Source organism: Chrysemys picta, chromosome 2 (genome assembly GCF_011386835.1).
Source record: "Chrysemys picta bellii isolate R12L10 chromosome 2, ASM1138683v2, whole genome shotgun sequence".
Classification (NCBI taxonomy): Eukaryota; Metazoa; Chordata; order Testudines; family Emydidae; genus Chrysemys; species Chrysemys picta.
In genome coordinates, this window is record NC_088792.1 from 28,485,191 (window position 1) to 28,557,279 (window position 72,089).

Below are 72,089 nucleotides of genomic sequence, written 5' to 3' on the forward strand. Positions count from 1 at the left end.
ATCTCTAACACCAGGCTGTGCATATCTGAGCACATGCTAGGCCTCAGTTTTAATGCCTTCCTTACTCCAGCCAACTCCCACTGACTACAGTGTGTGTGACAGGTACAGTACTTAGCACCTCTCAGGATTTTGCCCAATGTTTTCCACCCTCTCTGTGCTTAAATCAGGAATTTACACACTCTGCAAAAGCCAGCTTAAAGACGTTTTAATAATGTTTAAACTTCATTAGTCAAATATAAACAAAAATTTCCTTTCAGAAATATCATTCTCCTTTCCTGACCACTACTCCTAATCCAACTAAATTGATTTTCCAATCTTTGTTTCTAATCCACTTTGGAATCTCAAAATTAATGTTCTCATTAACAAACTTCAAACTCTCTCTCTGTTACTCCCCTCCCAACCAATGAGAAAGCAAAGCCAGATACAACAATTTCTTGTACAGACTGTGCTATTATTTGTTTTGAGGCAGCCCACACAGGTCCCAATTCCCCAGTGTGCAAGGTAGTGTAAAAAAATATACAAGACATAGTCCATGCTGCAAAGAGATCACAATCTAAAAAGACAAAACAGAAGAAGGGTGAGAAAAAAGAATGCAACAGGCCAGCAAAGTGACCAGGATGAAGATGGGTACATAGCTGGTTAGTTCCATCTGAGTAACGTGGCCTTTATTTTTAAATATGGGTTGAGGTAGAATGGCATAAAGGAGTGAATAAATAGGAGTGAAAATGGAATGAATGAGGTGTGAAAATGGAAAGAAGAGGAAGAGGGAAACTGTTGATGAGAAGAAGTGGAAGGATGGAACATGGAGGGCAGGGAGAGTGAAGCTGGAGGGAAATGTGAGGGAGGAGTCTGGAACAAACTACCAACAAACAAACAGTGAAATAACATCCAGCGCTCTAATCCTATAAAGTAAGTCTGCTGATGTAACCCACACACCTCCTGGGTGTGGTACTCTGTCCCATCTAGTGGCACCAAGATCACTTAGAGAGAGATTAATGAGTCTGCTCTACAGCCTTAGCTAAGGACCACATGGCTTTTAGCTCATGCAGTAGAGGCTCATGCATTTAGCTCCAGAGATCCCAAGTTCTATCCCACCCACCAACAACCGGGGTCTGTCAGTGTTACACTGACATCAGTGGGGACCAGGGGCTGTGAAGTGATGGGCTGAGTAGGAGGTTCTGGCTGTGCCTTTTCCTGCTCCTCTCCTCTTCAATGTTTCTGATGAAGTCCTGGCTGCCTTTGGGACTGGACTTTCATGTGGGAGGAGGAACTGCAGGGAAAATACCATGTCCTGCTGTTACCCCCTCCTGGTGAGTGCTGAGAAAGTCCCAGCTATTCCTGGAGAGGGCAAGGGAAGCAGGAAGAAGATATGGGTAGGGCTTAGCTCCACTATAACAGAAAGTGAATGCAAGTTTTTCATCAAAACTCCAGGACTCTAGAAAGAACTGGCAACCATGGGAATGGACTGTAGGGGTTTGAGATAGAAATGAAGGTTCTTAATTAGATATACTACAATATTGGGAGGATTAAATATAAAATTAATTATTATTAATTATTATTTTGGTAACACATAGGAGCCAGAGTCACAAACCAAGACCCCCATTGAGCCCCAGTGCAAACACAGAAGGAAATTAGAGTATAAATATAAGATAATGGATAGATGGATGGAGGAGTGCAAAGAAACAAACAATGAGACAATATTGGTCAATAAAAATACATTATTATTTAATATTTATATTACAGTAGCACCTAATGGCCAGAACCAGGTTGGGCTCCTTTGTGTTACATGCTATATGAACATACAATAAATGAAAGTCTCTGGCCCCATTCAGATGTTCCCTGTCTGAGATTGTGAGTCGTGCAGGGAAACTGTTTTAGTGGATAGCACTGACCTCACTGTGGAGTCTACCAGTATACAAATAATCAGCAATAATTCATTAGTGTTTTAGGTACCTTACCAGCTGCTGCTATTGCTGTTAATGTTTTTGGCTGGCTGGAGAGACACTTGTGCCAAGAACTACTGTATTGTGATGACAGGAAGAACTGCAAAATATTTTAACCTCTCAAGTTCCTACTCCAGTTTCTCTCAAAAGAGCAGACAGAAGAAGAATCCACAGATCCTCCAGCTCCTTTGATTTAGTCTGAGGTAGCCACATCACTAATGGATTAAATGACAAAAGGAATTAAGACATTGAATGGTGGAAGTAAATCAGATGTCCAACACTGACATTAAATGAATGTATCATTTGCAGAAATGGCAACTGGATTTGATTCTTCACATTTTCTGTGCGTGACCCTGAGGTTAATAGATAGATAAATACACTGTGACAGCTAGCCACAGCTCTGAGTAGTGAGAGCCAATATGAAGCTTCTCTAGACCAAGGGGGAATGGGAAAGTTTGTGAATCAGGGAGGCACATAGCCCTCCTCAACCTTCCAGGTGTGACAGGGAAATACAGAGGCTGCATATGGGACACATGTACACATAGGATCACTTCTGAACCCATCTACTGTAAATGTCTGTGTCTCTTGTGCAGGAGACACAACAGAGGTGGCTCCATGCATTTTACACACTCATTTAGGGGGCATGGGACTTTCTGTCCCACACCTCTGCATAAGGCATTTTCAAAGGAATCTCTAAGGAAATATAAGTATCTGCTTATTTGACAATGTCTGGCTTCAGATCCTCATGTCTGGGTTACATAGTATAAGATATTTCATGAATTGATTGGCAATGCCAAGTCACATTGACAATTTAGAAAGACTTGCAACTGAAATATCTGTAATAACTTCAGGCCCACCAAAACCTCCATAAAAAGAGGGGAGAGATAAATCTAAAATGCAGCACTATCGAGCAAGTATTGCCTATTGGCAATTTCTTCTTATTTGTCATCTTATATCACCCTATGATGCCAATAGTAAAAACAGCGATATTTGAATAAAGCACTATACAACCTTTTGCAACACTCGGAAGGTAAGATTTATTCTCACAATTAACATGCTTCCCCTCCTACCCTCTTCTCCTAAACCACCATAACCCCACTAAATTAATTTTCCATTCCAGCATTCTTCATTACTTTCTAATCTTCTTTGGCATCTCAAGTCTGGTTTCTTATCAGCAAAACTAACTTCTCTTTCTCCCTCTAGTGCTCTGAAAGCATATTATAAGAATACCAATCTACATAACCTAGTGTCTGAAGTATGCTGGACAAAGTTTAATAAATTACAGGGGGAAGGGGATAGATTTAAAATACTCTAATGAAGTGGTAGAATTCAGTATGATCACTTCAAAGTGTTGCCCAGCAACTTGTTTGTGTTCAACATGTGGAATCCAGCACTATCCAGTGACAGCTTTGGATTTACATTGTTACTGGACACCGTCCATTCTTTGCTAGGCAAGAGAAATATAATAAATAATTATTATTACTATTGTGGATGTCTGAAATATTATGTATTGGAAAGAACCAAAAAAAACCCCATTGTGCTAAATTGTTCCTTTTCCAGTGTTGGTATAATAAAAACATTTGAACAAATAATTTTGTTCATTATTTGCCCGATTCCAGTTTCTGCTCATCTTCAGGACCCTGGCTTGTCAGTGCAAATTTTGGACATCTATCATTTCTTCCCTTCTTCAACCTGTCTCCGGTGTGGAATGTAGATACAACTGTTTTTTGACAGCATGTAGTAACTGTACACAATAGCTTAAATGTGGAATTGAAAAAAGTATACTAAAACCAATTGAAACCGTAGGGTGGATTTATTTATACGTTGTGTGACAGACCCAGACCTGTGGGGTACAGGAGTCTGGTAGAGCTCAAATATACTGGTCACTGGATGAGTAGTTTTCTGTTCCCTGAGTGACCAGAGCAGGGGCTGCACTAGAGTAATCAGGAACCTGCTAGAACCAATTAAGACAGGCAGGATAATTAGGACACCTGGAGCCAATTAAGAAACTGCTAGAATCAATTAGGACAGGCTAGCTAATCAGGGCACCAGAGTTTAAAAAGGACCTCACTTCAGTTTGTGGTGTGCATGTGAGGAGCTGGGAGCAAGAGGCACTAGGAGCTGAGAGTGAGAAGACATATTGCTGTAAGACTGAGGAGTACAAGCATTATCAAACACCAGGAGAAAAGTCCTATGGTGAGGATAAAGAAGGTGTTGGGAGGAGGCCATGGGGAAGTAGCCCAGGGAGTTGTAGCTGTCACGTAGCTGTACCAGGAGACACTCTAGACTGCAGTCCACAGGGCCCTGGGCTGGAACCCAGAGTAGAGGGTGGGCCCGGGTTCCCCTCAAACCTCCCAACTCCTGATCAGACACAGGAGGACTTGACCTGAACTGTGGCTTCTAGCAGAGGGGAAGGTCTCTGGGCAGTTTCCCAACCCACATGGTGAATCTGTGAGGTGAGCAAATCCGCCAATAAGCGCAGGACCCACCAAGGTAGAGAAGGAACTTTGTCACAGTTGGTAAACAATGTTCAGTAGCTACCAAAAGTGAAAAATGCCCATGACAATGGAGTTGGCACAATGACAGCAGGAGCAAGGAGAAAAATGGGAGTGGTACATCTATATGTTGGGACTCTGAAACACATTTAAATCAGCTGTTTCCCATCTCTATGTCCTCTGAATAGGCCTTCTTGTCCCAGCCCTACCTCAACCTATTTTTTGCAAAAAATAACTTTCTGAATCAATAGTGATCACACAGCCATTTGACTAGCTTTCAGAAAAATCTCCCTAATAACTTCCAATTAGCTTTTCTGCACAACTCAATCTCCTTACTAATTATTAAAACAGGTGCAGGTTACAATATTACTTGCAACAATATAGCAACTTTCCTGTTCTGAGGCAGAAATTAATGTGGATGTCATTTTAATTTGTAAGTTAAGAATTTATTACTAGATTAAAATGAAACACTGCAACACCTAGATGCTGCTGCATTTTAGATAATTAATAACAAACATTGTGCTAATAGCTTTTTATTAGGTTCTTTAATCTTAAAAGTTAAACTTTTTATCTTTTGAATTATTTGTACTGATTAGATGGTAAACCTATAGCTAGTTATGTCATTTTTGTTTGAACTAACCCAACACGTTGATGTAGAACAATATCAATAGATTACTGTGGTGGTAATAAAAGAACTGTAGATTACCAGTCATTGTAAAATGGTGTGTGTGCATATATATATTAAATGGAAACATCAGGAAAGAGAAGGTGTTAAAATTAATATTAGGAAACTAGACTGAATTAATGCCTGGTGTGCCCTGGTATGGTAAGTATGTAGTATATATGACAGTACAGAGTGACTTAGTTGGTACGAAGTAGTAGTTTAAATGCTGCCAAATACTGAACAATTAAATGAATAGATCAGGCTTAGGTGATTAACCTTCCTTCTCTATTCATTTCCCACATAGTGACTATTCTTTTTTTCACCAACTAGTTGGATCTTTTAATGTACTTTCCCATCACTTATCGCGTGTAGATCAATTACACAGTCCATTTCAACATTCCAAAACTATATAATCACTATAGTGTCTGAGTATGTATCATAGGACCTCAAAAACTCAGACGTGTGTAATATTTTCTGCAGCTAGCAAAAGTCAAATAATCTTCCAGATTTTGGTTTTAAGTATCAAAAAATTAATAAAATATTAATTCAGCTTCAATTTTCAATGCATATTGAAATGCTGCCAATAATTACATTGCTTTGGGAGAGTTCTCAGAACGGAAATTGCTATTGCAGATTTGTTTGAAAAATAAACCCTGAGCCAAAAGCTGCAAACTTCATTATACCAGAATATGAAAATCTTTTTTTCCTCCCTACTCTCCAAGGAGCTCCCATAATGGAGCATTTTGGGACAATATTATTTTATTTATTGATAATCACTTTTTCTATTTTGTTCCATTCCTTATTGATGAAAGGGGTAAGCACGTCACATGGGATCTACAAAATTCCACCATGTGCGAAGCAAAAGTTAAACCACCCACTCACCCATCAGTAGCTCTGTGTTTTACTTGCTAACTCATGTTGCAGGATGAATGGATACTTAATCACATACTGCCTCTATCCTTTCTTACACATCTCCTTCATGTGGTCATTGTCCTAAATTTGTTGAAATTAGATGTATGTCTTAGTTTCAGAGGTAATGAGGAATGAAAACTTTTGATTTCGATGGGAGTAGAACTGGCCAGAACATTTTTTACTTAAATGAAATTTTGGCCAATGTGCTGATTTATCGCAACCAGAATGTTTCATGGAGATGTTTCAGTTTTAACATAGACGTTGTCAAAAAGGGGTTTTGGTTCCAATCTCTGAACACAACACTGTCTTGCTATGTGGCCTGCGTTGTGCAGGAGGTCGGACTAGATGATCATAATGGTCCCTTCTGACCTTAAAGTCTATGATTCTAAGTCTATGATTCTATTATATGACTTGGTGCTTAGGATTCTGGATTGGTATGTGTGAGATTAGCATTCCAGGTTTAGACCCGGGTCTTCCACATCCCTAACTGCCAGGCTCTAAAACACACATACATTTTTAGTTTGAATTGGAATGAAACCAAATGTAGACATCTCAAAAGGTACTCAAAAGTATTGTCATCCTCTAGTCAGCTTTAGTTATGAGTGCTCAACACCCTTGAAAATCAGGCCACTAGTTTAATCTTGATAAGGAAAATTATGACAATACCAGTATCACAGTTCATGGCAGCTGCACCTGTGTTTCCTCTAAATGGTCCAGCAAAGGCATCCACTCTTGCTTCCAGCTCCCCAGCCATTAAATAAATAAATGGAGATAGGATATCTCCTAGAACTGGAAGGGACCTTGAAATGTCATCGAGTCCAGCCCCCTGCCTTCACTAGCAGGACCAAGTACTGATTTTGCCCCAGATCCCTAAGTGGCCCCCTCAAGGATTAAACTCACAACCCTGGGTTTAGCAGGCCAATGAGCTATCCCTCCCTGCCTTCCTGGAGAGAGACCCACACCTCTCTCCCTTCTGATTGGGGTATTTCCAGGCTGCACAGTTCCCTGCTTTCACTGTGCTACTCCCAGCACAGCCAGGTTGCCCAAGGACATATGCTTGCTTTCTCTTCGGGAATGGTTAACAGATGCCATTGCTACAGTTAAAGTACCACACAGCACGTCCTATGCAAGCCTACTTTATTCCTAAGGTAAAAATCATAACAGAGAAAAACCTATTAAAAACAATAAAAGTACTTACACACATGCTGAAAAGCTTACCAGAGTTCATCCTAACATGGATTCTGGCAGGAGCAGTCCTTCAACCCTTCACCCAAGGGATTCCTTGTGGTTACAAGTTCCTCACTGCTTCAGTTCAGAACAAGCACCCAGTTTTATGGGACCTCAATAGGCCCAGTCCTTCCAACTCCACCCTAAGGATAGGGGTCCTGTCTATTTTGTGGATCAGGAAAAAGGCACTGAGGCAGGTTAAAACTAGGCTATTTATCCGACAACCCTTTCTTTGTCTCTTGGTCCCTGGAGAATACTATTTTAACTAATGTATGTGCATCTCTCTGGGGTGGCTTCCCAGAGAAGCTACATACAATGCCACAATAATGCATATACAGTTGCATTTTTACTACAATGTACCCCAAAGGTATTAATCCTAATTTAAGAAGGTTTAACTTAATCCCATGGGGTTTGTTCAGGGTATTACAGGATCTTGTCAGTCTGTCACAAACAGGATGAAGAGAAGTATTAGAAATCTATTGAAGGTAACAAAACCTTAGTACTATCGATCTTGAACAATAACAATTCACAATAATTCAACAATAAAGTAAATCTCAGGGCTGTTAAGTGCCAAGTTAATTATCTGAAAATGACACTGGTTTGAGTATTTGCAAATCAGCATTCAGAGCCACTGTTACAGTTTAAATTGGATAAAACCTCTACAAACTAGAGAAGCAGTAATAAAAGGAGTGCAGTAAAAGGGAAAAACACATTTTATTTTGTTTGTTTTTTAAAATGAAATGTGCAGTAGACTCTTGTGTTAGCAAATTCTGGTGCTGTTGAAGTCAGTGGCATTTTTGTCATTGAGTACAGTGGAACTCAGCTTTGGTCTTATTCGACTAGCCTTTCCGGAAACAGTGGGTTGCATAAATAGGAAGCTTAGTTTTGATAGAAATCACCCAGAGTTGTTCAAAACAGAGGTGCCAACTTTCTAATTTCCCCAGGGGTGCTTACCCCCCCTCCACCCCAAGCCCCGCCCCCACTCCACCCCTTCCCCCAAGGCCCCATCCTGCCTCTTCCCGCCCCTGCTCCACCCCCACCCTACCTCTTCCTGCCCTGTTCTGCCCCCTCCCCCCAAGCGCGCCCTGTCCTTGCTCTGCCCCCTCTCCGAGAGCGCCTCCTGCATGCTGCTGAACAGCTGATCCATGATGGGTGGGAGCGCCTGGAGGCATGGGAGGGAGGGGGAGGAGATGATTGGCGGGACTCTCAGGGAGGTGGGAAGCTCAGCCGCTTATGGATGCTGAGCCCACACTATTTTTTTCCTATAGATGCTCCAGCCCTGGAACACCCACCGAATCAGAACGTATGGTCCAAAATAAAGAGAGAAAGTAAAGTTCTTTAGCAATAAGTATCCTGCAATGAACCAGCATCTGGGTTTGAGCCATTGCCTCTCCATTTACAGCTGAACTGTGTCCTCAAAAGTAACTCTTTATCTCTTATATAGTGCAGTGGGAGCTCCTAACCCCTCAGATTTTCACTTCTAGGGTAGAATTTTCCTATTATTCCCCTCTCTTTCCTGGCTCAGAGTCATTGATGGACTCCATAACCTGCTCCATTGAGAAGTGTTGAGGAGGAAACAGCTTAGATTTTAATTTGACTGTCCCTTGGTTTCTGTCTCTTACCAGTTCATTAGGTGGAAGAAGATAAGAGAGAGACTGCCATTTTTCTTGTCACAACTCGCTGGTAATTGGTAACTGCAATGTACTCTGATGTTCTAGTCCTGATTCTGACAGAGTTTTGGGTAAGTAATGTTGTCCCTCTATGCTGTATCTCCATCTGTAAAATGTAGATAGTAGTTCCTGGGTTAATAATGTCTGCCTGACAGAGATTAGTTAAAGTCTTTACCATGCTTTGAATATGGGAAATGATATATACTTGCCAACTATTCATCTCATCCGTTTTTATCCTTTGTGATGCAGTCATTGGTGTGGCAGTGGACTACAGCTGATTGGGAAACTCTTTTTTTCCTTCAGATGATTTTGATGGAAATGAAAACAATTTCATTTGTCATAATTTTTCTACCAAATCTGTGTGTGTTTTTGATAAACTGAAAACAAAACCTGCTTGCAACAGAAAGTTACTTTAAAAAAAAAGTGTCTTTCAGTTTCAAAAACTTTTTAAAAAATAGTTTCTAGTGAAAAGCTGAAAAATGAACTTTTCCCAGGGAAATTCTTTCAATGAAGTAACCATTTTTCTCTTAAAGAAAAAAAAATATGGAAACATTTTACCACATCTGCCCTGGGCTAATTGGAAAACTATCTTTAAAGAAGGTATTAAAGATCATTCTGGAAATGGCAGACTAGAAAATTTTACTTCACTAGCAGAAAAATTATTTGAAAGACTAATGAAACATACCGTTTTAAAACACCCAGTTGGACATGATACAGTAGAAGCAAACAAGCATGGAGCCTATAAAATTACATATCTCTCTAATCTAAAAAACCCTGTTTAAACATGTCAACAAATCAGTATTAAAAAAAAAGAAAAATGCTAAGATATAATTCATTTGGACTTTCAAACTGCTTTTGTCAAAGTTCATCAGTTAAGGAAATTAAATGGTAAAGAGGACAGACATAAAGTACTGTCATGTATCAGAAACTGGCTGAGACAGAAAACAAAGAGTAGAACTACATGGTCAATATTCAACAGTACAAAAGGTTACCAAAGGGTGTCCCAATGATCCAGATAAGAACTGGCATTGTTTAACATTAAGGCGAGTAGAATTTTTTCTGTCAAAACTGTTTTTCTACAAAATTGCATTTTCAATTAAAAACTTTAAGGCAAAACCCTGAAATATTTAAATTCTCATATGTCACTATGGTGCCTCACAGGAGTGGCAGTTGAGTTGTCATATGTTCCCAGGCTTCTTTTTAGGGTGGGCTCCTGATCTGGACTACCTCTCCCATGATGCTCTACTTCCCCTCACCAAGAGGACAGATTGCAATGCATCATGGAGATGAAATCCAACCAGGGAGCTTATTCTGCAGAGGAGAATGGGAGCATGAGGCACCTGAATGACAACTCCCATGAGGCACTGTGGTGGCCCTTCCAAATTGAAATTGGTCAGATTTGAATTTTTGTTGAAAAGTCTAAATATTCCTCACAAAAAACTTTATTTAATATATTTATTAATTATTAGCAAACAGGGCAAACTGCCAGAATGTAAAATTTGGATTTGGATACAAATTTGTTAGTCAAAACTGAGTTACTAACTCTACTACCAAAGAATACTAACACACTAGATGAACAGGCTACATGATGGCAGACGCAGTTTAATATGCCATTACAAGGTATGGCACATTGGGAAGTGTAATCAGAAATACACCTTCAGATTTTTGTGTTCTAAATTGTAAACACTCAGGAAAAATACCTGGGCATTATTGTAGACAGTGTAAGGAAATAATCTGTTCAGTATATAGTGAAAGTCAGAAAAGCAAACAACATGTTAGGCTCTTTAAATAACAAGATGGGAAATATAACTAATACTATTGGTGTTATACAAGTCAATGGTATTGCTTCCCCACAAACATGGGTTCCAGTGAATGGGAGCTCTGTCATTAACTTTAATGGGGCCAGGATTTCACCCATGTTCAGTTATGGTAACCCTAATGTCCTTTATCAATGTTTCTATCTATATCTCTATAATAGAAATAGGTAAGTTGTTAGGCATGAAAAGACTTCTCTTCAAAGAAAAGATTGAAAAGATTGGTACTGTTTAGTTTAGCAAGAGTAGACATGATAGAGGTATAGGGCCTGATCCAAAACCCATTGAAGTCAATGGATGCCCATTGACTTCAGTGGACTTTGGATCAGGTCCATACAGAATAATGCAGTGTTTCCCAAAGTTTTGAAAGCTGAATACCCCTTCAGAAAAATGAAGCCAATCATGCCCACATAGTTGACTCCTGTCATGTCATATTTAAGCTTATATAGCTTCTTCACCATCGCCCTCCCCAGCTAGTCCTTTACCTTTCCCTCCCATTTGGGAAATAATGCTATAGATTTTCATAATATGATACTTCTTTCTTACATGCTTTGAGAAATTAAATCATTATGCTGACTTTTAAGGGATCATAATTCACATCTGATTTAGCACCAATTGAAATGAAAGGGGACGTTCACGCCTCAGTTGTTTCAGGCTCTCTGTAAACTCAATCAGATGTCTCTGCATTGGTTACTCTGACTTCAGGTTTTGAAGATTTTCTTCACATCCATAGCAGCTAGTCTTATTCTTTTTGAGTTTAAAACCTAAGACTCTGGAGAACAAATCAAACATTTGTCCATCCCCTCCAGATAACTCTCCACGCTTCAGGTGGGTGTGCCCCATATTTTGAGAAACACTGGAGTAGTTTCAATGGCATATCAAAGGTAGATCGGGTATCCTTACTTACTTTTTCTCATGATTCAAGAACAAGGGAATGTTCAATGAAATTGAAAGGCCATACATGTAAAACTGATCAAAAATAAATTATCTTTACATAATTAACCTATAGAACTGAAAATATCATTGAAGCCAGCCCTCCCACCCCCCGCCTAAAGACCATGCATTCATTTGGATAATGAGAACATTCAATCACAGTTATATTAGCTAGGATGCAAACTATGTATAAGGAATATATGCTCTTATGTGACATAATGCAACCGCTAACTAAATCAAAGGGATAGGAAGAAATTTCCAGTCCAGGCAGATTATTCCTAGTCCAGGGTTTCTTGTGTCTTCTCTGTAGCTTTGTGTAGGACTAGATAGACCATGTGTCTGATCTTATATTCCAGTCTCTGTTTTCCCGTATGTCCCAAGTATATACATACTGGGATGGGATGGAATAGGATCATGAAATAGTGATCTTGTTTCTTTACTTCAATACTTTCCTCCACTTGGTAGCTCAATTATCAGCATTTCCATTCCTGGCTCTCCCATGAACACGTTCAGGCTAGATTGAAAGTGGAGTCTTCAGCCAAACTGCAATACATTTGAAAGCTTTGAGAGGGTTGTTCATGAGAGTTCACTGGAGGTACAAGTAATTTGCTGCAGTTTGATTAAAATTAAGTGGAGGCACAAGCACTTTAACAATGGCTTCAGAAAAATAAACAGAAATGGAGAGGAGTATTATTCTACGGAGTTAGAGGACCTCTACTTTTTTATTATACCTATGCCCTAGAGCAGTGATACTCAGACCTCAGTGGTTCAGGAGCCAAATTAGTGATCAACATTACCCAAAAGAGCCACAGTCGTGTGAATTCATTGTTTCATTTACTACAATACTATATATTTCATATATAGATATATTAGTCTCACAGCAAGTAAGTTAATCACTTAGTGCAAGTTGATAACTTAATTGTTAATCACATAGTAAAATCATCCTGATTGGTTAATAATTAAATCACACCATTTTTTAATATCATGTGCTGCAAAGAGACACATTAAAGAGCCCCTTGAGGCTCACAAGCCTCAGTCTGCTTGTGAGGGACTATTCTCAGGAAAAGAAAAATAAAGTCTGGCCAACAGAGCAGTATTACTTCAAAAGGCTGGTGGTATTCTTAAGCAATTTTTCAAATATAGGGAATAATGGGAATAGTTTAAAGGGCTTTAAAAGTACTTAAAGCTCTGCTTTGCTGTGACCAGGGAAGCTAGAGTTATGTTAGAATTGGAAAACCTAAAACTCAAGCTTGGTTTTAGTTATTGTTATTCATATTTTAGTAGCCTCCATAGGTCCTTACCCAGATTAGGCCGCCATTGTATGAGGAACCTGTAAAGCTACATCTGGAGATATGATCCTTGTCCCAAAGTTTGTAATTCAACTTCACACTTTGTTGAATGAGCACTTTTCACATTAAGTTCTGCCATCCAGGTGACCTGTAAAGGAAAAAAAATAGTTATATTTTTTAATGATTTAGAAAGAAGGCCTGAAAAGGTTGTGTGGGGTATTTTTGTTTGTTTGTTTTTGATTTGGGTTATTTTGGAATGGTGGTGGAGGGGTGGTTGTTTGATATTTCTTCAGTGTTTTTCCTGCTTGGTTTTAGATCAGGAATTCATTTGTGATTTGCCTTCCTTTTCTTCAAAGATTCTACCTCGCAGATTCTGAAGGACTGAGACCTAGTTAGTTGAGGGGGGAGTGCTTCAGATAGGTTGGTAAAGATTCTGCACCTCTTTCTTCAATTACAGAGAGAGAATTCCTGACATACATTAGGGCTCCATGGGAGACCTCCACTAAAACAGGGAATACAAGACATAACACTCCTGATTTTTCTAAGGTAAAAAAATCTTGCATGTCTTTTTTGTATATCACTTATGGTGTTAAAATCTAATGGCTCATTTGTAATCCAGGCTATGGATTCATGCAAGGGAGCTAGGGGAGTAACAAATACACACCTTCATATAGCCAGTCACAGCACAGGAGAGACAGAAATATCCATTGGGCTGCTACTTCCTCTCCCACCCGTGTGGGTGGGCAGGGTTGCAGAGTGAGTAGATCTTTGATGCTCCCTTCCCCCAAATGATATGCTAGCCAGGGCAGCTGACCTAGCCTATCAGGGGAAATAATCTGCAGCAGAGATAGGACTGGCACATATCACATCCCCCCTACATGTCTATTCCTGAGACAGCAGGACAATCTTCGCCTTTAAAAGGGGGCAGTGGGGAGCTATTTTCCTCCTCAGGTCACCTATAAAGTAAACCTATTTCCAGAAGGAGGAGAAGGATGGTTTTGTTCTAAGGAAGGGTTCACAATTTGATATCCCCGTGGTTCAAAAATCTAGCTTGTCCGTCACTTCTAACTAAAGGTTTCTTGTGCTATTTTCAGTATACTTTGTCTCAAGCTATTTCATAATGCTGTCATTAGTATCAACATTCATACAACATTAAGGTCTGCCTCTAGAATAGTTGACCATTACACATACTTGAGTAGGGAAATACTTGTCATTTGCGACTTTCACTTTTTGTGGACTTTTTCACATCACGGTAAGTTTTTTGGAACTTGTGGTGCACTCAAGTTACTTTACCTGCTTCCAGGACAACACCAAAGACCGCTCAAAGTGTTGCATTTTGCTTAGTAGCTGACAGTCAACTGTGATCCTTATAGTTCCTGTTTTTCCCCCGGTGTATAAAACATTGGTCCGTGGAAGTACTGAAGGATTTCCAGTTATTATCTAACTATCCCATATCCACTGTATAATTTATATGGATCATTTAGAATTTTTCTCTTAGCTCACAAAGATGCTGCATTCATCCCACCCTTGTATGCTATTAGTTGCCTCTTACAGGAATAGAATGCATGATATAGGCTTTTGGGAGCATCTCATGCACACACTGTACAGCTGAAAAGGGTCGCAAGACCACATACTGCCTTTTTGATTCTTTGAAAAAGAATGGGACGTCTTGCAGTAATTCCAAATACCAAGTTTCTGTTGAATTACTGTAAATAAAACTATTTAACTAGATATAACTGAAAAACTGTAATGTCACTTTTACAATATTCTTGATTTCAGGAATGTACACTCAATGTGCAGGTTTTTTCCTTGGTTTTCAGCTTTAAACTATGCATGTATAATACCAGGAGGCTTTTACTGTGCTTTATACACATATTGTTGGTGCTTAACAATGCACAATGATGATAATATCATTTAGATTGATGACAACAATATCAAATGTTGTGTTTAGGCTGTCCCATGCAGACTACTGAAAATATCCTTCCCAATATGCATGAAACTAAGTATCAATATTTGCCTCTGGAAAAAAACTCATCAGTTTATAGATGAACAGCTTTTCTGCTTGTGGTTTAACTAGCTGCAGCCACTGAACTGCTGTAAGGCACCTTGGGGTGTGGTGAGTATGACAGGCAGTGCATAAAATATGTTGTTCTCTCTAGTTATAAACCTATATACGTACAGTGCACCTATCATAGGGTTTTAATTCCACTTTTCCTGTCCCATTATTTTGTCTCTACTGTACAGAACAAATTTTACCTGGGCTGAGTCCCTTGGGTTTATAATAAAAATACTAACAGGCTTTTTACACTTATGGCCACTAGATAAATATAACTGACCAGACAGTGACACCTTTATTCCTCTCTCTTTTGAGATTCTGATGACACATTCTAGATTAGGGTGACCAGACAGCAAGTGTGAAAAATCGGGACAGGGAGTGGGGGGTAATAGGAACCTATATGTGAAAAATCGGGACAGGGAGTGGGGGGTAATAGGAACCTATATAAGAAAAAGACCCAAAAATCGGGACTGTCCCTATAAAATCGGGACATCTGGTCACCCTATTCTAGATAAGCGGATAAAATTCTGCAGGCTCACAAGTTAAGTAGCTCTTTAGTCACTTCTGGAAGTGTGAGACAAAGAGCTTAGCTTGGAGACTGTGTAAGTAAATACCTCTAGGACACTAACACAGGGTCAATACTTTCACACACACAATGATTCCACAGAGTGTTTTATTCTGTTTCTTAATGCCTGAAGCCTCTTTGTATTTCTGTTTACTTCAATTATATGTATGCTTGAGCTCCATCAGAGGCTTTCACCTTCTCACCAGATTTTTTTAAAGATTTTTTCCAACTTTGAATTCAGTCAAAAGAAAGAAAACAAAAAGCACAGTACAACATTTAGAGAATTGTATCTCATATTTAATCATTTAGGCACAGACTAAGGTAAGAACTGGGCTATCTGACAAACATCATTTTGGCCTAATCTTGCTGGCCTAGACAAGAGTCTGCTTTAGTCCACATGTTTGAACTTGTGTTACTGTAATTCCTACAGTAGCTGCCATACAGTTTGTTTCACTACCAGGGAGCAAGTTTGTGGTGACATAGTTAGAAATGACAGATATCTATAGGTAGTTCAAAGTATCCTCATTAGTCCATGCGAATTGACCTTGCTAAAATCAGGGCTACAATGTGTCCAGAGTGAAAAAGTTTTGTAATAAAACACTACTACTTTGCACTTATATAGCTCCTTTTATCTGAAGCTCCCCAATTATTTTACAGACATTAATGTCTAACATCACTCCTGTTGCGATATATTCTGTATTCTCTTTTTAACTGATTTATCAGTTTAACAAGATGAAATGCAAAATAGTCTACAAATGATATGCTATGAAATATACAGAACTCCCAGGGGGTGAGGAATTCTTGAATGCAATAATGAGTCTTCTGACCAGACCTGCATCACAAAACCTGGAGGCCCTGAGTCAGTTCATCTTATCCTCCAAGACACTTCATACACCACTGATCCAGATCCAGATCCTAAAAGGATAGGTTTGGATTTGGAGTAGCCATTTTCATTCCTTTCTGGGCTCCTATGACAGAGGGCTGGGAACCAGTATCTGAGCCAGCACTCTGGTCACTTAAACACCAATTAATTCCCCCCATGGTGGACCTGATGGAGTCTAATTAATGGATTAGAATGGGCTGGGGGAGGACTAAAGAGCAAATTGGCCCATTAACACAGGAGGTACAAGAAGACACAGGAAGGAAGTGCAGTGGAGAGAGAGAGAGAGTCTAGCAGAGCCAGAACCAGGAAGGATCTCCATGTAGAGAGATCTCTTCCCTTCCATCTCCTCTCCTGGACAGAGAACTAAGGAGAAAGAAACTGTAAATAATTATGATGTATGGATCAGAGAGGTCATTGAAAAGGACATTGTAAATAAACCTCATGAGGTAATATACCAGAAGAAGTTCTCTGAGGCATTTATGGGGCTAGAAAGTCCATCCTGTCACAGCTCCAATGGACTAAAACCTCCCTTGAATCTCATTGTTTGAGTGTATCCCCTTAATTTGTGACACCAGAGACAAGATTAGCTTCCACTTCCTGTCGAAACTATAAACACAAAGAAGCTGGTTGAGACCTCATCTAATATGATGATGATGAAGTTCACAGGACATAACTTCTTTGGAGACTTAAACATCTATGTTGATAATGCCTCTGTTATGACAGCCTAACCAAATCCTCCAAACAATATTCAGACCCCAGAGGGGATGTAAACATAAGAAATACAAGACCAACCCTATTTTGGTCAGACCTCATCCACCTCCACACAGAAATAAAAACTGTCTGATACAAGTAAGGAAGAAATCAGCGACCTGGTCTGTCCCACAATACTCTTGGCCCCTGCCATGTTTCAAGATGTGCTTGTAGAAAACTGTACCCAACTAAGGTATGAAAAAGGAGAGGAGTTAATGTAGATGTTACAGCCCCTCCCGGACTAGCACCAAAGTGCCCTCTTCCACTCTATGGCACATGCAGATGTCCTCTGTGCCATGCTTCTCAGATGATCTGCCACAGAAAAAGTGAGAAGGAAGAAATTTTGAGTGCTAGAAAACACTGGAAAATATTCTGATACAGTCAGACTTGGGCACAAAGAATCTCTCTCAGGTTATGCCACTGTTGTGAAGGAGCCAAAGAACCTACTTCTTGTCTACTATTGAAACTACAGGAATGATCAGAAATGCCCTATAATGGTTTATGTCCTTCCTTTCATACCAAACTAATGGTATATTATGGCCAACTGTTGTTCCACCACCAAATCCCTCCCTTGCAGAGTCCCACAGGATCAATCCTTTCCCCAATATTATTCAACATCTAAGTGAACTGTTAGGAGAGCAGTTGACTCAAAGTGGATTGAAGTGTCAGCAGTACGCAGATGATACCCCACTTCCAGCTCCTTTACATTAAATACAAATAGGACCAGCTCCCAGCTTTCTCAATGTTCAGCCAAAGTCAGTGCCTGGAAGAAGAGCAGCTGGCTACAGCCATATACATATGAGACAGAGGTAATATGGTAGGAAAACAGAAGCACTTTGAAGAACTTTCTTTTCTGTACCATCCCCCACTACTGAAAGCATTTGCCAGCAGATTGGTAAATTGGTCATAGCCTGGGTCTTCTGGGCTCCTCAGGGCTATTGTATTCCTTAATTGCCAAGAAAACAGAAGTCCTAATCACATTTATTTATATTATATTTAGAGATGTGAAGGAACTAAGTTTTTTGTTTGGAGGTTTGTTTTGTGACTTTGAAATATATTTCATTATAGAACAGAAATAAATGAAAAAAATGGAAGTTTCCGGAAAGCTGAATTTCCAAAGGAAAAAATATTGTATTTAAGGTCAATTGAAATGCATTTAAGGTTAATTGCAACATTTTTTTATGAAATTGAAATGTTGCGGTTTGCTTCGACCTTGCTGATTTTATATTATAATATGAAAATTAAAAATTGAAACAAAGTAAGTTTAAAAAAAACAAAAACAAAAACTTTATGTTCTAAAAGGTTGAAATGAAAGGTTCTCCCTCCCCCCTCCAATTTTTGTTTAGAAATGAATTATGAAAAACAGCATGTTTATTGAGTAACATTTCACTTTCAATGAATCAGCATTTTCAGACCAAAAAAAAACATTCTGGCAGAATATTCCTGACCAGCTCTCTTTCTATTATTATAATGATTGTCATATTTATTGTTAATATTTATTGCCTTCATACTTTAACACACAGTTTGAGTGAGAAGAGGTTTGAGCGATGTGTTTTCAGCAAATTCCAGTAGGTGGAGCTAGAGAGCAACAACAAATATCAAGTACTCTCAAATAAAGTAGCCTGGTTTTCATCATCTCAGAGTTTGTGTGGTAAGAGACACCAGTCGATAGAGAAGGCTGACTGATTCACTGCTACAACCACTGCCACCCTTAGTCTGCAATACTAGTAGACTCCCTGGTGCCTGGGTCCTGATGGTTCCATTGGCTAATCACACAATGGCAGCTGGCCTACGGGATGTTCCAGGACTGAGTGAGCTATTCTGATTCACTGGTTTGAGCTGAAGTGTTTAAAATCAGTAGCAGTGCTGAAATAACAAGTGAGACACAGCAGTAAAGAAGCTTTCTGAACACTCCTAACCTCACGGGAGTATATTTAGCATTTTGTTTGTTTTTGCCAGCAGACTGACAAACCAGTCAGGGTCACTTAGTTCATACTGCTTTCCTGGAGGCCGCAACGCTGTGAAATGTTGGTCCCTCGCAGGGAGATCTTATCTGGGAATAGTTCTCTGAGAAAATGTATGACTTTGTTATTGTTTTATACAGTAAAAGAGGAAGATGAATCTGTGATGGCTGTCACCTTAGTGCTCTCAGTTATTTACGGTGGATGGATACAGCAGGAATAATTATCTCATTTCCTCAGAGCCAATGAGTAGTGACAAGCTATATATTGTGTAATGACAGACATGTTGGCAGTAGTGACGATCTATGTACTGCGTAAAAACACCAGTGTTGACTGAATGTAAGGAAATCAGCAAAAAAATAATGCCCCGTAGGAAAAAAACAATAAAGGGAAAGAGATGCAGATCAGGATAAGTAAAGAACTTGTCAGAGATCTTCTGACCAATTCAAATGATTTCAGATCATCAGCGCCTGATGCTATTCACCTGAGGTTAATAAAGGAATTAGCTAAAGAAATCTCGAAGCCACTGACGATAATATTTACAAGCTCATGGATAACAGGAGAGGTCAGAAGACTGGGGAAGGGCTAAAGTAGTGCCCAAAAGGGCAAAAAGGAGGAACCAGGGAATTATAGACCGGTGAGCCTGACTTCGATACCTGGGAAGCTACTAGAGAAATGTATAAAATGTTCAATTACCTGTGAATACTCGGAGGATTCAGGGGCAATCACTAGCAGCCAGCATGGATTTATCAAAAACAAATTGTGCCAAACCAGCTTGATTTCCTTCCTTGACAGGGTAACTGGTTTGGTGGATAGGGGGAATGCAGTGGACATAATATACCTGGACTTTAGCAAGGCTTTTGACACATCACATTCTGATAAATAAGCTGGAGAAATGCGGGCTTGGCAGAACTACTATTAAGTGGATACATAACTGGTTGAACAACCACAGACAAACAGTAACTATTAATGGAATGGTGTCAGATTGGAAGGAGGTCTCAAGTGGAGTTACACAGGGATCTATTCTGGGTTCAGTGTTGTTTTACATCTTTATTAATGATCTGGATGTAGGAATAAAGAGCATAACTGATCAAATTCTCAGATGACACAAAGCTAGGGAGTTGCCAACACTTTGGAGGATAGAGCTAAGATTCAGAGAGATCTAGATAAATGGTAGAACTGGGCTACAGACAACTAAATGAAATTCAACAAAAATAAATGTAAGGTGCTACACTTAGGGAATTAAAACCAAATGCAAAAATACAGAATGGGAGGTAGCTGGCTTGGCTGCAACACTGCTGAGAAGAATCTGGGAGTCATGGTGGATCGCAACCTCAGCATGAGTCAGCAATGTGGGGGGGAAAAAAGCAAATTCAATTTTAGGTTGCATTAACAGAGGCATAGCATGCAAGTCATGGGAGGTGATAGTACCACTCTACTCAGCACTGGTTAGGCCTCAGCTGGAATACTGTGTTCCATTTTGGTCACCAATGTATAGACAGGATGTAGAGAAACTGGAAGGGATCCAGAGGCAAGCGACAAAGATGATCAAAGGGATGGAATGCAAGGCACATGAGCAAACTGGGTATGTTTAGTTTGGAAAAGGGGAAATTAAGAGGGGACATAATAGCGGTCTTTGAATACTTGAAAGGCTGCCATAAAAAAGATGAAGACAAGTTGTTCTCTCCTGCCACAAAGGGCAGGACAAGAGGCAATTGGTTCAAATTACAGCAGAGCAGATTTAGATTAAATCTCAGGAAAAGCTTCCTAATTGCAAGAACAGTAGGACAATGGCGCAGACTGCCGAGGAGGTTATGAAATCTCCTTCACTGGAGGTTTCAAAAGGAACCATCTATCTTGGATGGTTTAGACACAACAAATCCTGCATCTTAGCAGGGGGTTAGACTAGATGACCCTTACAGTCACTTCTAACCCTATAATTCCATGATTCTATAGGATTACCAGGAGTGACCGCACATATCAGCAAATAGCAAAGAAGCTGGCAGCATTGAAAATTTACTGGACCACTGACTGGTACAGGGAGTGGATTACGTGCCTCAAGAGTGAGTACCAGAAAACCAAGGACCAGAACCACAACATGTTGACAACCTGCCAGCTTTATAAGGAGTTTGACCACAGGTTGGGATGGTGCCCTGCTGGCCCCAGAATCCAGTATGGGGACTGATGGGAGCCAGCAGCAGTACATTCTAGGTCCATATTCGAGGAGCTGGTTGATACCCCCTGAGGAATGTCCCACTGCGGCGCCTGCAGCAGACACAGAAGGGATGGTAACCATCCCAGAGAGTGATAAGTTTCTGGCTCCATTCTAATGTTTATTAATATAGTAACGGGAAGGATTTCCACTCTATGAACCAATGCAAGAGTCATGAGATTCCCCGACTAGCAACATTTTTACTAGACAGGGACAGATTTTAGCCAGGGCCATTGCCGTTTCTTAAAAAATAATAACCTTACATTGCCATAACTGTAAGTATGCTGCTCTGTAATCACTTGGCAGTCTGTCGAGCCATCTGGAAACAGTGACCTGTGTGGGAGTGGGGGAATGGAAATGCGTTCCATTTACAAATCGAATCCATTTCAGTTAGAGGTGGTCCATGCAGTCCAGAGGTGACAAAATCATTTTCACAAGGACAACAGGGGGTTGAAATATTGTCCAGAAATGTGCTGTGAGGGGGGAAAGGATGGCTGTGGAGTTCTGAGTGTCTGCATGCAGCCATAGAAAGGTAAGCCATGTTGAAACTAACGCAGCATTCTGTTGATTCCTTCGTGGCCTAAATGAGACAATAATCCTCTGTGTCTTGTTGTTCCAAGACCCTCGACATCTACTGGTTGTAGTACCTCCATAGGTCAGCCACACTGCAGCAGAAGCCTGGGCCAACGTACCTTCACGGATCGTTCCAAGAGGAAGCATTTCCATGATGAAGTTATGATTGAAGTGCTGGAGTGGGCCAACCAGTAGGTCCACTACCAAAGACAGAGGGACTTGCGGGTAGAGGAAAGGCATGCCGAGAGAAAAGGCTCAGGCTGGCTGCACAGCTTGAAGACGGGGTTTCAGGAACGATAGCTAAGATAGAAGGACAGAGCTCAGCAAAAAGAACTATTTGAGTGGCTCATCTCCCTAATGACTGCAAGAAGTGGCTCCTGCTGCATAACCCACAGCACAGCTTGAGTCCCCTGCATGTTACCCTGTGCTGAAGTACAGAAGCAGTTTGGAAGACTCTGGCTGGGTAGCACATGCGATGAGCTTCCATGAGCAGCTGGGCAGGACAACCTTGCCCCATGCAGCCCTCCACATTCACCCCCTCCACTGTGGGTGCCTCTACCCCTCCTCCCACAGGACCAAGTGAGCGGCAAGGGGTGGGGGGAGAAGGGAAAGGAGAGCAGGTGACCAGTACATGGTTTCTGTCTTGTACATAGTTTCATGCACTTTGTTTTTATTATTTTTTCTGTAATGTTCTGTTGTTACTGGTGTTTTGGTATGGTAATGCAGCAGGCCTGCCTAGCAATGGTGAATGTTGTACTTTTCTAAGACATGTTTATCAATAAAGCTTTTTATTTCATCAATAAAGTTTATTGTTATCACTGCTTCACATCATGCAATGTGTATTCAAAATAACAAAGGCAAATACATGATCAGGGACAATTAGGAATCCGTATGCAAAGACTATCCCTCAATACAGTTTTCTATAGCAATTAATACTTCAATCAATTCCTTACAATCCATACTGTGAATAACCCACCCCTAATTTCATCAGTGCTCATGTCATTCATAAGTACGCTGCCTGGCACAAAACTCCCCATCCTTCCCCAAGCACTGACTCCCCGCCCCCCGCCCATCACTGAGCTCTCCTCACTCCCACACATTCATAATGGTACTTATAGCAGGAGCAGAGAGAATTCTCTTGTGCCTCCTCCGCTGCAATAGCTTGAGTGTAGCCAACCTTGCTGTTTTCAGAGCTGAGTGTGAACTCTTTGAGTGCAGGTGAGTTGCTCTGCCACCCTGACTGGTGACTTGAGTATTGAGCATTTGGTGTTTACCTGCCCTGCCTCACTGATTGCAGGACTGAGAGTTCACTGCGTGCTTTGACTGTAAAACTGAATAGTCTTAATTAGGTTTTCTTTCTTTGCTTTCTCTCTCTCAGTGGTCAGGTAAGGGTTAACAAATGTTTTAGCTGTTGCTCTAGCTGATTGTTGCTAGTTTGAATGTATCATTAAAGCTGGCAGGAAGTCTCTCACTGCATTGGAAAGCTATAAACAGTGAAGGGGGAGCTGAGTGCGGCCGAGGGAAGAAGGATCCGCCTGAGGAAGGTAGATTCAGATGGTGAATCCATCTCAGTCCATTGAGCTCCCCAGTCACTGTAGGGTCAGATTTGCTTTGGCTGTTATAGATAGCTAGCTTATAGTCAGGGAAATGACTGTATGATTGCCATTTGCTGTTAAATAAAGGTTTGAAAGAAGACCTAGACTCTGTGTAGTCAGCTCACACCACCACCAAAGGGTAAGTCCCTGGGAGAATCCTGGATGAGTTGGTAACAGCACTATTCCCCCTTTTCTATTGGGCCACGCAAGTCCATAATGTGGGAGCACAAAGCATCCCTGACTTCTGTTGCCTGGGTGCATCCAGCTCCAGCTGTGGTAGGGGCCCTTTTTGGCTGAGTGTAACAGTTCAGCAGCTCCTCGCTGTCTAGGTCCAGTCAGGGGGAAATGGCTCACCTTTGTTGTGAAGAGCACCACCACAGTAATGTATTGATGACACTGGAATCCAAACTGTTTTGTAGGCAGGGCCAGCTCTAGGCACCAGCGAAGAAAGCAGGTGCTTGGGGTGGCCAATGGGAAGGGGTGGCACGTCCGGGTCTTCGGCAGCAATTCAGCGGCGGGTCCCTCAGTCCCTCTCTTCCTTTTTGAGCTGCCGCCGAAGTGGAAGAGAGGGAGGGAAGGACCCGCCACGGAATTGCTGCTGAAGAATGGAGCGGCGCGATTGAGCTGCTGCCGAAGTGCCGCCAATCGGCTTTATCTTTTTTTTTTTCTGCTTCACCGCTTGGGGCGACAAAAAAGCTGGAGCTGGCCCTGTGTGTAGACATCTGCAACAGGCTTTCAATCTGCCAAATGCACATTCAATAACTATTCTGCACCTGCTCAGAGTGTAATTAAACCACCTTTTGCCAGGGCTTCTTAAATTAGGGTGAAGTTTCATAAGCCAAGGGTAAAAAGGAGTACGTTGGTTTCCCCAGAATAACAGTGGGAACAGTAACTCCATTTATGACAATGTCATTTGGTGGGAATAGTGTCCCATCCTGTCCATGAATGTAGACTCCTGATCAGCAAAAAAACCTGTCATCATAAACTTTCCCAGTACACTCCTTGAGAAGGGCAAACTATGGACATATGAGTCCCATCAATGGCCCCAGCACAGTTTGGAAACCCCATTCTCTCAAAGTCAGCAATTACTACTGGAGTATTTTTTATTGACTGGGGTATGGAACAGCTTCTATATGAGGTGAGATTAATAAGACTGGGACTTTTCAACTTGGAAAAGAGACAACTGGGGGAGATATGAGAGAGGTCTATAAAATCATGACTGATTTGGAGAAAGTAAATAAGGAAGTGTTATATACTCCTTCTCATAACACAAGAACTAGGGGGTCACCAAATGAAAGTAATAGGCAGCAGGTTTAAAACAAACACAAGGAAGCATTTCTTCACACAACACACAGTCAATTTGTGGAACTCTTTGCCAGAGAATGTCATGAAGGCCAAAACTACAACAGGGTTCAAAAAAGAGCTACATAAGTTCATAGTGGATAGGTCCATCAATGGCTATCAGCCAGGATGGTCAGGGATGGTGTCCCTATCCTCTTTTTGCCAGAAGCTGGGGATGTGCAACAGGAGATGGATCACTCAATTACCTATTCTGTTTATTCCCTCTGGAGCACCTGGCATCGGCCAGTGTCAGAAGACAGGATACTGGGCTAGATGGATCTTTGGTCTGAGCCAGTATGGCCAATCTTATATTCTTAATGCCTGCCACCTTGGAGTGAACCACACATCTGATTGCCTCAAAAACTTCTGCCAACACTTTACCCATAGTAGACTTTTCAACATCAAACTAGTTTGCAACAGACCTGTAGCATTCTGGGGTAGCTAGCTTCCAGATGGCTATAGCAACCCACTCCTGGACCAGCAAGCGTGTGTCTTGGCTCTGGAGGTTAGGGGCAAGCTTCTCACAAAGCGCCAGACATGTGACTTTCTTCATGTGAAAGTTCTGAACCCAGGGCTGATCATCCCAGGTCAGCATGACAGTAGGATCCCACCAGTCTGTGCTTGTGACCCAGAAGTGCCAGTCTACGAAGGGGACATCAGCAGCTATAGCGAGTGTCCAGCAGCATCCAGCAGCAGCAGAATCCAGTGCGACTCTGCCTGGTGGGGTATTTCTCCTCTTCCTCCTGCTCCACCATGAGCTGTGTCAGGTGCCTTTGAAACAGAGGTGATGCATGGGAGGGGGGGGCATGCTGGGTAATGTGCACTCCCCACCCCAGATTTCTCAGGTCACCTCTTGCCGGGATTCCCAGCAGTGACAAGGCAGTGGCTCCCCCTGGTGGCAGCACTCACTGTGTGTCTGTGCAGCGCAGGGAGGAAAGAAGCAGCAGGACTGCTGACTGCAGGCTGATCTCCCCTCCCCACTGCCTCACGCCCCATTACATGGGGCTGCTTCTCCTTCCCTGCTGCTGGAGTCCCAGTGCTTCCTGCTGCCTGCTTTGCAGACCGCCCACCCACTGAGGTGAATCAGGGGCACATCGTCAAGATCAGGGAAAGGAGCTGCAATGTGGTCCTCAGCACCAAACAGCTCAGAGGGAACCCCATCCAGCCTGAGAGACCAGGGGTGAGTGAGGTGAGCAGGCTGAGGTGGGAGAGTGGGAGAGGGATAGTAGACCCTGCTGCTGCTGCTTCAGTGCATTGAAACAAGAACAGCCTCCAGTGTGCCTATCAAGGAGAAGGCAATTTGGGGGTGTCAGATCCCCCCCCAACAAAAAGTGACTAATCATTCTCCAACTTCTTGTCAATTGAGATGATCCAGCCCCAAGCACTATCCCACTCTGGCACCACCCACCCTGATGAAGCATGGGGGACTGTGCATCCCAGCTGTGTTGCCCCTTTTCTTGGCCTTGTTTTGAACACTTGCTAAATTGACTGAGGATTGTTCAGGCAGGGAGGGATGCCTGCAAGCTCTGCAGGGGCTGGGCAGCCACAGGACAGGGAGCAGGAGGAGGCAGGGGAAGTAGTTGCTAGTGTCTGTTGTCTACATACATGTACCTCCACAGAACCTTTGAGTTGTGCCCCCCCCCCAGACACACACACTATCCACAGTTACATGTCACCTCTGCTTTGAGTTCAGAAAATGCTGCTTAAATATCCACCAACATCTCATGGAGCTCTGGCCATTTCCTGACACAAGAGTGAAAGCAAAAGCCAGAGAAGTTCTTGAAAATGTGCCTCCTCCATGTTGCTGACTCTGGTAGCTGGGAGCACACAGACCAAAGAGACTGCTTGGCAGGATGGGTTGGCCAACTGTTCACATTTCTTATAACATGTAAAGTGGACAGTCCAGGGACACCACAGTCAAAGGAGTAAAGCAGCCATGTTTTGGGAGCATGCTAGAGAATCTGAGTTTCAGTCAGGTCTGTGTGTTTTAGTGTGGACCCTGAAGCCTGAGGTTCAAGTCCGCATTAGAAAAACCTTAACATAGGGTTAAGAATTAGTGTAAATGCTCAAGCCCTGGATTCTCTAACTCAAAGTCAGCTGACTCGAGTCCCACTAACCCTGGGTTTACAGTACAGGCTAGACATGAGAAAGTCTAAGACCAGAGAAAGTCCAAGCTGGTGTAGCACACATATTAGGGCAGTGGTCCCCAACCTTTTTGTGGCCAGTAGCACATTCATGTTTTCAGAAGAGCGTGGCGGGCGCCAACAATTTTTCAAGGCTTATTTTGTATTTTTACATTAAAACTTCATATTTAATATTACATAATACACCTCTACCCCAATATAATGCGGCCCGGATATAACGTGGTAAAGCAGTGCTCCGGGGGGCGGGGGGGGGCTGCGCACTCCGGTGGATCAAAGCAAGTTCGATATAACACGGTTTCACCTATAACTCGGTAAGATTTTTTGGCTCCCGAGGACAGCATTATATCGAGGTAGAGATGTATATGAATCCAGAGAGAAGAGAGAAGCTGGAGAGAAGCCGCGAGGACAGAGAACACCGGTGCCCACAGCCCCGGAGTACTCTGTCCCCAGCAGGTGCGGGGCCCCGACTTCTCATAGCGCCCGTGGGCACCGCGTTGGGGACCACTGTATTAGGGGGTCTAGAAGAAAACCTAAATTATACCAACTAAGACTCAGGACTTTCTTAGACTCACTTGTGCTTACCTGTGCATTTGTCCCATTATGTAGAGGCAGTGAAAAGCACCTCTATGAATGTCTGTATAAAAATGATATTACACTGGTGGTCTTCTTGAATTCAATGGAGATAGTTACATGCATATTTTTGGGATCAAGGCCATAGTGTTAAAAGTTATTTGTTGGCATCAGTTATCAAAAAAATCCAGTGAATCAGGTCATTTCCATAACACCATAATAACAGAATTTGGGCAACATGCCCCTAGAATAGCTCTTGGATCAGTTTTCTAACATGAGATTAAAAAGTTTCCATCAGAAGACTCAAAGGTGCTAGCCAATATCATGGCCTTCCTTCAGCAGTTTGCTGTGAATTTTATGTCTGTTTTGTTTTCCAAAGTGGTGAGTGGAAATATTTAATTATCACTTGCTACTCACATTATCTCCGTAAGGGGGGAAACGTATATTGCACCTAAGTTATGAACATACAAGTCACTGAGCAATAGGACACTGGTTTCCATTATGTCCTTCTTATCCTTTGGCAAGGTTTGCTGTTTCATTTCCATTTTCTACCCTCGCATTGTCACTATTGCACTACAATTCTGTAGAAGAGTCCATGCAACTTACCCTCTTTGCTTGCTTGCTTTCCCTAAGGATCTGATTATCTTAGAATTTCCTTACATCCTCCTCTGATATAAAGGTAGTTTAACCTGCCTCCAGTACTTCTGATTGTGTAACTAATCTCTCAATTGTAAAAAAAAGATACAAAAAATTTCCCATCTCTCTGATTTACACTGCTCTTATAACTGCAAGAGATTTGAGCTTAGCTTTGTCAACTAGACAGCCCAATCCTCTGTATGCTTATTTTTATCCAGCATCTTTTGTGAATTTGGGTATAACATTTGGGATGTGATATGGTGTCGTCATTATTGAAATATCCCTTGAAAGTACTAGTCATTTTCTCATATCATTTTCAACATTCTGGCAATCCGCAGATAATTTCCTACAATTTTCTTTGAGATTTGCCTGACCAATAAATGGTAGTTCTTTTAGCGATATTAAATGCCTATAACCTTGTTCAGTGCATATATATATATATGCAACAAACCAGAGAACATGCTTTTTTAAAAAAAGATTAAAGCTCAAAATATGTATATGGTTTGCTTAAGAAGAAACAAAGGGAATATATGTCTCTCAGGTTTTAAAAGCCTGAAAGCTGTTCCCCTTTTCTCAAAGTACATTTTTGTGGGTGGTCCTTGGTGTTGCTGGGTTAAAGAGCACTGAAGGTTTCCATTGAAACAAAGTTGTCTTTAGTGTTCAGTAGCCTAATTCTTTTTAAATAAAAAAAGGCAAATTCACTTGTAGATGTGTGGATCCCAGACAGCTTGTTTATTCTCCTAGTATATCTGTGATCATAAACCCTAGGTAAATATTTGCTCTTCTGAGATTAGATTTAAAATACTTGCATTTACAATCAATTAAAACATTGATGACTGGTGCATGGGCTGTTGTATGTCATCATTGACATATCAGAATGTAAAGATAAGAGTTAGATAGAAGGAAGTCTGTACTGAGTAAGGATCTGCTCTGTTTCTGGAATGAGCTGTGAATGTGGCAGATATATTTGGATACTTTAGCACTTCTATAAGCTCAATGCAGTTTGACATTATGAGACTCTCCAAGTGTAATTATTTTTCTGTTTTCATTTGCTTTCCAAAAATGCCCTTATTTCACAGCGCTGCACGTGTTTACTGAAGAACAAATACACTTTTCTTCTTCCCTTATATGATTTATTGACTATTATACACTGAACACTTCCAAATTATTTCCAAAGGCCATAAAGTAGCAGGATAAATAGTGAGAAACAAATGTATGATTTAAATTATAGAATTCAGTTGTTGACTCTAAAAACAGAAAATTCAGTATTAATGCTGTATTTCTTTGTGACATTTAAGGTTTTCAAACTAAATGCAAAAAGGTCTTTTTATTTCTCTATCCTGCATTAGTCCAAAGGGATTAGCTTAATACATGAGGGATATTTATGATGCAAGGAATAAAATAGTCCTTCAGTAGTTCCAAACCTGCAGTAGTGCTGCACTTTTGTATTTGCTTTCATGGTCTTGTTGATTAAGTCGATATATGTGAATTTACTGACTCGTTGCCTAGAGCAGAATGTGTTTTTACAGTCATCGTAATAGTATAGTAAATATTCGGAGATAATGTTTATATAATATGGGCCATATCCTCAGCTGGTATATATCAGCTTAACTCTGTTGACTTCAGTACATTTACCATGATGAATACCAGCTGACAATCCAGACTTGTGTGTGTTTGTACGCACACACATATTCACTCTATACATACACACAACATATATAGACCTAAATTTTCAAAAGCAATTAGTAATTTTGGATGCCTCCATTTTTTATTTCACGAACTGAGACCCGTCATAAACAGACCCCCTTTAAGGCATGTCAAATTCAGACACCAAAATCACTAGCCATACTTGAAAGTCGAGGCTATAATTTATTTTTGTAATAACACTTATATTGTGAAGAAAGAACAGACATTGCATTTCTTAAGCATTTTATTGATCTTTTCTCAGTTTCAAATCCACAGTTTTTTAACATGCAAATTGAAGGGTATTTGCTTCACAGCTCTAATATAGAGAAAGCAGGAATGAGCCAATCACTCAGTACTAAATTCAGTTCAGCTCAATCCATTGTGGTAGCAGAGCTAGATCCATGAGTCTGTAGAATAAAGGTGAAATCAGATTACATTCATTTCCCCCCACCTTTTCCCCCACTTGAGAAACCATATTTTTTCACGTCACCATCTCCAGCTTCCTCAGCTTATATCTCTCCTTTCTAAATTCGGCACCCCACCTTACCTTTCTCTCCCATTGAAAAAAACACATTCCCCCCTTCTTAAATCTCTACATTGGCTCCTCTTCTTCTTCAGTATTAACTTCTCATCCCTTTAAAAGCACCCCACCACCTAATTCCAATCTACATTTATAACCAATTTTTTTCCTGCACTCTATCCCACTAACTATTCTCTACCCAAGATTCTTCACTCATTATTTCCTTCTTCCTCTCCTGACTATGTGTGTTCTTTCAGAGCCTTCCAAATCCATCTCCAGTCTCCTCTTTCAATCATTCCTAAAAAGCTACCAGGTAATATAGTCTACATGTAATTCAGCTGATGTTCACTTGCATGGACAGAACTGCATGTGTTTGTTATGCCATCAGAAAGTAATCCCTTCAAGGCTAAATCCTTGTTTTCTGTTTTTGATGTGCATGTTCTTATTACTGTGAAGTAAAGTTGGCTGGGAATTTTCTGGGTAAATGTTTTGGGAAATGTTTTTCATCAGAAAATCCTGATTTGTTAAAATGGAAAATGTTCTTGGGAAAGGGCCTCTGTCAATGAGTCTCCAGGTTTAAGAAAACTGTTTTAAGTTTCAAAATTGTCAAAACAGCTTATTTTGAATTTTTTTAACAAAGATTCATTTTTCTTTAGTTTGAAATGATTTTTCATATCAATTTTTGGTTAATTTAAACCAAAAAAGGTAACAATTTTAAAAGATCAAAATCTAAACAAAATGTTTTGAAATTGTCAAAATTATTTTGCTGTTGTTGTTGTTGATTATTAGTTCACAAAAATGTTTGAGATTTTGACTTTGCTATAGGAAAAAAAAATTCAAAATCTCAAAAATTCTCATAGGAGGGAAAACAGTTTCCTGGCCAGCTCTAATATAAATCACCATATACAAGCCTTTTTAATCCTGATGTTGAGTCTTTGATCTATTGCTTGCTTTTGAAACCATTGACCTTTTCATACCATTTTGTTGTTGAAGTTGCAGACACTAGCAGGGATAGGTGAAGTGGTGCTTAAATGTCACAGTTCTTTCCTGTTTAGGAGACCCAGGTTTATGTTGGATGATGGAATTTCTCTCTCAAAGGCTTCTGCATGGAAGATGGTGTAATAATGTTCTATTCCGATAGAAGAGATAGTTATTTGCACTGATATCCCATTACTATACCAGTGACACAGTGCTCTACACAACTTTTTGATTTGATCTGGATGAGGCAATCTCTCAGTTATCTTGAGACTGGGACTTGAATAAGGCCTAGCTTGCAGAAGCTCAGTTGAAACTAGGTAGAGTTTAGGTTGGAGGAAAGAGCCAGAGCAGATGCTGAAATCAGTATTTGCTTCCTTGATTGAAAGGATGTGTCTTCCTTTTATTTGCAATGTGTACAGTCCAGGGATCCTGTTGGATCCACAGCTGCTTCAAGAAGGTCAGGTCAATGTGGAAGGCAAGAGCATCTTTTTTCTAGCTTTGGCTGGAAAGGAGAAAGAAGACAGTGAGCCTAATTTTCAGAAGTGCTGAGTACCTAAAACTCCAGCTAAAGTCAAAGGAAGCAGCAGATGAAAATCAGACCTTGTGATTCCTGCCTTTATCAATTTAAGGCTGGATAACTACAGTGCACCATAAATAGGCAGCACCTAGGGTCTATTTGGAGAATGTGGCAACCTGCTTTCTTAGTTGTCTGACTTGCAGGGTGCATGTGACACTCTGTGATTTGAATCCTGCGTTGGCCCTCAGTTTATTTTCAGACATGATTCAAGGTTTTGGTTTGATCTATACAGCCTTCTATTGTCTGGATCCTGCTACTTAAGCAATTCTTCTCTCCTTGTGTGTTGTCTCAACAACTGAGATTAGCTGAGTCCCCCAGATCAAAAATCAAGCACAAGGTTTAGGGTCCTTGTTTCTGATCTGACAAAGCCTAAATCTATTGAGCTTCAGAACACATTGGAAGGTCCATGTCTGACAGGAGATGTTTCAGATAGGGATTAGTTCTGTTTGTGGTGGGGATTTTGTTAATGTCTTTAATTAGGATCTTGATGGAATCCTTCAATCCCAATTGGGTCAATTTGTGATATTGGTTTTGCTATTTAATTAATGTGCAGAACATATGTGCTGCATTTAGGAATATACTATATATATATATATATATATATATATATATATATACTGATTAATAATAAATTGCAAATCCTTGTTAATAATTGCAAATGCTCCAAGGCAATGTCATTTTTAAATGCACCTTAAAAAATGCTGAAAAGCACAAGCTGTATATTTACAAGGTTTCTTTGAATTTTGGTAAGCAATATACAAGATTTGTTCATGCTTCCCTGCTATTTGGCTTAAAATATTTTGGTTAATGAAAGAAACTTTGAGAAGCATTCTTATTTTAAAAGAAGATTTTTATTACAATTTTTAGAATTACAATTGTCAGTGTCAAATTTTAGCTGATGGTATCTTGTAAGTTTGTTTTTATTTAACAGTATTAAATAAATTGATTGCACCTTCTATATTTCTATTAATTAATGAGTGCTAAGAATCATTGAGAGACAAGGAGGTAAGATGAACAGCCCTCATGGTATCAATGTCACAGCTGCCTGTCACATCTGCCAAAATGTAGACTGAAAGTTACTATAAAATAGTGAGATATATTATAATGAAGACTTAAGGGAGAGAAAGAGATGAATGCTGGCACTTTTAAAAATCTATATCAGCCCTTGCAGAGTTGATGCCTGCAAGTGGGTGTAGCTGTCAACTAATATTCTTCGAATAACTTTATTACCTAAGGAAATCTGAGATTCCAGCATTTATTTTATTTCCACATTATTGAAAATAATATACTCACACTCTATATTACATGTACTGCACACACACAACATTTTATGAATGTATATATATAATGTACAGTGATTAAAGTCTACTTTATCTGTAGTGTAAACATCTGCAAAAGAGCCATCGATCTTTGGTATTTCATTTCGTCATTAATTTTGAATAAAGACCAAAGCCTGATCTCCCTCCGTGGTTTGGCAGCACAAAGCAGACGAAAACTTATTTTAACCCACTGGTGTAAGAGGAACCCTTATGTTGGTTTATTTCACCCGCCTGGCCACCAGCATAGAGTCAACAGAGCACCTCTCAGATCTCCAAATTTCATACTTATGGCTTTTGAGATGTCACAGCCACAGAGAGGCTCAATGGCTCCTTCCTCGATTGCCTGTCAATCAACTGTTCAGCTGGAAATAGAAGCCACTGCCATGCCCTACTGGACAGCTGCTCAGCAGGGATAGGTGAAAAGCCAATTGGATGCTTTGCAGCTGTTGGAGCAATGACCATGATGGTCTGGACACAGGGGTAAGAAGCTGCCACCCAAGTTCTCCAGCCTTTAGCTCCGAATTCAGTTTCTGCTCCCTCTCTTTAGTGTCCTGGGGGCACCACCTTTTCCTGTTCTCCTGATCAAACTCTTGGAAGAACTATCACCATCTTATCATGTTTGGAAGTTTGGGAGCTTCCTTAGGCACCTGCAGCCATGGGATAATGTCTAAGTATAAATTATGAGTTAAAATGTGGGGATACACAGTGGATTTAGGAGCTTCTTGGGGGATTTAAGAAGCAGTCAGATACCACAGCAATGGGTTCTGCAGAAGAACCACTGTCCCAAAAGCTGTAAGTCTTTCAGTAAGATCTGAAAGGGTAAGAATAGCAATGGGCCATCACCCAGTGCATACCTTATTGTGGTTTATCCTGATTTCTGCTGCTTCACAATATTTCTCAATACTATCCTTCTTCAGAAACATTTCTGGGCGCCTTTTGAATTTCTAATTAAAAATCACCTTCCTTGGTGCCATATGTTTGTTTTTCCTTCCATGAAATCACTCTTTGACTTCCCTATCTCCTTCCTCTTGTTCTGTCATCTCTGGAGAACTGATCCTTGATTTTGTTTCCCTCTGTATAGATAGAAGCAAAAGAACTATTTAACAATTCTGCCAACTCTAGTCCCCAGGGCACATCCTGAGTGAAATGAGCTGTTCAAAGGAGACATCCACCTTGTCTAAATGTCTTCCATACTTTTGTTTTCTGCTCTACTCAGCCATATTATTTTCTGTCACTTTTTAATTTTTTTTTTATTCATTTCTTTTACATGGATGAATTTTGATTGTAGCCTCCTTGACTGTATCTTAAGGTGTTTTCTTATGTTACTGAATCCCAGCCAAATCTCTAACTCATTTCACATTCATTTAAGTAGCTAATACCGTCTTACTAATGAAGTAAAAAATAATTCTATAGTGCACAAAGAGGTTGCACAGCTTCCTGCCTGATTATATAATGGTTAAAAATTCAAACTAACATCATAGGGTGCTCTGTTTTCTGAATTTACATGAACTATTTAGATCCCTCTGTTTTAACAAAGAGCTCTAGATATAATTCCTAAAAATGTAAACTGTTGCCAAGTCTTCCAGCTACAGTTTATCAAACCAGTCAGGGTTTTCCAGTTCAAGCTTTTATCTTTCTGCCAAATCCAGTTTTGTCAATAAAAGCTCCTTGAAGCACCATTTTAGCCTAGAAGAAATTCATGTTACAAATTGCACCTGTTATCATTGTGTATTAGTTAATTTCAATGAAAAGTATGTAGAACTCCCACCTCAAATATTCAAATAATCACTAAGGGCCAGTTACTCACCTGAGTATTCCCTATCACTCAATTAATTGCTGCTCACCAATGTGAATTAGAGGTTCACAATCTGGCCCCAAAACAAACCTGCTTGGATTCAGGCTTTGGAATTCAAGTTACCTCTGAAATATTCATAACTTTTGTTTATAAATAGAAAATAGTATCTTAAGGATTTATGCAGTGAAATGTCAGAGCTCTGTAAAAATAAAATAGTTTCCATTCGTGACATATAAACTGAACGTTTGTATTTGTAGCATGAACACAGTGGTATGGTAAGGCAGACAAACTCAATCTAACAAAGTATTTTTGTCTTTCTATATAGCAAACCGTCAACCTAATCATCCAAGAACCAGATTTCAAATCCCATCCAAATTTCTAAAGAACAGGCTGCCAGGCTATGGAAACAAGTGCTATGGCCTTTGGCTAATGTAAGTGGTGCATTACATTTTGCCTGACTGGTGCTTTAAGTAACTTTCTGAACAAGACAATTCTACATATCTAATTACAGCACTGGTGTCAAAATTGTTCCAGCTGTCCAGAAGGTTTTGCTATTTTATGATGTAATAACCAGGGTGTTATTAAATCACACATCATCTGGATTTTTTACTCCAATTACACAAGGATCCCATGGAGATATCTGGTGATGGATTTCCTGCATATCTCTCAGTGAAAAAAAAAATCCACTCTTAAAGTTAATTCCGCAGAATTTTTTAACAACAAATCAACATTTACATTTGAATCCACTTTTAAAAACTGGCCTATAAAAATATAACCTGTTAGTAAGCAGGTTAGCATGTGTAATTAGTTGAAATATTCTTTAAGTGGAAAATCAAATTCACACTTTAAGCACATCAGTTACCTTCTAATATTTTTTTAAAAACTGATAGAGGAAATAACCTGGAAACAATAATAAAGGATTTAAACTCAACAGTCTGAAAAAAGGCCATCAGTATTATGTACTATTATGGAGAAAGACTGTATTTTCCTAACATTATTTTGAAAACTGTTTTGTTATGGCTGTAGAATATGATGGTCTTGGTTCAAAAAAAATTAAAAATAAACAGACCACAAAGAGTTTACCAGTCTGAACTATCTACTTTTCGATTACAATGAAAGATTCTACAGCCCTGATCCTACAAACACTTATTTGCATGCCTATCTTTAAGCATTTTAAATTTACTTTGACTTCAATGAGACTACTCATGAGCTTAAAGATATTAGCGTTGCCAATTCTTGTGATTATATCAGAATTCTCCTGATATTTAGTGTTTGTCTTCTTGTAATCATATTCTTACAAAATCATTTTAAAGAGTTTCTAGCTCTTATGACTGTGGAGAAAAGCTCTTTCTACTTCTGTTGGAAGGCTGTTGATTAATATGATATTTTTCTGCACTTCAAAAAGTGGGTTTGGTCTTTCAGTCATTAAAAATATAGTCTCATTTGATTGGAAGCTGACATGGGGCTCCTTATGACCACTTACTCATACCAGAGAAGGCACCAGACAGATATTAGAGGATTCTGACTTTCAATCACTGCTGACCTTGGGAAGCTTAGAAACCACTGTCTTGGAGGAGAGTGGCTCCATTTTTGAAAGAAGTAAGTTACTCAGCTGTAAAGAACTTTGAGCCACTGTAGCTAACTTAAATATTGCAGAAAAAGGGAATAGTGACTGTATTAACTCACACACAGAGAGCCAGAACTAGAACCCTGGTTCTTCAGCTTCCAACTATCTATCTGAGTTAGAGGAGAACTGCAAAGTAATGCACATTGGGAAAAAATAATCCCAACTATATAAAACAATGGGTCTAAATAAGCGTTGCCACTCAAGAAAGAGATCTTGGAGTCACCATGGATAGTTCTCTGAAAACATCCGCTCAATGTGCCGTGTCAGGCAAACAGAATGTTAGAAACCTTTAGAAAAGGGATAGATAATAAGATAGAAAGTATTGTAAATCCATGGTATGCCCACACCTTGAATACTGCATGCAGTTCTGGATATATTAGGGATATAGAACAGCTTCTATATGAGGAGGGAGATTAAATAGACTGGAACTGTTCAGCTCATAAAAGAGATGCCTAAGGGGGGATATGATCAAGGTCTATAAAATCATAAAATGTGTGGAGAAAGTGAACAGGGAAGTGTTATTTACCCCTTCACATAACACAAGAAGCAAGGTTTACCCAATGAAATTAATAGGCAGCAGGTTTAAAACAGACAAAAGGAAGTTCTTCACACAACACACAGTCAACCCGTGGAACTAAATTGCCAGAGGATGTTATGAAGGCCAAAATTATAACTGGGTTAAAACAAGAATTGGATAAGTTCATGCAGGATGGGTCCAACAATGGCTATTAGCCAAGATTGTCAGGGACACAACCCCATGCTCCAGGTGAGCCTAAACCTCTGAATGCCAGAAGCTGGGACTGGATGATGGAATGGGGAACTTGATAATTATCCTATCCTGTTCATTCCTGTGACAGGGTTCCCTCACCGCTAGTGGTGCCTTCCTGATCTGGAGATTAGCTCTGGCCAAGCATTGCACTCTCCTCTGGAGGTGTCTCTCCTGTCATCCTCTCACACCCTCTGCAGCTGAGGATGTTCCCTCTTCATTACCTGGCCCTCCAGCCAGGTCACTATGTATGTTTCCCCTCAAGGGGTATCAAAATCCCATTATACAAAATGGCAGCGTTTCCTTCCCTGCTCTGACTATTCCATTCCACCAGTGGCTGGTAGGGGAACCCGGGCCTGGCCTCTACTCCGGGTTCCAGTCCGGGGACCCTATCTCTAGCAAAAATGGCCTGCTCACTCCCAGACCATGTTGCTCTTCCCCTGGACTTCTTCTTACCTCACAGCTCTACCTTCTGGTTGCCCCCCCGTCCCTTTCCTTGGGTTTTGCAGCTCAAGCTCCCTCCTCTCAGGGAGTGACTGCAGACCACTCCCCTGCAGCCTCTTCCTGCTCTTAGTTCCTGGGCTTTATACAGGCCCCTCCTGTGCCTGTCCAGCTGAGCCTCATATTTAATCAATTCCCTGCTCCATGGCTCCTTGAGGTGCAGCCTCAGCAGTTAATTGGCCCACGTAGCCATCTTAACCCCTTCAAGTCTTGTGTGGTGTGGACACCCCATCACAATTTCCATTGAAGCATCTGGTACTGTCCACTGTTGAAAGACAGATACAGGGCTAGATGGGTCATTGGTCTGACCCAGTATGACCATTCTTATGTTCTTATGCTGGCAGCAATAACAGATTCCTTATCTTGCCTGTGAGTCAGGCAATACAGCACACACAAAGTCAGGACAAAACACAAGTCACTGGAATACATAGTGTACACACCTAAATGCTGATACATACCCATCCCCTTGCCCTGCTTCCACAGCATTAGCATTAATCATTTCTTCCTATGCACTGGTTTTCTCATCCCATTCCCAGCCTCCTATCCCTAGATCTTTCCCCCTGTATCCACAGAGATAGAGGGAGACTGGGAGTAAAAATAGAGAACAAAAAAGAGTAGGTATGGGAAAGCTAATTTTTCCAGACTTAGAACTTACTCATGGTTCTGTATTTACAACAGACCTGCACATTTTTTTAGTACTGGGCTGCTGCATTTTTTATTGTCTTTTATTCCCCTGGAAGCAGAGCAAAGAGTTGCTTTCAAGCAAGAATCATTGCTTGCTAGTACAGCCTTATGTTAAGACAGTAATAAATGTTTGTAACTTTAAAAGGGAGGAAGTATGTTCTCTGTTCGGGAGTCAGGAATCCTGGGTTCTGTTTCTGGTGGCACTGGAAATTTTCTATGGCAATCAGGGCCCAATCCTGAACCCTTTTACTCACACGAGGAGTCCTCATTCACATGGGTAATGTCGACCTACTTCACTGAGTAAAAATAACTCACTGGAGTAAGGATTTAAATGTTTGGGCCCTTGCTCCTTTCTTAGAGATTGATAGTACAGACCTACCTCAGGGATTGCATGCCCAATACTTCTACCCAGCCACCTGCTTGGGTAGAGGTATTGGGCATGGAATCCCTGTCTCCCCACCTCACAGCACCCACACCCAGGTTGTATGGTGACCTCATGTAGCCACGTTACTCCCCAGTGTGGCTGTGTTAGGGAGAGACACAGTTTTGCCCTTTGTCAAAATAATAATTTGTAAACAATTATGTATTTGCAGTAATAACAATAGGTGAATTCTTTAGATAGTACTGCCACTGCCTGCCCTGTAACCTTGGTGCTGTGTGGCTATGGCTAAGATCCCTGACAGCACTAGCCAGCCCACAACCATAAGGTCTCCCCTCTCTCTTTCCAGCCCAGGTACTCTGTCCAGGGTGGCACCAACAGTCCTTCCAATCCTGAGTCTCCCCAAATCTGCTTTCCTGAATTCTTCACTACCAGACACTCAAACTTCACCTCTCTGGTTTGTCACCTCCAAATGCATGAAACAAGCCCCCCTCCCCCAGTTATCAGCTCTCTCTGTCATACACACTCCACCCAGCTTGCATACACACACCTACTTGGGATGAAAATGAACAAAACATTTATTAAACCAAAAAACTGCAGATTCAGAAATACAGAAGATATTCAATGCAAAGAAATACAGAAAATAAACATAAAGACGCAAACTTGGGCTTTACACTTTCATATTAGATAAAATCCCTTTTCTAATATGTTACCTATTACCTTAAAACAGTTTTCCAGCATACCCCTTAGGTCTAGGTAGGAGATCAAGTGTTCACAGACAATCTCTGGCCACGAGACTGTCCCTCAAGTTCTGGATAAAAAAAACCCCATCAGTTCCAAGCCTGCCTTTTAAAAAGCTTTTTCCTTTCCCCATCCACCCCCATCTTACATGGAAGAATTACTGAAGATTATATGATTCAAAAGAAATGAAGCATATGTTCATAGATTTGTAGCTATAGATTTTAAGGCCAGAAGTGATCATTAGATCATCTTGGCTGGCATCCTACATAACACAGAACATCCAATTTCTCCCATTTACCCTGATATTTAGCCCAGTACTTGTGTCTGACTAAAGCATGCCTTCCAGAAAAGCATCCATTCTTGATTTCAAGATATCAAAAGATGGAGAAAGCACCATTTCCCTAGATAGTTTGTCCTGATGGTTAATCACCTCACTGAGAAAAAAAATGCGCTTTTATTTCTTATGTCCATTTTACTATGACAAAGTCCAGTGTGTCCGACTTTAAAAGTAGCCTGCCTATTGTCAAATCTCATTTCCTCACTGAACAATGAACCATGTTTTATATATTCTTGGCACTCTGTTAAATCCCACATTTCCCTCTGTGCATACTGACACCTCTTCAGTGGCTAAATATGAGTGATTTAAGACAAGTAATTACTTTGTGAAGACAAATGATTGCATTCCATTGCTCTGGCTGTTAAAAGGGAGGCCGCAAACTGACTCATATGTAAATTGTTTTGATAATTTTCTTTTTGTTTATCTGAGTTTGTCATACTATTTGAGCAGATGTGTTCAACTACCATTTTGGGATTTCAGCCCTGTATGGCATATAAATGGTGGTAATTGCTTTTGGGGACAATCATTCAGGCAATATCTATCACTGACTTCTGATACTGTACAACACTAAACATCCTTCCAATAGAATGTTGAAAGATAACACTGGACTAAATTCCCTGCTGACAGAAAGAATTCAGCCCGGTTTACTTAAATAGAATTTGCAGCAGCAGCCAATCTGTACAAATTTCCCTCTACATTGCTCTACATTAGCTTTCCAGTAAGAACAATGCATCCTGGTTGTTTGCTAGTTCAATTGCATTGCTGTATAGGCTACAATCATTCATTGTGCTAAAACCATAAGACTTACTTCTCCTTAATGATCACACCACATCAGTGCTGTTTTCTGATCTGTCCATTGGCTTCCTGTCAGGTTTCAGATTGATTTTAAATGTTTACTATTGACTTTTAAGGTATTTAGGGTTTTGGACCTTTCTACATCATTGAAAAGCTTGTTCCCTATAGACAAAGAGGAGCTCTAGTCTTCCCTCACTGACTTATTACGGTCCCTACGTTTTTGTTTTAAGGCTTTTGGCTACAGGGCATTTTTGTTTTATGTAGTGCACCACACCCTTAGAATCCTGTCATTCCTGACATCCACCCAGCTGAATCATTGACTGCTTTTTCAACTCAAGATTTAAAATCTATTTTCTCTGGTTCACTTCTGCTAATGAGAATTAATGTGATAGTGTGCATTGTTACTAAGGTAAAATTCAGTCCCAACTCAGAGAATCTATATACACTCTGAACCACTTTAGTGGTTTGACATCCATAAGCGTGTATGGAATGTCACACAGGTGGGCCTCCACATACTCTATAGATGAGGGCTTCACTCTGGCATCAAATAGACCAGATCTGAGGGAGTGTAGGGATGGGTGGGGACTAACAGAACCACCCTTAGGTGAGTTAAGCAGTCCAAAACCTATGCATAGATGGCACTGAACCATATGGGATGATACAGAAGTAACGGAGGGGCTCCCTGGCAGGGGTTTATTATTATTTGTGTTACACTATCAACTAGAGTCCCCAGTGACATCCAAGTACTATTGTAGGCATTACAAATACAAGACAGTCCCTACCCAGAAGAGCTTACTGTTTAAAAAGTGGGGGAGGATTCCATTCTACCATCCCTTGAAGAAATTTCAACACAGAAATGGATTGATTACTCAGGATTTACACTGAGATGGGTGAATTTCATTGTAAATGCAGCAAGATACCTCAGTACAATGCACTATAAAATAAACTGTGTTCTGAGCTACATAATCCAAAATGAACTTCTTCAAATTTAACCTATAAAACAGTCTTTGAAAGTAGTAATCAAAATTTGAGCTGGTTGAAAACTGCAAACAACATTGCAAAACGAAAAAATCCTAATTTTGCAAAGATAGATCAATCTTTTGCAAGATTTTCTATTATATTTTTATGAATATTTTTACAGAAATGTTTTGTTTACTGAAAACCCAATTTCCAATAAGAAAATTAGTTTCTAGTGAACTGAAAATAATATTTTATAAATGTTTTCAATATATTAATTAAATATCACAGAAAATTTCACAAAATACAAAACATTTAGAAAACACCTAACATTTGTAAAAAAAAAAATGCAAAAAAAACAACTATTTTTGATTAAATATTTTCTATAACAGGTTGTTTTCCAAGCAGCTTTAATCAAACCATTGCTTAAATAACATATATCATGAATGTAGATTCAAATTGCACTTTTTGTAAGTCATCTTGATACATTCACATCTACCACCAGATTTTTCCATCACACTCAACCAGTTGTATTTTACACACATTACAAAGTTGTATTACACCAAAGAGAATCAGCTAATCTCCTGTATAGCACTAGACTTTCACTTAATTTTCTCCCAAATTAGCTGGTCATTTCCATGATACAAATGTGTAGCAGCTGTACTTCTCCCATCATGACTAATATAAACCCTCTCAAATCCGTCTTGCTTTCACAGCCTCCCTGAAGTTTTACTCAATTGATTAACTGCAATCAGTTTATCACAAAACCATTAATTTCATTTAGCAGCCTGCAAAAGCTTCAAATGAAATTCTGCAGCTACCATTCTTGGCCTTGTAATAATTAACCACATCTGCTACACTTATACATCTATTCAGTGACAATAAGCAGTAAGTTAGTGATAAGACATGCTTTCACATGCTGAATCATATTTACAAATTTTGAATTATTTGCCAGCTCTCTTGTTACTATTGTTTATTTCCATCCAGCATTATCACCAAGTAAGTATTTCATCAGGTGAAGAGAAAAATGTAATAAATGGCATAAGGTAGGGTAACTTTTTTTTACTTTTTGCTCTGTTTGCCATTTCTTATCAAACACAAGATTTCAGAAGACATCTAGTTTTATGTTCCTTTATTTTCTTTCACCTCTTACTTGTGTTACAGTAACACCTATTTTGGGTCCCCGTGGTGCTAGGCGCTATACCTGCACATAGTAAGAGACTGTCTCTCCTCCAGAGAGTTTACAATTAAAGAGACAAAACAGTGGTAGGGGAAACAGAGTCACAGGGAGGTCAAGCAGCTTTCTAAAGGATAGACAGCAGGTCAGTTAGAGGGGTGGGATTAGAACTCTAGTTTCTTGAGTGCTAGTACAATACCTGACTACTGGATAATGCAGCCGCTCCAAACTTCCACTCTTTGTTGTTCCTATATGGGGCAGCACTGTGGCTGACAAAGGTCCTACGTCTCAAGGAGCTTCCCTTTCTCACCCATAGGCCCCTGCACAGAGCTAAATACATTCCCAGTAGTAAGCATAAAAATTGCTTAAATTGAGTGTCCCAATGCCCAAAGGGTTCATGATAATGTCCCCTTCTACAGTGCACAGCAGAGCTGAACTGAGCTGGTGTTGGGGATGCACATACTGGCGCTCTAAAAGGACATTGCTGCTCTGCTTTGGCATGCTCTCCTTCCTTTCTGAGGTACTCTGAGTCAGATAAAACATCTCCATGAACTATTGTGCATATACACAGTCCTCTACAAAATGACTCATACTGTCTTTGAGGTTCTTCATACTCAAAATATCAAAAATGGTGGTGATGATGATAATAGGGGACAGTGTATCTTACCTGCTTGACCTATGTTAGAAGCACTGAATGTCATGTCAGCATCTTGTTTTGCCTCACTGAACCACAGTGACAGACTTTGCTGGCTGGAGAACAACAATTCCACATTGTGAAAAGTGTTGAGGTTTCAAAGTTTGTTTTTGTGTGAAAAAATGAGAGAGACTGACTGAGTTTTAAAATACTTTCAATAAAATCAGTACAGAAACACACTTAAAAACAAGAAAATAAATTACAAATTCAAAAATGATGGGCTATTCCAAACAGTACAAAGTGCGTTTCCAATAGCCCACTGCTGACTAAATCCATCGAAATTCCAAATGAAGGTGTAAAACCTAAAAATCTAAAAAAGCCTGAAGAACATCAGCAACCCCAGTACCAAATAATTACATCATCTACTTTTTAAAATGGCCACATTTCCTCGACCAAAAATAAAGTTTGTAAGGCATACCACAGATCTATTTGTGAACCTATACTTAACAGTAAAAATAAATACAGTAGGAGCAAAATCAAGGGACAATAACCAAAAAATATCCCGAAGTACAACAAATAATAGCTGTAACCTGGAATAAGTAAGAAACATATGAAAAAATAGTCTCCTTCATGTCACAAAAGGACACGACACAGACACTTCTGGGGTCAAACAATGCACAAACACATTCAGGACAATAGCCCTGTAAAAATTCTCCACTGGAGATTAGACATCCTCTTTGCAATAAGAGGCTTGTATACAGTTTGCCAGGCTGGCTGGCTGGCATTCGTCACCAGAAGCTGTCTTCTCCATACTGGGGGATACATACATAGGGATAATCATGAAGTGTTCAAAAATGACAAATCTTTACCACAGACATGTACAATGACTTATGGCCTAAGCTATTAAACGTAAATTCGGAAGACCCATTGAAGCAAAGTAAGCTGACAGGCGTGTCAACATCTCAATCCACAGCAGGATCAACAGTCAAGAAAATAGAAACATTAATATAATCAGGAATGGCTCACTCAAGGAGGCAACTAGTCTGGTCTGGCAATACTGCCCCTAGAAAGGGCTGATTCCACCTTTGATAAAAACCAAGACTCCCAGCAAACAAAATGAAAACCAAGCTTGACATAAGAACGGCCATATTGTGTCAGTCCAAAGGTCCATCTAGCCCAGTATCCTGTCTTCTGACAGCGGCCAATGCCAGGTGCCCCAGAGGGAACGAACAGAACATAAGAGACAGCCAAGATATACACTGAGACCCATAGAAACAACGAGGAGTCGGTGGCACCTTAAAGACTAACAGATTTATTTGGGCATAAGCTTTCATGGGTAAAAAACGCACTTCTTCAGATGCATGGAGTGAAAATTACAGATACAGGCATAAATATACTGGCACATGAAGAGAAGGGAGTTACCTTACAAGTGGAGAACCAGTGTTGACAAGGCCAGTTCAGTCAGGGTGAATGTGGTCCACTCCCAGTAATTGATGAGGAGGTGTCAATACCAAGAGAAGGAAGATTGCTGAGACCCCTGTAAATTTAATAACATCAATTGAATAAACCAGTTTTGTTACACCTGCTGCAATAAGGGAAGAGACAAGGCTCCTAGAAATAAGATTAGGAATCCTCATGCCAGGGTTATAAACAAGGGGTTCCGGAAGCAGCCCTGGGAACTCCAGCCTTCTATTTGTCTATTTGTCAAGGCCTTTGAAAAAAGTTTATAGTCGCAGTGAAGTAGGGACACAAGTCTCCAATTTTTCACATCCCCAAAGTCTCCCTTCTTAGGCAACAGGGTAAGAAACAGCCAGCAACAATTGAGTGGCAATATCTTCCCTGTGATGCTTTCCTGCATAAACTGGAGCAAGTAGGCCCAAGAAGGGTCCAAAAGGCCTTATGAAACTCAATAGGCAAACCATCAATACCAAGTTCCTTTCTTGGAGCAAAGCCATTTAGGGCAGAAGTCAACTCTGAGAGAGTCGGGTCCTGTTCAAGTCTGTCAACATCCAACGTTGGGATCCTAGGAAGATCCTTATGGAGTCGTCAAGTCTCAGATGGACACACAGGCTCTGCAGCCTACGGGTCTTTGAAAAATTTCACAGCAAATCTCCTAATCCCCACAATGTCTGAAAGCTCTCAGCCCGATGACATCTTGAAATGGCTAATCATCTTCTGCTCTGCATATTTCTTTTCCAGGCCGAAAAAAAACTGAGTAGGTGCATCCATTTGAGAAAGGCCTTGAAATCAGGCACTAACCAATGCACTGTGAACCTTGCTATTCAACATGTCCTACAAGAGCTATTTTTTGCATTTCAAATTCTCATGCAACCCAGCATCATTACTGGCATGAAAGGCTTTTTCAGGTTCTATAACCCCCAACTCTAACTCCTGCCAGTGTTGTCGGCTGAGTGTATTGCTGACCAAAAAAAATCTTTAATATTAACTTTATCCACTTCCTACCAGTGCCTCAAGGAGGGAAAACATCCCTTTGAGGCAACTTAAGCTCCCCCAAAATAACTGAAATAGTCCCAAAAGTGAACATCTTATAAAAGGCAAATGTTAAAATGCCACTATGGATGGCGGTCTTGAATAGAAAGAAGAGACAACACCAATAAGACCAAACCATGATATGAAATCCCCATGGAGACAATACAACTAGAAAGCAAATGACACAAATGATGAGTCAAAACATAAAAACGGTTCAAATGGGCCATAGAGAAAGAGCACTCAACCAGATGGACTGCTGTGTATAAGGGTGAAAATGTTGCCATCCGTCAATCAGGTCAGAAGCCTATATAAGAGTTGCAAGTCGCTGAGCTGACAGTGGACACAGTTCCAAATTATCTCTATCCAATTTCTCTGTACAATTAAAATCACCTCCAGAAATTATGTCACTTGTCAAGTAATTGGTCAAAAGAGCACCCAAACGTTGAAAAAAACGCACCTTATCTTTCCCATCAGTAAGAGCATTAATTAAAAAAAAGAAAGATGATATTGCTCAAAAGTAGCTCGAACTGTCAATAAACATTGTGGAACCACTTCCTTCACAACCAGCGACTCAAGATTTCACCTGCACACAATGAGAATGGCAATCCCTGTGCTTGCAGTGGAACCATGACTCTGAAAAACCTCCCCTCTCCAATCAGCAAGCCGATCAGTTTGGTTGAGGTCTTTAGCCAGCTGCTCATTTCCTAAAAAGGAAGGAACATTAGAGATAGTGACTTTAACAGCAGATGTTGAGAGGGGCATGACAGGGACAAAATCACCCTGCACAAAAATCCCCTCCACAGCTCAACCAGGCTCAGTGTGGCAACAAACATAACAGCCTAGCTCATGCAAGAGACGTAGCTCATATTTTTAAACCTGGTCAACTAACCCACAGCAGGATCACACTCCTCCACAGAGGCAGAGTCTGGAGTCAAAATCCGCAACCGATGGCCATGAGTTAAACCCTCAGAATCCACAACAAACTGAGGTCTCCGTCTCCCTTGGCTGGCCAGCCCAGAGGGCAGACAAAAGGCTGCTAAAACAAAAGAAATCCTGAAATTAAGCCCACAAAAATAAACAAACACACACACAAAAAAACCATTTCCCCAACAGAAAGACACACACAACGAACAGCAGAGCACACCCACTCCCAGCTACACTCCCACAATCCCCTGAGACAGAGGGGGCGCCTTAAAAATAGCCAATAGCCTGGTGGTTTGGACACTCACTTAGGAATCAGAGACTAATGATCAAGTCCTTGCTGTGCTTGTTTCAGAATCAGGCAGGTTCAGATTCTCTCAATCTTTGCTGTTGGAGCTATTCCACTTTGTCTAAATAATTAACTATTCAGTGAGACCCATCATAGGAATGGCTATGCTGTAGTCCTGATAACTTCAACAAGACTATTTGAGTTAGGACTACTCATGTTAGTAAAAGTTGCAGAATAAAGCTGTAGAGAGATTCAGAGGCTGTACCTTTTCCCATTTATAACCCAGAATACCTAGACATTCAGAACCAGATTATTTTGGGTACAGTCAGTTTAGTTGACACAATGTCTGAGGTTATATAGATAGTTATGCACATACCCTCCACAATCAGTATCAAATATCAGTCATATCTGTTTAAAAAATATTGTAAATGAACTCAGTTTTTCATTGTTTTGCCATTTGAAAAAAGGAACATGTTATACGGAGTTTGTGGGAGTCTTGCAAGATTTTGGATTCCAAGACAGTCTATCTTTAAATGCTTTCCTTGCAAGTGTTAACATGTTTCTTTAAGGCAAAACATCAGGTATGTAGAGATACACAGTCTGTAAAAGGATAATGATAGCAACACATCATGATAGAATTTGTACCTAGTCTGGTACTTAAAGGAGAAACTTCATTTTTTTAAATTTTTGTTTGCAAAAACCAGCATTTTATTTTGGCTGCAGATGGCAACTGTTAAAATTTGCTAAGACTGCAATTGAAAATACAGCAGAATGATAGCTGGGAGAGGGTATAAAATCATAAAACAATGATTTCAGAGTGCAGCTTGCTCTGAAAAGCAGTCTTGCAGTGCCACCGAGTCAGAAATCACACTAGCATCAAGAAGGAAACAATATCATATGTGTATGTATGTGCTAAATGAAACAATAAATTACATTAGATGTGCAGTGCTGTTTTCTTCATAAGAGCTCATTTCATAAGGTCATTTGATTAAGTAGAAAATCTAACAGCACTTTTAAGTGCAGTTCTTTTTTGTGTTTCAGAGACAGGCGGGTAGGGTGGGGAGAAAACGTAGACGGTAGCTGTCTGAGCCATCAGAATGGCCGGGGAAGAGGGATAAAAGGGTTAGAGGGACCTTAGGGACCTTGAACTCATTACTTTGATTACTAACTTGTGTGCTCTTTGTTGGGTCCATCAAGACAATGACTTTGACAATTTTTTTTTATCTCAGGGTTGCCTTGTGTCCTCCTCTAAAGTGAAGAAGTATAATCTTCATAGGCTCAAATAAAAGCCAGCAAAAAGCCTGCCAAGAAGGCAAAGTTCCCTGGGCCTGCCCCTTCCAGGAGATTTGCCAGATGAAACATTTCAGTTTTGTACAACATTAACAAGAACGTGGCTCTCTCGTTTTCATAAGCATCCCCGTTTGTGTTTCTTCACTGGGTAGGGAAGTAAGCAGTCATTGCTTTACATGCCTTGGTTATTTAGCTTTAGTATTAGTCTTTTAAAGGAGCATGGTAATAATCTTTGAGTTTTCTCACCAGTATTGTATTGCACTGTTGTAGCCAAATTTTACGGTTGCAGAAAGCATTAGCAAATCAGGCCAAGAGGCACTTTGACTTTGATTTAATATGAAATTTTATGCTGCATCCCCAGTTATTTCCATCATTACACTAATTATTTGGCATGCTTTATTTTTCACACTTACTCTAAAAAGGTTTACTTTTTTCCAGAAAACACTGGTGTCTGATATAAACAGAACATTACTCAGACCGACGGAGGCCAGTCAATCAACAGCGTGTTCTTACATGACACAGTATTATTAGCTGCATTTCATAAATCATGGTAGTGCAGACATCTAGTCTAAACTCCTCCTTGTTTCTTGCCAGTGTCTTTGTATCTTTTTTTGTCCTGGTTCATTTTTTATGCCTATTTCAGAAAGCTGTTAAGACATTTAAATGTTTCTAGGACAGTATAGATGTGTATGCCTCTTTACAGAGCAAGTAAAGACAGATTCCTTTCCCAGAACAGCTTAGGGTCTAAGGGCTCTGTCATGCCACTTAGGCAGAGCCCTGTGTTGGGAGCAGAGTGGTGCTTTAGGGAAGCAAAATCCCCTAGAGCTTCAGAGCATGCACAGGGAATGTGACCTCTCTTACTCCCCTTTGGAGTCCAACCCTGTAAACTCGGCCTGTATGGACTGTTGAAAGGGGAAGTATGGACCCACCCCTACTCTAGATTCTTGGCAGCAATGTGTGCCCAGTGGTTAGGGTAGATTACAAACAGAAAGTGAAGTTTTCAGTAATGGAGCTGTGTGGGAGTGTTGCTTACCCAAGCCAGGGACAGTAGGCAGGTGGGAGGAGGGTCCTCTCTGTTTTTAGGAGAGTGGGAGCCGCCTTCTCATCACTCCTCCTTACTCTAATCCCTTGGGCACTTCTGGGTTGCACAGAGGGAGGAGTCCCTATGCTTCCCCAGGTGCAGGGGCTGGGATTACGACAGGCTTTTTCACAGAGTGCATGATGGGGGACACTGTACGTGCTGCTTCACTTCTACCCTAGGCACCTATGTCAGAGCATCTGATCATCATTTAAGATCACAGCAATAGTAGGGGATAACAAACCTGGGGAGTGGATAGGGAAGGTTGATAGAAAGTTGAGGCCCAGAAGCTTACATGGCTATTTGATTTAATTAGAACAATAGTTTGGAAGTAAGCTTGAAGAAGTGGGTTTTGAAAAAGGACTTAACAGAGGGGAAGGAGGAAGCCCAGTGGATGGGATCTGGAGTTCCAGGCATAGGCAGCAACAATAAGTCTTTGCAGGATCAGGCCCAGTGTGGCAGCATATGGGAAGATGTTTGAGCATAAGGCATACATGGGCATGGGGAAAACATCCTTGTTTACACAAGGTAGAGGAAAATGTGTGATTTTATTTTTTTCATCTGCACTGTAATGTGCTGTAAATACCATATAATGATTGGTACTTGTAGAGTAATTTTGCAGCCAATGGTACTATGAGAAGCAAACTCTACTACAAACCGGCTGCTATTTCCACTATCGAGAACCCTTCACAGAGAATACCCCCTTTTAGACCAGCAGATTGACAGTTGAAACATCTCTGCTGACGGAGGTATCACACTGAGAGAGAGGTGGTCTCTCAAATAGGCAGGGTTCAGACCACTTTATAACTCAAAGCCAGCACTTTGAACTCCACTTGGAAATTCTACCAGTAGTTCCTTGTAGTTGTACTGTCAGTATGATTCTCCACTTTGTAGTCTCACCTGTCTCTCAGAGCACTGGCAGGACATTGCTAATACACAGATTGAAGACTTTTCACTCACTAGCATGTGACACGTTCACACCATCCATCAAGTGTTACTTTCTTGGTTAAACCTTATTCCCACCCAAGCCAATGAATCAAGAGGTCCAGTATTTGAGATGATTAGGCAAGATGTTGACAGAAAAAGAGTGGAAACAGAGCTGTATGTTCTGTCATTAAGGAGTCTCTCCAGTCTATATGATGGACATTTCTTTGAATGAAGAACTTTGAGATTTCAAAATCTGGTTTTGCGCTGAATTGGAACAAAACCAAAAAAAAGGGAGCTTCTCCAAAGGAAAATTTTGAAAAAAATTGTTTTGGGTTGATCAAAACATTTTATTTTGATTTCAACTTTGGTTTGTATCACAGTAGAACAAATTCAAAATCTTAAAAATGTGAAATGAAAAGTAATTTTAAAACAAAAAATCAAAATGTTTAATTCTGCAAATGTCAAAATGGAACATTTCAACATTGTCCAAACTTTTTTCCCCCTGATTTTCTTCCAAAATGAAATTTAGATTAAATTGACCTGATTTAGCAAAGTGTTTTGATTTTGATGAAACTGCATATTCCAATGGTTCTGTCGAAGTTTCTCTCAGCAGCTCTACTCAGATGATTTATAAATATGGTGGAGACAAGGTATCACAATATAGATTCACACTCATGCAGACTAAATAAATAATTTCCCCATCCAGTCTAGAAACTCAGGGATCTAGCCCTGCTCTGCTTCTTCATGTTCCAAGGCATCAGATAAAGAAATATACATAGTACATGGAAAAAGAGAAGCAATTCAGCATAGTACTTCCTGATTCACCCCCTTTCACCAAAAATACCAATCAATTTGAGATAAGCCACCCTATCCCAGTAATATTACCACAAAATAAAGAGTTCATTCTGGCTGTTGGTAACACATCGTTACTAGAAAAAACTGTAATCATCATGATACCTGCCTCCATAGTAGATCCCCCATGCTTTGTCTTTTGTTTTATATGAAACTTTCATGTGTTATTTGTACCACCTGAGGATCCTTACTGAACTCCTAGCATTAGTCCTAATATTTTATGATTAAAAGATGAGGTGTTCTTCGCAGATAACTGCTTTCCCATAAAACTCCCCTCACCCACAGGTTTCTCATTCTTCTTCATGTTCTACTGTCACTTCATATGGTACAGGGGGGAAAAATCTATATCACTGGAATGGTTATTAAATATTATATTAGAGCAGACCCTCAGACCCCAATCAAGTCCAAGAGCTCATTACACTGTGCAACCACATATAAAGACATGGTCCCTGCTCTGATGAGCTTGCAGTGTAAGACAAGTGCATGGGGTAGTGGGCAAGAAAGATACAGTCAAATATCTACACCGAGATAGATTTGCAATTATTAATATTAGAAATAGATAAAGTAAGTTCCAGCTATTCCCATCAGCCTCTCAACTTAGCCATCATTAATAGACTTCTGTATGTGTGTGTATATATATCTCCTTAATATATGTTTCACTCTATATGCATCCAAAGAAGTGGGCTGTAGCCCACGAAAGCTTATGCTCTAATAAATTTGTTAGTCTCTAAGGTGCCACAAGTAATCCTGTTCTTTTTGAGGATACAGACTAACACGGCTGCTACTCTGAAATCTGTTATTTTGCTTGTAATGCCCTTCAGTATGGGTTATAACTTCCACTGAATCTGGCCTTCATTGAAATCAAAGTAACGGATAGCCACACTGAAAGCCCAACCTTCTTGCAATTATAAACCTTGCAACTATTCCTTAATTATTATAGAAAATCTACATGTTGCTGTAAATGAGAAATGAGCTAAATTGCCAAGAAATATGATTGTGTGGAATATCACACACACACACACACACAAGGATCTGGTGCTACCCCAGTTACAATGCTGGAGCTGTTGGTTTCAATTGAAAGCGACAAAGAATCCTGTGGCATCTTATAGACTAACAGACATATTGGAGCATAAGTGTCTGACGAAGTGGGTATTTACCCACAAAAGCTTATGCTTCAATACATCTGTTAGTCTATAAGGTGCCACAGGATTCTTTGTTGCTTTTTACAGATCCAGACTAACACAGCTATCCCTCTGATACTTGGTTTCCATTGAGTTACAATGGTACAAAACTAGTCTGAGCAAAGATTAAGACCCACTAAGATTATCAGTCGCTAATGACCAGCCTTGTGCATTAACAACAAAGCTGGCTGGAGGACAACAGTCCCATTTTGTGGCAACTTGAAATTTGTTTTCATTCCACACGGGACACTAAATTATGTTGAAACGTTTGTTTTTGGTTCAGAAAGATATGGGTTTCAATTTGGGACTGGGTCTCTCTCTCTCACTCTCTCTCTCTCTTTCTGGAAATGACCAGAGAGTCCACCCTCGATCTAAGAAACATTCCCACCAAAACTTTGTCAAATTCTACGCATCTCTGTGAAACATTTTGGCTTCAACAACACAGCATTTTGCAACAAAAAATATGTAGTCAAAGATGTACCAACCAGCTCTAATTAATGATAATATTTAGTAATGTAGGGGAGTATCCACTATTAAAATACCATGGGACAGATTTCTCAAAGAGCACTCCGTGGTTCTGATTTAGGCACCCAACTACCTGGGCATATTTTCTAAAGAGCTAATTCTCATTTAGGTACCAAAATGACTTCATTTAGTTGGCTAAGTAGGATCTGTGCTCTCTGCAAAAAATCTGGCTCCAATTGTGGGTGCTGAGCACTTTTGAAAACCTGGCCAGTAAATGTAAGCAAATACTGATCCCTTGCTGAGTTCTGAGATCTAGTGCAAACAATCTGAGACTTCATAAAAATACACAACTTTTCACTTATCCCCTGTTTTGCCTTATATTAGGTCACTAGCTGAGAAGCCTCTTGCCAGCAGAAAGTTTAATAGGCAGAAGAAAACAGCCTTATTAGTTAAGTTTATTTATGATGACAAAAGGAAAATCATGAAAACCCCATGTTGTAAATGGTAATTTATTCCTGATCAGTGGTAAATCAGCAGGATTTCATTGCCCACATGGGGACCTGCAGTTAAATAATTAATGATAAATAATGAGCCTCATAAATGTTCAAAATGTTTTTGGAGCTGCTATTTATACATGAGCTCATTCTACAAACTCTTCTGCTGTTATAATCAAGATAACCTGATGTCCTTACTGCATATAAAATATAATATGATAACACTAACCATCTCTGTGGTTAAAGTTTACAGTGTTCATTGCCAGGTTAAACTAATTATTCACTACCTTCAAGGCCTTTCCTAAGTACTGGGTTAATATTTCAATTTGATGTGTCTTTTGTCATGATTAATTTAGTTCATACTGTATTGTCAGGCATTCCACTGGCTTGGTTTTTAAAACAAGAACATGCAGTGTTACAATAGTAAGGATTAAAAGAATAAATAAATGGATAAAAAAACCAACAGTTTTGGAAAGGAGTAGAACCTTCATGTTTCATGCCATAAATCAACCTCTAACAAATGAGAATCAGAAAGAAATGTTTCTTATGGATAGATTATTCCATTTTTTTTTCTACAGGGTTTCTTGCACCTTCCTCCACCACCACCTTGGCAGTGCTCACCGCTGGACTAAATGGAGCCCTCGTTTGATACAGAATGGCAATTCCCATGTTCCTGCACCTTAGAAATTCTGAACTAAGAACTAGGTTGTACTCTTATAAAGTTCTGGACACCTCTTGTGAATGTCCCCAACTCCCATTGACTCAGGACCTCACAGAGTCATCCAGTTCCTCACATGATGAGGCGGCTTGATAATTTTCTTTCCAAAGTCTTAATCTTGTTCTCTTAGAAGCACCTGACTGTTTTATCATGGACTTCAATGGCAGCAAGATCAGGCACTACGATGATAATCCATCAACCTGTTTGTCAGGGATGAGTGCCTTGTTGCAGTTTAAATGCATTCAGTGTGACTACACAGTGTATCCAATGTATAAGGAAAGGTGCAGTTAATGTAGCTGTCTTTGGTTTCTGTCTAGGAATACCAAGGTTATACATTTTAATGTTTTTAGAAATTATTAAGAGAAAATTAATGTTGAGTTGGGGCACAGAACTTTAAAAAATATCCTTTTTGCTAAAATTTCTCATGCTTGTTCTCAGCCAAGAGATTACTTTTATTTTTGGAAAGTTTTTTGAACTTCCTTTTGATTAGACAGGATCTTTTGCAGATATTCTCTTCTGCAAACAGGTCACTTGAATAAGGTATTATAAAAACTTCAAACAAAGCATGGACTAGATCTTCAGTGACTTATAGCTCTTCCGTCATTTTTAAACCAATGTAATTGGGAAATAATGAAGTAAAGTGAGCTGAAAACAGCATATTATAATATTGCTGCTTTCTACTGTCTTTTAAGAACACATGGAAGTTAGGTACCCCAAGAATATGCATGTCTGAATATAAAAGAGCATCACACAGTGGAATGGTGTAAGACAGTTGAGACAAGCCACTGCAGTCCACAGAAATGGGGAATAACCCACTCAGTTTTCCTACCCTGCAAAGGATCTTTCACTCATGTTAAATGGAGTAGAGTTGGTTGGAAGGAAGGGAAACTTCCAGAAGCTGAAAAAAAAAGTTCTGCTTGTAGAATGAGTGATGGCTGGCAATTAAATATAATGGCAGAGCAGTCTTTCAGAGCTCCCAAAATTGCATTTCCTTTCTTATTCAAAAATAATTCACAGTTCTGAGAAATAATTATTTGCAAAGTTTATTTATACTTCCAGAGTCTTATTCCCCAGTTACTCAGGTGACCTCAGTGGAGTTACTTGCACTGGTGTAAGTGGTTGGAGAATCAAGCCCCACATCTTGAAGGATTGCCTTATTGGAATATACAAATATTTTCTTGGTCACTTCTTTAAGTTCTTTGTTTCATGTCCTATCTGAAGGTTTGGTAATTCACTCAGCCCTGACAAATATCCCATCCTCTGAGAACTGAGAAAAATGTAGTCTAAAATATTACCACCAACTATGGTTTGGTCACTACTGTTATGGCAGGTACTATAAGATGGTACTGTCACACATCTTCCAAATTCTTTTTCTTAGCTGTGAGCAAATGTTCAGTCTTGGGAAGAGGTACTCTGTGCTGTTAGCTTGGTTATGAAAGCTTGTGGTAGAGGGATGTGTGAGAGCAGTCAGAGAGTTTGCTCTCAGATTGGAGTAAATCCTTGGGGAAGACTAGCTCCCTGGGAACCAGGGATCGGTATGGGGCAGAATTTCCTGAAAGAAGCGACTGCCTGCATGTTTGCCCATCTCTGTTCCAGGACCGGTGTACATGTGTGACTAAAAGAAGCTACATGTGGAATATACCCAAACTCTGCATCATTGATTTCTCCTTCACAGGGAGGCTAATCCACAAGACCTTGGCCATCTAGGGGAGAGACAATATTGAAGATATGATGGCAAATACACAGGCATATTTGGGACCCATATGTTTTGGCCATTCAGATCTAGTGCTCCCACAACTCTACTGCCTCTAACTTTAATTAAACTGCAGATTATTTTGGGGCTTCCTTTATCATGCACCCTTACTCTCCAGGAGGTGCCTTCTTCCTCTGCAACAGGGCCTTGGAACTGATGCCAAGCCCAGGGTTCTGATGGATCACAAGGTGGAGGTCTAAAGGGATCAGCATGGTCCTAAGAGCCTTTGGCATTATCTCCACTAGGGATTTTTGGAGCCCTGTAGTACAAACTCCCAGTGTTGCTGCATTGCAGCAATGTAAAGTGTGAAAACATGGTAAACACCCTTCACACCAGTTCAGCGCCTCTGTGCTGGGGTTTGCACCAAGTTAGTTACACTAGTGTATGGATATTCACAAAACCCTGAATGTAGGCAAACCTGTTGTTACAAAACCCCAAACAATATGGAACTCTTCTGGTTTCAGTGCAAACTCTAAACTCAGCCCACGTTTTCCAGAAGATTTGTGAGGTTTGACAGATGAATGCGAGACCAAATTTTAGAGAGCTAGGAACAACTATAGATACTTCTGAGGCTTTTTTGACTGAGTTGCATTTTGGAGCTTAGGGTTCATTTGAATTTGAAGCTTAAAGCAAAACATGCTGGATTAATTTCATGGAGCAAGCCAAATAAAAGGCTCTTCTCTGACTAAAGACTGCTATATTACACCTCCCAGCCCTGTCGTAAAAGTGTCAGAGCATGTCTGTACTGGAATATTACTATGGCAGGAGCTGCAGTGTGCTATATTTTGAAGTTTGGTTGGTTTTTTAACATACACGGAAACTGATGTTCAGAGAAGTTAAAGCAGTTTGCCCACTGGCAGAACCAGGACTTGAATTCACATCTCCATGTTCCCAGTCCTGTATTTCATTCTGCATACCATGCTGCTGCTGCAAAGATAGCTTCCTGTAGGCCACATCTTGCTTTATTGCACACTTGAAATTAATGAGGTGTACACCGGAAGTGAGAGCAGAACTTGACCTCATATTTTCACTTTTGGGGAAAGGGAGGGGCAAAAGGGGGAGTAAGGCAACGCAAAGAGAAGAGAGAGAAATTGTGATATTTCTGTATCGGAGAGAAATGGCTTGAATGTCTATTAGCAAAGCAACATTACAGTGGGAAACAGAAAGAGGGAAACAGGGTAAATTAATTTAAATATACATCTACCATCTATCAAATTCTGAATGTGTGGGGGGAAGCAGTTGTGTGAGTTTATGATGCAAAGGTTGCTCTGAGCCGCAGCCTTTTCCCAGGCGCTGGGTTAAGCTGTTAGGTTGACAGACGGGGCCCAAGGGGAAGAGGTTGGAGGAGGAGGAGTGATAGGACAATTTTTTGGCTCCCTGCCTGGGAGCACTCAAGCATTTCCGCAGCCACAGCAGAAACTTTCCCCAGAGCAGAACACAGGGCAAGGGACCTGACAGACCACGGAACCCAGTGCTCCCTCCCAGCACTGTTCCAGCTGTGACTAAGGCCCAAGGCAACATTTAGCACTTATGTAGGGGAGGAGGGAGAAGAGAGGGCCCTGGGGCTTGTCTAGCCAGAGCCCCCTCGCAGCATGTGTGCAAGGTTTTACTGCTGGCATGGACAAGCCATTGCATGTTTGATTATGTAGCAGTTGAAAGGCAACACGCTGAGTTGGAACTGTCTCCTCCCAGCCCTTGCTGGTCTTTTGTTTGCAGGGAGCGAGTGAGTGAGTGGGGGCACTGTTCTCCTGCCACTTAATTCCTATCCAGCTGACAGGCTCCTGCCTCTCACGCTCCAGTTTCTCAGGCATCTTTGGCACACTCTGTGTGGGGAGGGGACAGGCTGCAGGTTGTACACTCCAGCTCATACCCTCCCTCCTAAATAGCCTCCAGGTCTGTGAGAATGTGCCCTAGTCCTCGTGAGCCTGTTCCCTATGACACTGGCCCACATTAAACCTTTTCCATGGACAACTCACCCTGTATAATCTACAAATGTGCACATCCCAGAGAGCATGTCTGATACATTTCCCTAAACTTGCACATCTGCTTACCCCGGCCCACACATGTACCCACCCCAATCACCAGCTTTTCTGTCCTTCCTTTCTGCAAAGGGTCCTCAGGCGCAGGTTAGAGTGGGCTTCCTGGAAACCTCAAAGGTCTTTTTCACTCCTTCCACAATATCAGGAAAGTTACACCTGCCTTAAAGCCCTGCTTACGCTGGGTGTGAAGAAAGGACACAAGAATGCAGGGCTTTCAGGTAGCCAAGGCTGTGTGTGTGTGTGCGTGTGTGTATGTTGAGCTGTGACATTTTAAATGAAGGACAGTGTTTTAAAAAATAATTAGTTTTTAAACATCTCATTGAAACTCATTCCAAAATCCTGTGTAAGGAGGAGATGTTTTAATAGCATCTGTAGGACTAATCCAAACTGAGGGGGAACCCTCCACCATATGGCTGAGGTTTGGCAGGTTTGGTGTGTGGGGTCATTTCTAAAACATTCCTGTTTTCACATCTAGGAAAGTAACCTCTATGCACATAGTTTTCATGTGTGTCGATTTGCATGTCTATATGGAAACACTTTATTATTACTCCATCAAAGACCAGTTCCATCACAGCCCAGCATGTAGTGACTTGCCTCAAACAAACCAATTTAAAAGGCAAAAGCAGACAAATAAGCTACGTAACTGTCATCTGACAACACATTGTTGATTCTGGATGAGAAAGAGTTGCTTCCCCTGAGAAAATTTCCCCTTTGGAAATAACGACTAAAATCAGGCTGCACATACCTACCTGCACAAAACCATGCTGTCAGCTGTAACCCTGTCTTCAGAAGAATTGCTTAATAAACTGAAAGGGATTAGCATGTGACTTTTCACAATGTATCAGTGGAAAAGTAACTTGCATTCATTCTGTCTTGCTAACACTCCATGTTATATTAAGAGGAAGGTGAACTTTTGAAGATGTATCTATCTGCTTATTTAAAATAAAGTATGTGTGCTTCCTCTTTTAGCACAGAACTGCTTAATGATCAGAATGCAATATGCAAATCAAGGACCTGGTCCTGCCACTCCATCTATGTGGATGCACCCAAGTGAAATCAGTGGGGCCCCCAGACAAGCCCAAGGATATGCCCCTGTAAATGCATTTTCAGCTTTGGGATCCAAGTTTGTTACACAACAATTATTGTTCCACATCAAGAACAGGAGTACTTGTGGCACCTTAGAGACTAACAAATTTATTAGAGCATAAGCTTTCGTGGACTACAGCCCACTTCTTCGGATGCATATAGAGTGAAACATATATTGAGGAGATATATATACACACATACAGAGAGCATGAACAGGTGGGAGTTGTCTTACCAACTCTGAGAGGCCAATTAAGTAAGAGAAAAAAAACTTTTGAAGTTTTGATTAAAACTTCAAAAGTTTTTTTTCTCTTACTTAAATTGGCCTCTCAGAGTTGGTAAGACAACTCCCACCTGTTCATGTTCTCTGTATGTGTGTATATATATCTCCTCAATATATGTTTCACTCTATATGCATCCGAAGAAGTGGGCTTTAGTCCACGAAAGCTTATGCTCTAATAAATTTGTTAGTCTCTAAGGTGCCACAAGTACTCCTGTTCTTTTTGCGGATACAGACTAACACGGCTGCTACTCTGAAATCTGTTCCACCTCAGATCAGGTCCATCAACAGCCAATACCAGATCTTTCAGCAGAAAAAGCAAGAGATCCCTCAATACACAGTTATGTAATCACCGTCCCAAACTGAAAGGTTCTTCCTAAATCGTCAGTGGTTGACTTAGGCCCTGAAGCATGGTGGTTTATATTCCTTACACATTTATCTTTCCCATCTAATGTACCTGTGGATGATTCTTGGTCATTATTCCTCTGAATGGGTAATTCTTTTTGGAATCCTGCTTGGCCTCAATATTTTGTTTCAATGAGTTACTGACTGTTTAAAAGTGTTTTTCCTTTTACCAAGTTTAAATCTATTGCCGTTCAGTTTTAGGGAATGTTTCTGTGTAAGACTAAATTAGGGACTGTGATGAGGGATAAGCTTCCCAGACAGACAGATTGAGCAGAGTGCAGCCAGTTGAAACCAGACACAGAATAAAACACAGCTCTTGCAAGCATCTTTATCACTGAGTGATTATTGAACACACATTGGAGTTCCTGATTTAACTTCTGAGTACCATTCATTTGTTATACATCTTTATCTTGTCCCCTCTTATTTGTCTCCTCTCTAAACAAATAAGTCTCAATGTTTTCAATACTTTTTCACACAGGAGGCTTTCTGAACCTCTAATTATTTTCATTGCCCACTTCTGAACTACCTTTATTTCTGCTATACATTCTTTGAGTACTGCCCAGAGTTTTCCCTGGGAGAGCAAACCATCAATGTTTATAATTGTATTATAATATTTTCAGTTTTATTTTGTATCCCATTCCATAATTATCCTAATATTTTGTTGTTGTTTCTTGTTTTTATACTGCTGCTACACAATGAGCAGATGCTTTCCTTGAGCTGTCCACTATGATGCTCAAGTCATTTTCCTGTGTGGTTACAGTCAATTTAATTTATCAACTTGTAATCAGAGTGGCAAGGGAGAAACAAACATTGAGATTTTCATTAGTAGTATCATAAGTATTTTTCATTAAGGGTTATAGTAGTCCTGCCTCTGTGTTGATGCATTGGTGGGGAGAGAATGTTCATGGAGCCCTTTCCCTCAAACAAGAGTCTATCCTAATTTGGCTGCAAGTGGTAGAGACCACAACGAGGGGAACTAGCTATTGTTACGGGCTCTTAAAGGAGCATGGTGAGGAAAGTGTGCGGCGTGACTTAGACCCCATACACACAAGGGATAGCGGAGTCTCCACCTATTTAACCATATAGCAAGAACCGCTCCTCACCTCTCTCACCCCACAACTGCTAAGGAGACATTAGGTCTTTGTTATGCATAATAGCGACCAGACCACATCACTCAGAGTACAGGCTCAGAGCAGTCACATGGCTTATCAGAGACTGGGCTGGGACTTAAGAGATCCAGGTTCTATTCCTGACTCTTCCATTAACTTGCTGAGTGATCTAGGGAAAGTCACTTTACCTCTCTGTGCCTCAGTTTCCCCTCTGTAATATGGGGATTCATAGATTCTAGGACTGGAAGGGACCTCGAGAGGTCATCGAGTCCAGTCCCCTGCCCACATGGCAGGACCAAATACTGTCTAGACCATCCCTGATAGACATTTATCTAACCTAGTCTTAAATATCTCCAGAGATGGAGATTCCACAACCTCCCTAGGCAATTTATTCCAGTGTTTAACCACCCTGACAGTTAGGAACTTTTTCCTAATGTCCAACCTAGGCCTCCCTTGCTGCAGTTTAAGCCCATTGCTTCTTGTTCTATCCTTAGAGGCTAAGGTGAACAAGTTTTCTCCCTTCTCCTTATGACACCCTTTTAGATACCTGAAAACTGCTATCATGTCCCCTCTCAGTCTTCTCTTTTCCAAACTAAACAAACCCAATTCTTTCAGCCTTCCTTCATAGGTCATATTCTCAAGACCTTTAATCATTCTTGTTGCTCTTCTCTGGACCCTTTCCAATTTCTCCACATCTTTCTTGAAATGCGGTGCCCAGAACTGGACACAATACTCCAGCTGAGGCCTAACCAGAGCAGAGCAGAGTGGAAGAATGACTTCTCGTGTCTTGCTCACAACACACCTGTTATTACATCCCAGAATCATGTTTGCTTTTTTTGCAACAGCATCACACTGTTGACTCATATTTAGCTTATGGTCCACTATAACCCCTAGATCCCTTTCTGCCGTACTCCTTCCTAGACAGTCTCTTCCCATTCTGTATGTGTGAAACTGATTTTTTTTTCCCCTAAGTGGGGCACTTTGCATTTGTCTTTGTTAAACTTCATCCTGTTTAACTCAGACCATTTCTCCAATTTGTCCAGATCATTTTGAATTATGACCCTGTCCTCCAAAGCAGTTGCAATCCCCCCCAGTTGGTATCATCCGCAAACTTAATAAGCGTACTTTCTATGCCAATATCTAAGTCGTTAATGAAGATATTGAACAGAGCCGGTCCCAAAACAGACCCCTGCGGAACCCCACTCGTTATGCCTTTCCAGCAGGATTGGGAACCATTAATAACAACTCTCTGAGTATGGTTATCCAGCCAGTTATGCACCCACCTTATAGTAGCCCCATCTAAATTGTATTTGCCTAGTTTATCGATAAGAATATCATGCGAGGCTGTATCAAATGCCTTACTAAAGTCTAGGTATACCACATCCACAGCTTCTCCCTTAGCCACAAGACTCGTTATCCTATTGAAGAAAGCTATCAGATTGGTTTGACATGATTTCTTCTTTACAAATCCATGCTGGCTGTTCCCTATCACCTTACCACCTTCCAAGTGTTTGCAGATGATTTCCTTAATTACTTGCTCCATTATCTTCCCTGGCACAGAAGTTAAACTAACTGGTCTGTAGTTTCCTGGGTTGTTTTTATTTCCCTTTTTATAGATGGGCACTATATTTGCCCTTTTCCAGTTTTCTGGAATCTCTCCCGTCTCCCATGATTTTCCAAAGATAATAGCTAGAGGCTCAGATACCTCCTCTATTAGCTCCTTGAGTATTCTAGGATGCATTTCATCAGGCCCTGGTGACTTGCAGGCATCTAACTCTTCTAAGTGATTTTTAACTTGTTCTTTTTTTATTTTATCTGCTAAACCTACCCCCTTCCCATTAGCATTCACTATGTTAGGCATTCCTTCAGACTTCTCGGTAAAGACCGAAACAAAGAAGTCATTAAGCATCTCTGCCATTTCCAAGTTTCCTGTTACTGTTTCTCCCTCTTCACTGAGAAGTGGGCCTACCCTGTCTTTGGTCTTCCTCTTGCTTCTAATGTATTGATAAAAAGTCTTCTTGTTTCCCTTTATTCCCATAGCTAGTTTGAGCTCATTTTGTGCCTTTGCCTTTCTAATCTTGCCCCTGCATTCCTGTGTTGTTTGCCTATATTCATCCTTTGTAATCTGTCCTAGTTTCCATTTTTTATATGACTCCTTTTTATTTTTTAGATCATGCAAGATCTCGTGGTTAAGCCAAGGTGGTCTTTTGCCACATTTTCTATCTTTCCTAACTAGCGGAATAGCTTGCTTTTGGGCCCTTAATAGTGTCCCTTTGAAAAACTGCCAACTCTCCTCAGTTGTTTTTCCCCTCAGTCTTGATTCCCATGGGCCTTACCTATCAGCTCTCTGAGCTTACCAAAATCTGCTTTCCTGAAATCCATTGTCTCTATTTTGCTGTTCTCCCTTCTACCCTTCCTTAGACTTGCAAATTCTATGGTTTCATGATCACTTTCACCCAAGCTGCCTTCTACTTTCAAATTCTCAACGAATTCCTCCCTATTTGTTAATATCAAGTCTAGAACAGCTTCCCCCCTAGTAGCTTTTTCAACCTTCTGAAATCAAAAGTTGTCTGCAATGCAGTCCAAGAATTTGCTGGATAGTCTGTGCCCTGCTGTGTTATTTTCCTAACATATATCCGGATAGTTGAAGTCCCCCTTCACCACCAAATCTTGGGCTTTGGATGATTTTGTTTTTTGTTTAAAAAAAGCCTCATCCACCTCTTCCACCTGATTATGTGGCCTGTAGTAGACTCCTAGCATGACACCACCCTTGTTTTTTACCCCTTTTAGCCTAACCAGAGACTCTCAACACTTCCATCTCCTATGTCCATCTCTACCTCAGTCCAAGTGTGTACATTTTTAATATATAAGGCAACACCTCCTCCCTTTTTCCCCTGTCTATCCTTCCTGAGCAAGCTGTATCCATCCACACCAACATTCCAATCATGTGTATTATCCCACCAAGTTTCAGTGATGCCAACAATGTCATAGTTGTATTTATTTATTAGCACTTCCAGTTCTTCCTGCTTATTACCCATACTTCTCGCATTTGTATATAGGCATCTAAGATACTGGTTTGATCTTTCCTCCCAGTTTTGCCCTCACCTTCCTTTCTCTCTGCCAATATAGCCCACACTCCCTCTCATTTCCGACCCATCTCCCAGGTCTCCATGTTACCCACTTACCTGCGGGCTTTGCTCACCTGTCCCCGTCGAACCTAGTTTAAAGCCCTCCTCACTAGGTTAGCCAGTCTGTGTCCAAATAGGGTCTTTCCCATCCTCGAATGGTGAACACCATCTCTGACTAGCAGTCCTTCCTCAAATAGCATCCCGTGGTCTAGGAAGCCAAAGCCCTCCTGGCGACACCATCTTCGCAGCCAGACATTCACCTCCATGATGCATCTGTCTCTGCCCGGGCCTCTACCTTTGACAGGAAGAATCGAAGAGAATACCACCAATGCACTCCAAACTCCTTCACCCGTACTCCCAGAGCCCTGTAGTCACTCTTGATCCGCTCAGTGTCACACCGCGCAGTATCATTTGTGCCCACATGGATGAGTAGCATGGGGTAGTAGTCAGAGGGCTGGATAATCCTCGACAATGCCTCCGTAACGTCTCAGTTACGGGCTCCCGGCAGGCAGCATACCTCCCGGGATGAAATGTCAGGGCGACAGATGGGCGCCTCCGTTCCCCTCAGCAGAGAGTCTCCAACCACCACTACTCTACGTTTCCTATTTGCAGTGGTGGCAGCAGACCTCCCAGCGTTAGGGGTACGAGGCTTCTCCTCCTTTACTGTAGGGGGTGATGCCTTCTTTCCTGTATCAAGAAGAGCATAACGGTTACCTATTACCACGGCGGGAGGGTTCGGAGCAGGGGTGGAGCATTGCCTGCTGCCAGAAGTAACCAGCTGCCAGTGTCCACCCTGAGCCATCTCCTCCTCCACCAGTAGTGTATCAGCAGTCCTGTGTACTGGGACAGCTACCTCAGCTGTCTCCACATGGACACTGTCGAGGAATTGCTCGTGGATTTGGATGCTCCTCAACCTAGCCACCTCCTCCTGTAGCTCTCCCACCTGCTGCCTGAGAGATTCCACCAGCAGGCACCTGGTGGATAATGCTATTGACCTCCTTTGTAAAGCACTGGGAAATCTACCATTGACGAGCACCGTATAAGAGCTAGGTATTGTTATTACCCTTCCCAGTACAGCCCAACCTCACTTGGCCCTCAATATACACTGCTCTTTTCTACCAAGTGCTTGCTGTCAGTGCTGTATCTGATTTTGTAAGATTTCCAAGGAATGCCCAACACATTGCCCTGGTAATTTTAAGACCTTATCATTGCTGCAGTAAGGCCTGGTCCACACTAACCCCCCCACTTCAGACTAAGGTACGCAAATTCAGCTACGTTAATAACAAGACGCGATAAATCGATCCCAGAAGATCGATCGTTTACATCCGGACCAGGAAGTAAGTATAGACGTACCCTAAGGGTATATACTGGTCAGCACAATGATATTTCACTGTTTGCCATGTGAACAATAAGAAACAGACAGATGTCTGCTACTGAAATAAACCACCCTTCGGAGGCTGCTTGTGTTTCATGAACCGTGAAGTGGAAGTTATCCACCGATACACCAGCTATGGATTATCTCACTGCAAATCATAAAACAGAAACAAACTATTAATTATCTTTCCTTACTATAAACTACAGGAATAGTTCTGTAAATGTTTTCTTTTTAAAGAGATAAACATTTCTGTCAGGTAGTAGGTTGTAATTAATCTTTTTAAAAAATGTACAGGGACTCTCATCTTCAGTGGGAACCAGTTTATAAAAATACTCAAGTGTGAAAGATCTCTCATAAAGTTTTCAAAGTATAATACAAGGTTTAGAGTTAAACAATCGTTCAGTATTGTGGTATGTTTGCTAGTCACATGTTGATAGATAATGGTGCAGCAATAGTTAGGCTGCTTTCACTACAAAGCTTTTCCAAACATTGTTAAATTGGGGTCTGTCCAATGAGTCTCAGTTTAGCTCAGATAAAAGAAATTTAAACTGGTCCATGGCTAGGGCGTCTAGGCGTTTTGACAATAAGAATAAGAAATAAGAAGAATGGCAGTTGGAAGCAGTGGTGGAGGGGTGAGAGTGGAAAAGAGGGAATTTGAGGGAATCTAAAGGCTTTGGTTGCATTTCCTCCTTGTAATTGGGTGTACTGGGTATTTGATGCCCCCTGCTTGATGCCCCACCACCTTGATGAATCTAAACAAAAGGGTATCTTTTTTGAGGAAAAAACAGTGAGTTTAGACCTCCAAAAACTGCCTAGAGAGGCCACCCAGGATCAGTTGCTGGCAAAACCAATGAGAACTGATCAGTCCTCCAGCATCTAGCAAGCCTGGGAGCAGGCAGAAGCTAATCAGCGCCCAGTTGGCAAGATTAAAAAGGGCTGGCTTCTACTTCTTCCAGGGGCCAGTTTTGGATCAAGCTGTGGCAGAGGAAGAAGGATCACCCCTGTCTTAACCAAAGAGGCCCAACCTAGTGAGGGGCATAACTTTGACTGCTCTTTTTGGTTGAGACAGCAAAGCCTTGACAAAGCTTGACAAAGCCCTGGCTGGGATGATTTAGTTGGGGATTGGTCCTGCTTTGAGCAGGGGGTTGGACTAGATCACCTCCTGAGGTCCCTTCCAACCCTGATATTCTATGATTCTATGATTGTGGTTTTACGTTAAAGCCCAGGTGGCCATCTTGAAATACTGTGGTGCCTCATGGGAGTTGTTATTCAGGTGCCTCATGCACCTGTTCTCCTCTGTGGGCCAGCCTCCCTGGCTGGACTACATCTCCCATGACATACTGAGGTCTCCCATTGATCTGCCCCAATACATCATTGGGATCTTGTCTCATAGAGGAGAATGAGGCATTCATCTCATGAGGTATCATAGCAGCTCAGGAGGAAACAGATTAATGTCAGGCTGACCCAAAACGAAACATTTTGATTTGGGAATGTAGAACAGTTGGACTTTGATAGAAAATATCAAACCAAAATGTTTTGACATTTCCATATTGATTTTTTCCTGAACTTTCGACTCCGTAAAATATTCTGAGATTTTGACTCTTCATCCAATTTGAGATGAAAACAAACTTCTAAATACTGGAATTTTCCATGGGTTGGAAATTCTGATTTTCGACTTGCTCCATTATTTCTGTTTGTATGTATGTATAAACAAACACCATCCATACTTTGTAAGTGACTAAGAGGGTCCCAAAAGGTCTCTGTCCCACGTGTAAGTACTGTTGCTATTTCTGTACAACACATTTAATACAATACAACTCATCTCACTTATACAATAGTACCTAGAAATGGTTTGCTCCCAAACCAAGCAAGTCTAAACAGTTGTTCATGTACTAGTAGGACAGAGAGCACAGGAGAAGCCAACCTTGCTAAAATGAAAGCACAGGTGATCCTACCACATTCTTCCTGCCTTGTAGCAGAATTAAGCCTAAGAGTACCTAGCTAAACAACATAATGCACGCATTAAGAATCACAATGAGGATCGTATTTAAATTAATGGCTTCTCTTTGTGAACATCTCACACTTAGTCTTTCCTGTGATCTTAACAGCAAAGATGTTTCCACTCAGTGTGGCAGCATAGCATTTTATGGTACCTGACGTCCATGCTCACACTTGAACTGGCACATGCACCTTTGTATTCCCAGCTACACACCACACAGGTGCTATCAGAATAAAACCCTAAATTAGAATATCTGGTAGCATTTTAAGGGAGATTTAACCGAGGACAATTTTGGACGGCTAGTGTCCAAACAACATATTATAAAAATTGTTTGAAAATTCAAATGTATAGATACTGTTTTGCAAGGTGACTTACACCTAATGTACTTTTACACTGCGTCCAAAATACTGCTCACGTCACCCATGCTCCAGCTCTGTGTAAAGCAGACACTGATTATAATGAACAAACACTTGGCATGCTGATCAATTCATTGTGAGCATACGTGGGTAAAGCATTAAAACAGTGAGGCGATGCTTGTTTTCATCTCACAATGATAACCATCCAAGAATTGCCAAGTGAAGTATTCATATTCATGCCCTTTCCATCCCCCATATAAATAGGAATATTGAAAAGCTACAGAATTGGACACAGGCCATGCTGAAAACTGTCAGTTCTAGCTTATCAAAGCTTTCATTACACATATCATGTGTGATGACATAAGAAAAAAATCTTTGATCTTTCTAGGGGGGAAAAAAACCTACATTGAATGTGAATTGTAGTATGGGAGACCTCACACAGCTTTTTAAAAGGCAAAGGGTTCCTGAGATCACCCATTTTATCCATTGTCAAGAAAAGTCCACCTCCATCCTGGAAGCCACCTTTTCTGGCATAAATGGGGAGATATCATCTTAGAGAAACTGGGTAGTTTTTCAAAGGGATGTGCAGAAGGTGCATGAACAATTGTCTGTACTTATCAATGGGTAGTTAATAAATACACTGCTTTGAAAGGTACCTCTGTATGTCCCGTCTTCTTTCACTCATACAATGCTAGCAGCCAGCATTCTAAAGAAGCTCCACCCAACTGGCCTCGCGAGCTGGGAGGGCAGGAGGACATCTGTCTCTAGAACTGATGTCAATCATATCTTAACAATCACTGTTTCTTCTTAACTGAATTTATTATTTTTATGATGAGATCTGTTTCCATGGGACTCCGTTCTCTGAAGGTACTATTCATGAGATATAGAAATGGCCTCTAATAAACTGCACAATATATCACAATTTCCCTAAAAGCCTCCCCCCTCTCATCCCCATTAAAGTATTTTATCACATTCTTTATACACAGGGACCCAAATTCAGCTGTGGTATTACACCAGGAATAGATCTCTCTGTAATTGTGTCTTCTGTTTTCTTGTGCAATGAGCATCAATAAGCTTGCAAAGTATTTGTCTAATTATGACCATATGCTCTTTCAGGCAGGGACTTGGTTATCTTCTGTGTTGATAAAGTGCTGTGTACATCAATGACACTATAAAAAGCAGAAATAACAATGTTGAGCTATATTGATGGATTAAAGAAGAGAAGGAATCTTAAGGAAGAGAAGCATAATTTGTAATATTCAGAATAAACCAAAATCAAATCCACTGGTCCCTTGTTTAGCTAAAATATTTTATTGTTAAATCTATTTGCATAGTTTTTAACCAATAAAGTTGCACTGGGGTGCAATCCATGAAGGTACTTAGGCACCTAAGGCCTGTTTTTAAGTGCCACTGCAATCCACATAACTCCTGCTTGGTTGCTGCCTACTCCTGTAGGCACCTAAGTTTTTGCCTTTGGCCATGCACACGGCACTCTCACTCTAGGCACCAGGGTGCCTAGCATACGCACTGCTGGATGTCCGTCTCCCACCAAACTCAGGGAAGATGGATATTCAGCTGTCCAAGTCTCATGTGGGGGGGGCTCCAATCTGGTAAGTGTGCTCAGAGGACACCTACCTGATTGGACTTCTCAGGGAAGTTCACACAAAACAGCTGCGGGCAGGGGGGAAACTCCTTTCTAATTTTTAGTATAGTAGATAGGGTATCACCCAGGATGTTAGAGACATCCCCCAGTTCAAGAGATTTGAACTGGAATCGGCCACCTGGCTGGTGAGTGCCCTAACCATTAGGCTGTGGCCTATTCTGATGTGGGGACCCCTCAATCTCTTCTACTGAAATTGTTCCACTTTAATTAATTAATTGGGCCATTGACAGCATTAGACTGACTCTATGCCCAGTGGCTAGGGCACTCACCTGCCCTATTCACATCTCATCTGCCTGCCAGATAGAGGAAGAACTTGAACCAGGGGCCTCCCACATCCCAGCTGTGTACCCTCACCCCCAGGCTACAGGTTATAAGGGAGAGCAGTGGCAGCTGCTGCTATTTTGTTGCAGGCCCTGTGTACCACGTAGGCAGCCAAACACCTATCTTCCCTCAGCTTGTGGATTGCAAGCAGAGCTAGGAGCCTATCTGCAGCCCAGATGTATGCACTTATCTTTGTGAGAGGGGCGGGGCTTACCACACACCCTTCTGGCCAGTCTTTTTCATTGGCTAGCTGAGGAAGATCCCTGCCTAGTGTGCTGGGTTTCTGGATCACATTTTAAGGAGCCTCTCTCTCCCCATTCATTGTGCAGGAGCCTAGGTGTCTCACTCAGGCTTTGCAGTGTAGTTCCGGTGATCTTCTAGGCACCTAAAAGTTAGGTGCCAGGACTCTCAGGATCACAAAACTGAAGTCCCTTCATGGGTCTGGGCCTTGGTAACTTACTCTGAGTCTTTACATAGTCTCTTGCAGCAGAATAGCATTAATTTTTCATATTACAATGAATGTGGTGCCTATGAAACGTTTCAATATGCCAGCATTGGATACTGAAGGTTTATATTTAACCATGAAAGGCACGATCATGCACTTTGCAAATGCCTAGCTGCCTTGCACAATTAAAACCCTCTATCAGTGATAGTGTCCCCCAAACTTAACCGGACACTAAACTTTAAAACAGGCAGAGATGCATTTGCCTGCTTAGCTGTGCGAGGAATCCTCACAGGCATGGCAAAAGACATGCTCCCACTCTATGTGATACACTGTATACCAGCCACCCATCATGTCATACCCATATTTAAATCTCCCCTTGAAACACCAACCTTATCATCAGATAACCCTATTTAGGCCAAGGTTGATACTCAGAAGTTTAGCCCATCACCAGGACTGTTTATGGTTAACATTACTTTATAATATTTTACAGCCTGATTTTCTCAACTGGTCTCATGCAAATGTGCACCCAGAAGTATGCACACAACTGTATAGCCAGTTTATGCCTCAGCCACCTCTGTAGGCGAATGCATGCAAAAATAACTATTTGCACATAACTGGCTGTTTTTGCATGCTGTTGTAATCAAGGTAATAAGGTAGGAAAATTAGGCAATCTTACATGAGCAAATCTGTGGGCAGGTATGCCTGTTAGGCATTGTCACATGAGCAATTGTGTATGCACAGTTCAGGAAACCAGGCCCTGCAGGATTAAGGGCTTTGTTTTAGCCTTTAAATTTTGTCTATTTCCTGTGTGGCATTTTTAAAAGAATGTCCATAAATACTAGACAGCAAACTTCCCAAATATAGTAGCTTAAATCAAAGCTCATATACCCTCCTGACCCGAATGAGATCTTCACTTTTAAAATAACAAAAGCTAGCCCTTTCACAGCTCTCATGGACAGGAAGTTCCTATTGATATTTAGCCTAAGTTTTCCTGTTCTTAATTTCATCCCATATCTCTGTTATTATGCTAAATATTTCCTCTCCCTCACTGTTGTTAACACCAGGCTTCGTAGATAGTCATTTTGGGTCCGCCTTAGTTGTCACTTTTTAGCCTACCTAGGCCTATTTAAGCTCCTTCTATAAATCAGTCTTTCCATCCACTTATATTCCCTCTGCTACTTCCAATTTGTCTAGTTAACTGGGAGGTTTTATCCATATGTAAAACAAAACTATAGGCAAAAGCCCTACCTCCACACTCCAGTATGTTTACATCAGTTTAAAAGTTCTCTTCCTTAAAAAGACATGTACTTACATTTGGTTATTTGTCAGTTCAAAAATGCTATGTCACTGATACACACATTGGCAAGTGGAGAGATACTAACTCAGGTTATGCCCAGGAAATCGCACATGTCCTCAGCTGCCTTAGATAAAGCAATGTTTATATGAGTGCAACGTTGCTGTTTGCACATGAATACTGGACAGGATATGGTATGCTGTCAGATATTTCAGGACAGCTTTTAACTCCCCTCTGTTAGAAAAAACTAGAGGGAGGATCAGGAGAGGGAAGGGAAGGAGTTTAAACAATAATAAAAAATCATCTTTCAGAAGATCCATACAACAACTTTTAACTACCTGAATTAATTCCCCTAGACAAGGCTACATAATAAAGACAAATGACTTGGGGCAGGTCTTCACTACGGGGGGGGGGTCGATTTAAGATAC

General features: G+C 40.8%; 1 long non-coding RNA gene across 1 annotated transcript; it reads right to left on the bottom strand.

The window, feature by feature from the left end:
• Positions 1 to 11,800: 11,800 nt before the first annotated feature.
• On the bottom strand, positions 11,801 to 45,244 carry LOC135981913 (uncharacterized). The gene is made up of 3 exons (XR_010599104.1): positions 45,129 to 45,244; positions 12,960 to 13,095; positions 11,801 to 12,201 (listed from the first exon to the last, which is right to left on the bottom strand). It is a non-coding gene; the product is annotated as an uncharacterized LOC135981913 (long non-coding RNA).
• Positions 45,245 to 72,089: the final 26,845 nt, after the last annotated feature.